We start from the raw sequence: 72,089 nt of genomic DNA, 5'->3' as shown, positions 1-72,089 counted from the left end.
TGCGGCGGCTGGCAGGGAACCCAAGAAGTGGTTAAGTCATCTGCATCTAGTCGAATTTGCTTACAATGGTTAAGTCATCTGCATCTGGTCGAATTTGCTTACAATGCTTCTTATCATCGGAGCATTGGGATGAGTCCTTTCAAAGCTTTGTATATGGACAAGATTGCCTTGCACCGTTGACTTGGTTGTCTGACCCATTGATTAGAGTCGAAATGTCCAGACAAATGCTTGATGACATGGACCAGCAGATGCAATCAATCCGTAAAGATATAAAGGGAGCCAAGACAGACAAAAGGGAGCCAAGATATAAAGGGAGCCAAGACAGACAAAAGCATTATGCATATAAAAAGAGGTCAGAGAGAGTTTGAAGAGTCAGATATGGTCTTCATTCGAGTACGACCAAAAAGAAGTTCCTTATCCTTAGGAAAGTACAAGAAGCTCTCTCCCAAATACTATGGGTCGTATGCTGTCATAAAGAAAGTGGGTGATCTAGCCTACAAACTTCTTCTACCTCCCCATCTCAAGGTACATGATGTATTCCATGTCAGTTTGCTTAAGAAGTATGTACCTAGCCCGAGTCACATGCTTGATGATGAACAATTAATCTCTCTGACTCAAGATGGTACTCCAACCTGAGAAAATCCTTGACGTTCAGGAGAAGATTCTCAGCAGCAAAGTCCTCAGAGAATTCTTAGTAAAGTGGAAGTTCTTCCCTCTAGAAGACGCCACCTGGGAGAAAGAAGAAGAGTTGGCGAAGGATTACCCCCACTTTGCGAGATGAGGACATCTCGGGTTTTTCAAGTGGGAGAGGATGTAAGATTCCTCCTCAGCGTGAATAACAAATAAGCCTCTACTTCAATCCCTTGTAGTCATTCTATGTTTCTGAATAGAAGAAAATATTATTTTTCCTTCTTTAGCCTAGTGAGATAAAAATTTCTAGAGAGTGGTAAATCAATATTGGGATATTTTTGGATAAATAAATTCTACAAATATCAAAAAAATTGTTTCCCTGAAACAGAAAATCAAAATAGATTTTCCAAGGTGTAATTGGAATTAATTAAAAATGATTTAGAAGACCTTACCCTAAGGATGAAGATTTTCTGAAAATTTTGGATTATGGTCCAATTAAGGTTCCTATGGACCAATAAGATTAATCCAAGTGTTGGGATAAGATAAATCCAAAGAATAAAAGAAAATACCCAAAAATGAGTAAATGCCCACATACGATGAAGAGTTGACTGAGTACTAGATTTATTAGTTAAAAATTATGAAGTATTAATTAAAAAAATGAGATATTTTAGAGTAATCATTCATTTTTGACACATTGGTAAGGAGAAGGGGGCCCTTCAAGGAGGCACCTATTTCACATGTGTGGATGAGTTTTAAACTCAGAAATAGTAGGATATTTTTATTTCTCCTCTCTCCTGAATCAACCAAATCAAAAAGGGAGCTAAACTGGTCCAAATCTTGTCCAAATTCAGCCAGACTGAAGCTGGAAAATTTTAGAACTCAGTTGGACTCAATTAGTGGCCTCCCTCACCTATAAATAGACCCTCATTCTTTTGTATTCTCATCTGTGAACTAAACTATACCGGTATTACTCTAAGATAAGCTTATTTTCTATTATCCTCTAAAAATCCTCTACAAATTGAAGAGATTGGAGCTTCTCTCTCTCTTCAATCTTCCTTAGAGTCTTCATCAACATACCAAACCAATTGATTGGTTGAGGGCCTCTACTTTGATTAAAGAATCAAGCAATCTAGGAGGTAAAGTGTGGTTTATGGTCTTTTTTTTTAAATCTCCAAACGTTTCTCTCTTCTCAACTCCTCTCAAGCTTGAGAAGCATTCAATTGACTGGCTTTTTAATACAATTGAAGTTCTTTAATGAATTGTAGTGATAAAACACATAAATTTCTATTTATGCTTAAATTATAATGTTTTTTTTAAGCATTTCTCTCTCTCCCCCAAAGAATGGTCATTCCTATGACCTATTCTATATTCAAATGAAGATTCTCATGAAGAATTCTCTAATCTAAAAGTAATTTCTATGCTTGTCAAATTGAGGCCAAATAAGTGGCTTTTAATGCTTTTCTGCTATTTAATTCTTCATGGAAAAATTAGGAAACAAGTCCATAATTGGATATTGATCCAATTAATGGTTATTCTATCATACGATATTACTAAACTTTATGTTTTCAAAGTTATTGAGAATTATCAGTAATAGCAGCGAAGCTATGGTAAAATTTTTGAAAAAGTAATACATAAATCATTTTCATTCATAATATGAAAAGAGGACTTCCTACCATATTCTAGGATTAATCATCCTAGATTAATTGAATGATTCTCATTATAATCATAAAAATTTTGATTTTTATGTTTATACATAAATAGTTAATTAGGAAAAAGAGAAATTTCTAGTAATCCTTTTTTATGTTAAAAGAGTAATCCCCATGACGATGGAAATTCATGTATTCCAATGAAGTAAGAGAAAATTTGGGATGCTAAAATAATGTATATTTTATTTAAAAATTAAAGAAGAATTTTAGTTAAATTTATCTTTTTGCATAGATAAATTTAAATGATGAAAGGGGAATTCCCACCATATTGGAATTCAAATATTTAAATGAGGAAAGTGTAATTCCTAGTGTAAAGGAGTTAATGGAGATTTTTATTTAAATTTTAAGAGAAAATTTAGTTAAATTTATCTTTTTGTAAATATAAGTTTAAATGATGAAAGAGGAATTCCCACCATATTGGAATTCAAATATTTAAATGAGGAAAGTGTAATTCCTAGTGTAAAGAAATTAATGGAGATTTTTATTTAAATTTTAAGAGAAAATTTAGTTAAATTTTTCTTTTTGCATAGATAAGTTTAAATGATGAAAGAGGAATTCCCACCATATTGGAATTCAAATATTTAAATGAGAAAAGTGTAATTTTTAGCTTAACGGAATTAATGGATATTTTTATGTATTTTTTAAGAAGAATTTTAAATAGATTTAATTTATGGTAAAAGAGGAATTCCTATGATAATTGGATTGCACTCATTAAAATGAGAAAAAGAGGGATTTCAAGTTTATTCAAAAAAATAGGTATGATATTTAGTTAAAAAGAAGAATTTTTATGATAATTAAGAAAAGATGGATTTGAATTAAATTTTAGTGTCAAAAGATGAATTTCCACCATAATTCTACCTAATGATTTAAGGTTGAGAAATTATGTGATAGAAGGAATATCTTTGGATGTTTTAATTGGTAAAATCACTAAATGGATATTTACCCAAAACTAGATGTTTATCTGAAGGGAATCCTTGTAGAACTAAACCGAATGAATTTGGTTAGACTACGAGAGAGACGAACACTAAACCTACTTGTCCATCTCTCAATCTGAATCAAGTAAAAAACTTCGTGGACCAATTCCAATTTCTAATCACAAAGAATAGACTACCGAAACTAAACTAGTTTTTCCTGACCGAACTCACCAAGAATCTAGTTGGACAATCAGACTGAATGATGGGTAGATTACCCAGATGAGAGATTAAGGATCCTCATTATGAAACTGGAATTTTACTTGCATTGGAACCAATCTCAAATTGAAATTTTACTTGCATTGGAACCTCTATTTTTTTTATTCAAAGGACTGTTTTACGCCAGAATGCTGGAGGAAGCATATGTTTTTCTAAGAGGAGGTTCGTTGGTACAGCTGGCGGGGAGTCGTCAAGGGACATCACTCGCGGGGCAAAGCCTGTCGAGGTCTTGACCAACCTCGGTACGGTTAAAATGGTGCACTTCCGGTACGATGGGCTATGACCGACGAAGCAGTCCCTGAGTGAAGTGCTTGAGTGAAGTGCTAGGACACCTAAGGAGGATCCTAGAGGGTTCTGACCAGGCGATGCACGGGCTCGCGGGGTTGCTAGGACACCCATGCGTACGTCGAGGAAGATTTCAGATGGACTAAAAGGAAAAAATTTTGGGAACCAAATTTTAATATTGGATCTCATTGGTTGGCTAGTTGGTCTTCAACGGAGAGTCCAAAGGATATTATTGTAATACAATGGACTCGGAATTTTGGAAAATGATGACTATAAATATTATGATTTCTATTGAAGGATTGTTTTAAAGCCAGTCGAATCTGTTATAAATGGTAATTTCATATTGGTTGTGTATGTGGTATGCCTACCTTAATTTTTGCATGAATCGTAGGGGACCTGGGAACTCTTTTCCTCAGTACCCGGGTAAAAACACAACCAAATCTTTATAAAGGAATCCCACCAATACAGTGGTCGGCTAGATGGGTTTAGGCTGGATCGGAGGATTCCTGAGAAACAACTAGTTACGTTAATTAGTTTAAATCCTGAGAAGACCTTGTTCTGTGGGAGGAGATCAGCGGCGGCGGCTGCGCCTCGTAAATGAGGAAAAAAGCAGTGATTCCATGGACCAAGTGCAAGTCTCTTCTTGATCTGACTATGTGACTTCAGGTTCGGTCAGATCAGTTTAACTAGTTAAGACTTTGACTCGTTAGAGTAATTCCCCTGTTAGAAGATTTTTCCCATGGCGGAATCGCCCGTGCCTTCCGGGCGAGGGGAGTCTTCCAGGCCCAGTCTGGGAGGAACCGCCCAGGCTAGCCTCTCATCCTCCCGGACATCGTGGGGGGGGTGAGGCCCCGAGTGTGGATCCCCGCCCCGCGCGGGAGGCCGACGCCGCTTCCACCTCTGGCAAGGCATCGCGGAGGGGGGAAGGGACCTCACACCCAAGCAAGTCACTCAACCATTCTCATGCATTCAGCACCTACACAAGAGCTTGTGTGTTCAAGCAAGGCATCGCGGAGGGGGGAAGGGACCTCACACCCAAGCAAGTCACTCAACCATTCTCATGCATTCAGCACCTACACAAGAGCTTGTGTGTTCAAGCAACCAACTAGTAGTCTTACCTACTGCCTTGACAACATGTGAGCCAAAAGTTCAAGAATCAATTTCCACATCTGAGACTTATGAGCATTTCAAAGACAAACTCACAATGCTGTTTGTCAGCCCTTTGAATGTGAAGCATAAGTGCACAAGAACCTATTGCTCGCATGTCATGCCCTAGTTGACCCATAGAATCATTTCAATTAAAAATCATCGAGGTCAAAACCTACACTTTCACAAGTTTAGGCCATTTCACGCAATAACCTTTCACGATCTTAAAAACCTGCAACTTCACAGAATCGAAACCTACAACTTCACGGGATGAAAACCTGCACTTTCATAGCCTTAAAACCATTTCATGAAATTCCATTTCACGGAATTCATTTTACGGAATTAAGCTTCACGGAATTTCATTTCACAGAATTAAGCTTCACATAATTTCATCTCACGAAATTACCTTTCACAGAATTATAGTTCACAGAATTCCATTTCACAAAGTTAACTTTCATTTAAAGGAATTACTCTTCAATGAAATTCCACAGAATTAACTTTCATGGAATTCCATTTCACGAAATTAACTTTCATGGAATTCCATTTCACGGAATTACTCTTCATTTAAAGGAATTACTCTTCAATGAAATTCCACAGAATTAACTTTCATGGAATTCCATTTCACGAAATTAACTTTCATGGAATTCCATTTCACGGAATTACCCTTCACGGAATTCCATCTCACGGAATTCCATCTCATGGAACTACCCCATTTCACAGAAACACCATTTCACGGGATTAACTTTCACGGGTTTAGGCTATTTCACAGAATATCCCTTCAACGGCCAAAAAAACGTGCAATCTCACAGGATTAGGCCATTTCACAGAATATCCCTTCACGGCCAAAAAACCTGCAATCACATGAGTTCAGGTCTCTCACGAATTAATAATCTCACGACTTAAGAACCTGCACTTTCACAATTTAAGCCATATCACGAATTGAGCCATCTCACACATTAACACTTTCCCAACAATCTTCAATAGCCATTATATATTTGGAGAACATTTGCACCAAAGCCTCACCATCAACAACTTCCAGGTACATCTCTAGATGGGGGGGCCATGGTGGGCGAAAGCCTAGTCAATGGTACAACCCATCGCCTAGAATTTTCCTTCAAACTAAAAACCTCTCCAAACGATGCTACCATCTTCACAAATCAATGATCTTCAATCCTTAGTGAAGATATCTATATTAGCCTCGCAAGTCAACGTAATTCTTTCCAATCCTCACCACAAGTAGTGGCTACTTGAACATAGAGTAGTTTAATAAGAGTCTATATGATTCAATTCTTATACTTCATGTATATCTGCTTCATAAGAGCACTTAAATATACATAAAAACATAAAAAGCACATGGGCAGAAGAGAGCAGGAATAGTTCCTACTCAATAACATTTGACAAGAATCCTGCCACACAAAGGGACATCATCGAAGGCCAATTTCTTCAAATGATGAATGTCGCTTCAATGAATTAAATGAGGAACTGAGATTGACCATCTCGTTCTGATGATTAAGTCTACAATCCTCCAGATCCTTCCCTCTCTTCTCTCTCGTTATATTAACATCTCTTAGCATCCCCACTAACAAAAATCACATGTAACCTTGCTTATGATTGCCAAAAACAAAAAGGCTCACACGAATATAAAAATGCAATCATTTGTAAAAAATCCCACCCCCCACCCCATTAGGAATTCCCAATAAACCACTAACCTTTTCATTCACTAACTAGCTTTTCTTATTCCTTCCGAAGGGACAAAGACCATTGAGCACATCAATCAACATCAAAGCCATCCACAAAGCTTGTCCATTCTCCCCACACAAAGGTCTTCAACGAGGACGTGATCACCATCAAGAAGGGGGGGATGTTAACCCAATTCTAGGGTTAACAAGATCTACCGCCGTTATCTTGCATCAAGGAGTCATGATAGATACACCAAAGGGTCATACATTCAAGATATGAAGCAATAGTGTCCAAAGCAACAACTTGGACGGGTGCCTATAATGGTGTGACAGAGTATTTATGGTGATTCCCACTTCAAGAGCATGTGGCAGGGATGAAGTCCTAAGTGATGTACTTCATGGATATATTATGAGAATAGTCATTGTAATATCATTAGGTCTCTTATGAGCCTAAAGTGCCCGGTCGGCCATAGTTTAATTGAGTGTGAACACTCATGGCCATGTATGTAAGTGAATATCTCTCATAATACAACACACTCTCCCATTGTGTAATTGAGTCTTGCTCTCACTCTAATAATCTTGCTAATCTCTCTCCCTAATGCATGCTAGTGAGTGTGTGTGAGTGAAGTGAGGTGAGAGAAGGGACGTGTACCCATAGTGCAACGCGACGATGTGACAATGCTCGGGCGCGGTGGAATTGCTTCTCAAGAAGTTATAGAGCTTGGAGACCTCAAGGGTTACGAGCTTGGCCATTGGAAAGATCCTCATGACAGCTGCGGTTCACCAAGTAATTCTTTTTGGATGTGTTTCAAGAGAAAATCCACCAAAAATGAGTAAATTCTCACATAAGATGAAGAGTTGACTAGTACAGGTACTTAAAAAAATGAGAATTTATTAGTAAAAAATAGAATTTTGACACCTCAAGAGCTCATGAAGGAGGCGCCTAGAATCTCATCATTACCCCCAATTTTTTAATCAAAAAATGAGATATTTCATCTCTCCTCTTTCAAACTGGATCAAAAAAGTGAGCCAAACTGGTCCAAAACTTGTCCAAATTGGATCAAACGGAAGTTGGAAGCCTCTAGATCCTAGTTGGGCTTGGTTAGTGGCCTCCCTCTCCTATAAATAGAACCCCATTCCTTTGTATTTTCATCTTAGAGTAATTCTATGCTAGTGTAATTTTTAGTTTAATGTATTTCTATTATCCCTCTACCTTGCCTCTCCATTGTGAAGCTTTGGAGCTTCACTAATCCTCTTCTTCTCTTGGAGGTTACCCTCTTCTACTTGGTGGCCAAGCTTCTTCTTTGAGGGCTTCACTTCTCTCTAAAGAATCAAGCCAAAAACCAAGGGTAAGCCTAAAACAATGGTGTTTTACTCTCTTCTTGAATGGTAGTCTTCTTCCCAACCTCTCTAATGCTTGGGAAGCTTTTTAATCTATGGTTTCTTCTTGAAACCATGCTTTTATTGATTTATGTTGTTTAAATGCATTAATATTAATCTCTTATGCTTAAAAGTAATATTTTTAAATCTCTCTTTTTGAAAGAATACTCACCTATATGGCTAAATCCTTCTTGGAAGGATAGATCTTAGTTCTAATCTCATTTTCTTACCCAAAACTCTAGGCCTAACAAGCTAGAGATGGAGATTAAGCATTTTTATAATTTTTAATCTATTTAAAAATGAGGTTAATTCATTTATGGTTGTTTTGATGTTAAGAAAATTCATATTTTTTCATTTTAAAATGAAAAAGAGCTTATGCTAACATTCTTGTATTTATTTTCATATGGAAAGTGATATTGGGTATTTTTTCTTAAAATAAACAAAATGCTTAGATGCAAATTATGCTTAGGTTTATGCATAATGAATTTTTATATTAAACGAGAAAGTTTAACCATATTTTTATGTAATTATGTTTATGCATAATTTTAAGAATGCAAAAAAAGAAATTTTTATCATATTCTATGCATAAAATATTTTAAATGCTAAAAGACGGATTTTGTCACATTTTTTAATATACATTTATGGTTTGTATGCATAAATGTCTAAATGGTAAAAAGATGAATTTTTGTCATATTTTAAAATAGGTATATTCATGGTATGTATATACCATGGGTATTTTAATTTATCAAAAGAGGAATTTTTATCGTATCTTTAAATAGGAAAATGCATAAATTAATTTAGGTATCAAAAAGAGAATGTTTCATCATATCTCTATGTAGATAATTATGGCATGCTGATGCCTAGGTCCAAATCGAGAAAAGAATATTTTAGTATAATTCTATGTGAATATTTTAATAAAATGATGTATGCATATTCATTAAAGGATCATTGGAAAAAGAAATATCCTTGTTAAATTCTATTATTTACAAATAGAATTATTTATAATTCTATTATGTCCAAGGAAGAATGAATTTTCATAATTTTGGATATTTAGCCTTATGATTAGAAACCACAGTTATTTTATGAGATAAATAGAGAAGTATCTTTAGGAAAAATCTTTAGGAATAAATTCAAGTAAATTCCGTGCTAGACCATGACCACATGAGAAAGGTGGGTTAGTAAGATGCCTGCCCATCTCTTGAATTAGAAATTAAGCCAAGTCTTGTGACCATTCCCATTTCTTCAGTGAAGAATGGATAACTGACTGATTTAGAGAAGTTTTCCATAAGACCCGAAATCGTCTAGAAATAAGTTAGAAATTTGTTGTAATGGATAGATGGATCACCGAGATACGAGATTCGTGATTTTCATTGAGAAAGTCTAGTTTTGAAAAAAAGGGTCTTGTGAAATCAAACTCAATGGGAAATTCTTACTTGCATAGAAACTCTGTTTTTGTAAAGGACTGTCTTACGCGCCAGAATGCTAGAGGAAACATTTGGCCTATTGTTAATCTAAGGAGAGTTTATGTTGCAACAGCTGGCAAGGAGTCATCGAAGGATGTCTCTCGCGGCAAAGCCTGCCAAGGTCTTGACCAGCCTCGGTGTACGGTTAAAAATGGTACGCTTCCGGTACGATGGGAGAGGGCCGACGAATTAGTCCCTAAGTGAAGTGCTAGGATGCCTATAAGGAGGATCCTAGAGGGTTCTGACTAGGCGATGCACGGGCTTGCGGCTACTAGGACACCCATGCGTATGTCGAGGAAGATATATTTCATGGATTGGCGAGAAATTATTAAGTGAACTGGAAACTATGAAATTGGATCTCGTTTGGTTGACTACTTGGTCTTCAACGGAGAGTCCGGATGACACCTTTTTGTAAAAACAATGGAATAGGAATATTGAGGATTATGATGGAAACACTATGGCTTTATACCAATTATGTCTTGAAGATAGTTGAGAAAAACACAATTATGTCTTAAAGATAGTTGAATCTGAGAAAAACGCAATTTCGTATTGGGTGCGTAAGTGGTGTCTATTTTATAGTTTTCAGCTAGGGGGCCTGAGAACTCTTTTCCCTGGTACACCCGGGACAAACACAATCTAATTTTTATCAAGAGGGATCCCACCAGTACAGTGGTTGGGCGGTTGGCTAACCCATGGGCCGGTTGGCTGGATCGGTTGATTCCTACAATAAATTTCAGTTATGTTCTAGTTACGATAGTTAAAGTAAGTCACAGGGAGATTCTTGTTCTATGGAAAAAAATCAATGGCTGTGCCTCGCTTGAGGAGAAAAAAGTGATGATCTCTATGAACCAAGTGCAAGTCCCTCCTTGATTCGGCAATACAATGATTGGGCGGTTGGCTAACCCATGGGCCCATAGGCTGGATCAGTTGATTCCTACAATAAATTTCAGTTATGTTCTAGTTACGATAGTTAAAGTAAGTCATAGGGAGATTCTTGTTCTATGGGAAAAAATCAACGGCTATGCCTCGCTTGAGGAGAAAAAAGCAATGATCTCTATATGAACCAAGTGCAAGTCCCTCTTTGATTCGGCCATGTGACCTGTGGGTTTAGTCAAAATAGAAAGGATAGTTAAGGCTCTTGACCTCGTTAGATAGATTCTCGTTCATAAAAGATTTTCCTCGCCCGTGCTTTCTGGGCGAGGAAAGTTTTTTCGGTCTCAGTTTCGGGAGAACCACCGGACTAGTCCCTTGCGCGAACATCCGTGGTGGCGAGGCCCCGAGTGGGAAACTCTACCCTGCAGAGGTTGCTACTTCCGCTGCTAGCACACTCAAGAGTTTGTTGATGCGCAGAGGGGGCAGGGGTCTCACACTTGTACTCCAATTCAAGTAGAGGTCGTGGTAGAAGCCAAGGTGGTGGTTGCCAAGGAAATCAAATTTCTGGACAATAACAGTCCAATGATTCATAGGAGCAATCATACACAAGTGGAAGAGGCCAGTCTAGAGACAGGGGGAGCCAAAGAGGCCAAGGTGGTTGGCAAAGAAATCAGAATGCAAAAATCATAGAGTACTATTATTGTGGCAAACCAAGGCACATGGCAAAGGACTGCTATAAAAAGTAGAAGGACATTGAAAGTGGAAAGTTACAGCGTGCATCATCTAGTAAACAGGGAGGTGATGAGACAGAAGTGTGCAGATGTTTGTGATGCAACACATGGTCAGTTTATCACATGAGATGTGTCAAGATCTTAAGAAACGTGGTATGTGGATTCTGGAACCTCCAACCACATGGCCAGTCATGCTGAGTGGTTTAGAGACATGTAGAAAATGGAAAAACCAAGGTATGTAGAAATAAATGATGATACTGCACATCCCATTGCGTATCAACTGGTAAAGTGCCATTATCAATGCAAGATAGAAAAATGAATTACTTGGCATATGTACTTCATGTTCCAAATATTACAAAGAACTTGGTTTCTGTTGGACAGATGGTTGAGCAGGGTCTACAAGTGAGGTTTAATCCTCAAGGATGTTTTGTGGAAGACTTCAAAAATTAGTGTCGCTTAGTTGCAAAGGGTAATAAAAATGGCAAGATTTTTACTTCAGATGTGAACATGCATGAAGTAAAGGCAGCCATGTTTGCGCATGGAACATGTGTCATTGCATATATTGACATATGGCACAAGTGCATTGGTCATGTGAATGTATAGCACTAAAGTCTATGCAGGCCCAAAATATTGTTGCAGGTTTGCCAAAGTTTAAGGTTAATGGTATGCACAAGTGAAGCATACCAGCTTGGTAAGCAGGCCAAACATGCTTTCCAACATGAAAAGCATGTCAATGCAAGGCCATTAAATGTCATACATTCAGTTGTATGGGGACCACCCGGCCAAGACTGCAACGATTGTAGGTTGCAAGTATTATGTTACATTCATTGATGACCACACTAGGAAAGTGTGGGTTTACTTCATGAAGGAGAAAAGTGAGGTGTTTGCTCACTTTCAGAGATTTAAAGCCTTAGTAGAGAAGGAAAAAGGCATGCAAATAAAATGCCTGAGAAGATCAGATGGTGCCAAGAGAATATTTCTCCAATGAGTTCAGTGATTTCCTGAGGAAGCAAGGAATCAAGAGACAGTTTACATGTAGGTACACTCTGCAACAACAGAATAGTGTTGCAGAGAGGAAAAACAGCCACATTGCAGAAGTGGCACATGCCTTGATGGTTGAAAAGAATATGCCACATTATTTTTGGGCAAAATCAGTAGAGCAATTGTTATGTACATTATGAACAAGACACCCACTACAGTTGTTCATGGTAAGACGCCTAAACAGAAGTTTACAGGCATAAGACCGGATGTGTCTGGGTGTATTGCATATGTGCATGTTTCTATGATGAAGTAAGAACAAAGTTGGATCCAAAGGTAGAGAAATGCATCTTTATTGGTTATGTTATGGAGTAGAAAAGTTATAGATGTTATAACCCTCCACTCGTGAGATGCGAGTAAGCATAGATGTTGTCTTTGACAAGATGAGTAGCTGGTATGCACCAATAGTGAAGGAAATAGAAGATGCAAATGTAAGAAGTACTGATGTTGCACCACATGTAGAGCAGCAATCACATGTGCTTAGTGGACCTAGAGAGTCCTCTAGCAGTGGATCCAATGTTAGTCCATGGTCATGCAGGTTGAGGACAGATGTAGTATATCATGCAGAGGAAAGAAAAAAGTAGATCAACCTTTTGTGCCTGATCTATCAAGCAAGTCACTCATATGTGGATGGTTACTCTAGCAGCTCTGAGCAGAGCCTTGATGATGAGCTTGGTATTCCATCTATGGTTACTCCTGGTGTAAGCAGAATGAGGGCTATTTTGAGGACACCTAGCAGTGATCCAGGTGTACGTAGGTCTATGAGGGTTAGGTACCCTATTGATAGGTTGAGATATGAATAGATATATATCCCATCATTATTCTTACATGGTTAAAGAAATACAGGAATTAGAGCCCACTTGTTTTGAGCAGGCACTTGGAAATAAGAAACGGGAAGATGCCATGAATGAGGAGATGGCAACATCATTGGAAACAAATGCAACATGGGAGTTAGTGCCTTTGCCTAAGGAAAAGAAGGCAATTGTGAGTGTATAAAGTCAAGCATAATGTTGATGGTTCAGTGACCAGGCATAAGGCAAGATTGGTGGCCAAAGGCTATGCACAGACTTATGGCATTGACTATGAAGAGACATTCACCTTGGTTGCAAGAATGGCAACTGTGAGAGCTGTCATTGCTATGGCTACAGCAAAGGGTTGGTCTTTACATTAGTTGGATGTAAAGAATGCCTTCTTACATGGTGATTTGTAATAAGAAGAAGTTTACATGATGCAACCACCAGGTTATGAGAGTGATGCACACCCAAATTTTGTGTGCAAGTTAGACAAAGCCTTGTATAGCTTGAAGTAGGCACCCAGAGCATGGTCAAACAAGATCAGGGAGTATCTTGTTACCATTGGATTTCAGACATCCAATGTAGATTTTTCACTTTATGTGAAAAAGACAGATAGAGGGATTATGCTATTAGTCATCTATGTGGATGACTTGATTATCAGTGGTGGTGATAGTGATGTTGACATACATGATGTCAGGAAGCCTTTGAAGCAAAAGTTTGAGATAAAAGATTTGGGTGAGCTGTGATATTTTTTGGGCATAGAGGTGGTGAGATTACCTCATGGCATTTTGTTATTACCGAGGCAATATGGCTTGGACATGTTGTCCAAGTATGGTATGACAGGCTGTAAGCCTATTTCAATGCCATTGGAGAAGAACACAAATCTTTCCGCCGCAGAGAGTTGGTGAGATTACCTCATGGCATTTTGTTATTACCGAGGCTATATGGCTTGGACATGTTGTCCAAGTATGGTATGACAGGCTGTAAGCCTATTTCAATGCCATTGGAGAAGAACACAAATCTTTCTACCGCCGCCCGCAGATACACTGCAGATACAGGTGAGCTTTTGGAGGACCCCACTATATACACACACATAGTGGGTATCTTCTCTTCTTCTCCAGCTGTTGCAATGGGTCTAATTCCTCTTTGCCCTAGGGGTTTTCAAGGGTTCTCTACAAGCTGGTGAAGTCAGAATTTGATTTGATTAAGTTTACAGTGAGATCCAAGCTCTTCATCAAATCTGCAGGCAGGTGACTTTGGTAAAACAAAGATTAAGCATTCACAATGTTTGGTCAAATCTTGTGTTTCTTGGCTTAATCCTCTACTAGACTAATTGCTATTGATGGCCTTGAAAGGATTTGAGCTCATTTGAACTCTAAGGCCTCAGATCTAGGCTCCCCGCATACAATGTTTTCTACACACAAAACAAAGGATTAATTTGCTATTCAGTGCTAATCACTATTTTTTGGTGCAATTGAGGGTTCAAATTAACCATTAGGTATTTGATACAGATCCCTATAACTTCAGATTGCAATTCAAATTAACCACTAGGTATTTGATACAGATCCCTATAACTTCAGATTGCAATTCAGAGATGGTTTGATACTCTAACCATTCCGTACAAATTGGTTACCCTTGATTTAATGTAATTTCTGGTGATTTTATGCTGATAAATCTATTGTTGTAATCATCTCCTAAACACCAAATTGAGTTGTAAAAGGGTAGACACTGCCCTTGAATCTTGAAATTGGATCAAGAGGTAAGACCCCCTTCACATTATCATGAGTACGGCACAAGAAATAGCCAAATTTAATAGGGAGCAGTTTTACACATGGCAGACAAAAACCATGTATCTGCTCATGAGGAAAAATTTGTGGGGGCTAGTTGAGGGAAGAGATGAATGCCCAGAGGAGGTGAGAGGGGAAAATGAGTGGAAGAGCAAGAATGAAAAAAAATGAGTGGAAGAGCAGGAATGAAAAAGCATTAGGACTTATCGCACTCAGTTTAAATGATGAAATCATTCATCACATCACAGGGATACAATGGGCAAAAGATGCATGGGATGAACTCAATAAATTATTTGGCACACAAGCTAAAAATTCAAAGATAAATCTGTTAATGAAATTCTACAAATTGGATATGAAGGAAAGTAAACCTTTAATCACACACTTGAACAGATATAAAAGCATTAAGCAACAACTGGCAGCTATTGGCAAAAAGCTAGAAGATGATGAGGCACTAGCAGTGCTTCTGAAGAGTGTGGACAAAGGTGAATATGAAAACATTGTAGCAACACTAAAGAATGTACCTGAATTGAAGCTACACAAGATAGAAGGAGCTCTACTAGAGCAAGAGAGCAGAGGCAAAGAGAAGAAATGGCTCGACTCAACAACAGGAGAAGAAAAAGCATTCTTCACCTGAGGAGGATTCTCTCGAGGACGAGGAAGAGGCAGAGGACCTTCACTTGCCACAACTGTGGAAAGTCAGGACACATGGTGGCAAGAGACTGCTACAGCAAACCCAGTGGAGAAGGAACGACATCGGCAAACTTCATGGAGGCTCCTAAGGAAGTGGAGTCAGATCATCTTTTCTGAGAGAGAGAGAGAGAGAGAGAGAGAGAGAGAGAGAGAGAGAGAGAGAAACCCCACAACCCAATGTAACCTGCCCCAACAGAGTAAAACCACCTCTGAGCCACCGCGATGATATAGGCCATGTGGTAGATGTATGTATGAGCACTTTAGTCAAGGTCACGGGCACTTGTAGTAGCCTTGGACACATAGAGAGAGAGTGTGTCAAGGACTATGAGTTTAGGGACTTGAGGCACTGGTCGCGGACTATCAAGTAAGAGGGAAACTTGGTATAGGGTCCAGGTGTGCTAGGAGTATTCACTTTAGTCAAGGTCACGGGCACTTGTAGTAGCCTTGGACACATAGAGAGAGAGTGTGTCAAGGACTATGAGTTTAGGGACTTGAGGCACTGGTCGCGGACTATCAAGTAAGAGGGAAACTTGGTATAGGGTCCAGGTGTGCTAGGCGTATTCACTTGAGAGGAGGTGTTGAAATATACAAGTGAATAGGGTGTGTGCAAGAACAAGCCCTTGGCTAGAGGCTGTAAAAGAGAATCTATAAATGTGAGAGAACCTGTGAAAAGGTGAGAAGAATCTACTGGGAGAGAATAAAGGGTAGCATGAGATGCTTGGATGTAAAGTCTATAAATTGAGGCATTGGCCTAATGAGAATTTGCTGGTTTTTTATTATCCATGTCTACATTAAGTTATCAGTTAATTACTCACTAATCATATCTTAATTATCATCTAATCTCTTTGTTAATGATGTTGATTCTAGCATTTGATCCACCATAGCTCATCACATTGCTGTAATTTTAACATAATGCCCAGGAAGGGGCATTACACATGGCACACCATGTGTTATGCCACGTCTAGGTATTACATGTGGCGTGTGCCATGCGTAATGCCCGCGCTCAAGCATTACAAATGGCTTGCCACATGTACTGTCATAATTGAGCGCGGGCATTACACGTGACACATGCCATGTGGAATGCCTCAACGTGGCATAACATGTGGCATGCCACGTGTATAATGCTTACACCCGGGCATTACACGCGGCACGCCATGTCTTCATATATATATGTATATATATATATATGTATATATATATATGTATGTATATATATATATGTATGTATATATATATATATGTATATATATGTATGTATATATATATATGTATGTATATATATATATATATGTATATATATGTATGTATATATATATATGTATATATATATATATATATGTATATATATATATGTATATATATATATGTATGTATATATATATATATGTATATATATATATATATATATATATATATATATATATATATATATATATGTATGTATGTATGTATGTATGTATGTATGTATGTATGTATGTATGTGTACACACACACGCGCACACATGTATGAATGTATATATATATATATATATATATATATATATATATATATATATATATATATATATATATATATGTTCACACCTTTGTGGTAGTGATAATTTTATTGTTTTTCCCTTTTCATAAATGTATTTTCTCAACTCACTGAATGCAAAGTTCTTACAAGAGCAAGTAGCCCCCATTTCATTCTATGGATTGCAAGCAATAGTAAATATTGAGTCTCAAGAGTTGTGTGTCCCTCTAGATCCCACCTCTAATCATGAGAGAGAGGACTTCTATATACTTAAAGACTCTCTTTTAGCCAATTACTCCACAATAGTTGATGCTTCATTGAACTCAAACCCACAACCAATAGCCATCTTAGATAGCCCGCCCAAGGGACTTCCAACTCAATCAAACATGATAGATATAAGATAACAACAAAACCAGCACATCAACCTCATCCACAATTGCAAGAGAAGAGGGTAAGAGAATCTTGGATTATCTTTGGAGCATGAAGAACGAAAACACATTAACAAAGATTTTGTTAAATGTTAAAGAGGTCATCAAGGTCCTAGAGATTCCTAGGCAATATAATGGTGATATTGCATTTGAGTTCCCACCAACCATGGAATCACATGCAAAAATGGACTCCATGGAGCATAAGTATGATCCCCAATGGTGGTCAAAGCCATAAACCTCCAACATTTCCTTTCCTAGAGTGTTTCATAAAAGCCATTGCCTGGGTAGTTTGAAGTGTGTGAATGAGCTTTGCCCGCGACTAAACAACCATAGGGTCTCAAAACACATCACATTTTAGTGGGAGCATGCTAAAGGCACGAACCACTGGAGAGGAGTGCAATGGAGTGCAACAGTGCATCAAGAAAGCTCCTTTACCATTATTGCTCACATATCAATGCCTATGCGATGTGCATCGCTACATGTAAGGTTACATCTATTATGTGATGCCATCCGACAAGATAATGAGCCGATTAATGATACACATCGATATCCACGAACGCACATCGCACTAACTAATAGGACAAAGCAAATGGTGTCCAGGGTGGTGTACGAGAGCAGGCACATCAAAGGCACTAACTAATACGACAAAGCAAATCGTGTCCAGGGTGTTAGGCGTAGATTGTAATGCCGGGGCAAGAAAGGGACAAATGTGTGTGGAAAAAGAAATCGTGATGGCAGTACTAGTGCAAGAAGATGGTTCCTCACATTTCATAAGGAACAAGAGTTCATCAGCATTGCAGAGGAGATAGGACTGCTGGCAAAAAAAATAGCTGGTAAATTAAATTGGGTTTTGGAGGTCAATAAACTATAGCCCGACACGGGCCTTCTAATAAGGAGAGCTTTCACTTGGATGCATTTTTGAAGCTAAAATGAGAGTGCACTTATTATGACTTTTTCCATGACAGCAGGTTCCCAAGACAAGGGTCCACATGTGAGAAGTGCTATGTTTTCAAGATGTCCACCATTAAAACCACTTCTGGGGGTTGGATTTGGTGAATCAAATGTGCGACGAACCAGCTCTAGGACCCACAACATGCATCGATATAGTTCAACCACACCTGACGAACATCGGATTGGGTAACCATGGCTTGTCATGTGTATGACCCAAGGTAGCATATTATAAATGAAAAAATAAATGTGGTCAAAGAATTTCAACTCTATTAAATAGCATAATTAACTTGAGTTTTCATGCACGATCATCTAACAATTGCGATGTGTGAAATAAAAGAGGAGGGAGGATATGGATGAGATCACCTGATGGCATTTTGTTATTTTTACAGAGAAAGTATAGCTTGTCCAAGTATGGTAGTATAGGCTGTAATTCTATTTCAATGCCATTGGAGAAGAACAACACAAAACTTTCTACAGATATAAGACTCTACTATACAGGCACAGAGTGCTGGGTAGCTTCATCTACATGACCATTACTAGGCTAGACTTGAGCTATGATGTTGGACTTATGCTTTACTTTATGCAAGGCCCCAAAAAGCCAAACTTGGTTGTGGCTAGATGGATTCTTAGGTACATAAATTCCACAGTTGAATATGAACTTTCCAACAATGAGGCTAGCACAGAGATGCAACCACATGGGTATACATATGTTGATTAGGTTAGTTGTGTCACAAATAAGAGATCTACTAGCGACTTCATGTTTACTTTTGGGTTAGTAGTGTCACAGACAGGAAATCTACCAGTGGTGGCTTTTTCTCACTTTTGGGAGTGCTATTGTGAGTTGGAGTAGCAAGAAATAATAGTTATGAGTACAGAGGCAAATGGGGTGCTACTATGGGGCAGCTTGTGAGGTAGCTTAGTTTCAGAAGCTACTTGGTGATATGGGTGAGCCCATGGATAGGGCCATTGTCATTTATTATGATGAGATGACATAGCAACATACAACTAGTTAGTTTTGTGAGGGAGAAGATTCTAGCAGGGGTGGCTCTGACATCTTCATGAAGGAATTGAGTATAGCAAATCCCTACAAGTTTAGGAGCTTACTTGGAGTGGAGTGTGTGGAGTTAAGCTTGAGAGGGAGTGTTGAGATATCGAACTCAACTAGTGCGAGTATTGGTGATATGCCAAGATGACAACTTTGCACTTATGCCATTAGCATGGGTGGTGAGATTATGGTTAATATGATACTAGTGGATGATAGGTTGTGTGAACCACATTTGGATTACTAAAGTCTAGCATAGTTTTAGCACTAGCTCATATAGTCAAGTTCACATTATGGACCGACCTTTGTATGTTATACTAGAAGAGCACCTTCCCTTATAGTATGTATACACTCTTTAGTTTGTGATTGTAGAGAGGAGAAGCAAATAGAAAAAAAATTCAGCCATCCATCTCTCTAGTGCCTTACTCCCTCTTATGTGTGTGTTTACTTGTAAGGCACTCAAGATCTCCCTCCCCTCCTACATTCTCTTTAGCCAGATGGATGCTTGCTTTGATAGGTTTGAGTGTAGGTTTTCCTCTTCAATTAGCGTCTTATTCCCCTGCCTTTTGTGATGAGAGAGAAATATCACACGAAGGAGACCATCTCTTGCTGCCTCCTCCATCTAGGCATTGAGATCTCTCCCTTCACCCCTTTGGTAGCAAAGGATCATTTTGGTGTGTGGTGACAATGGAGTGAGGATGTGATGACGATAGACAAGCTAGCACACCCACACGAATGACACATTATCATCAAGGCAAGACCCAACAGCACATGATTCAATAATGCTAAGGTACACTTGAACAAAGGCCAACCATGGAGGAACCTTCAATCGCCCACATATGGAAGTTACAATTTGCTGCTCTAAGGCAAGACGCAATGAGACATGATTTGTTAAGGGCTAAGGTACCCCTTGACTTGAAAAAAGTTCAACCATAAAGGAACCTTCAATTTCCCTTGCACCTCTTGATGATTGAGAGCAACCACAATAACAATCTCTAGTAGCCACAATCCCCAATTCCCAATAATCCACTCAAAAGGAAGATACTATTGCCTCCACAAGAGATGTGTTTAGGCCACAAGACTTCTTCACACAAGACCCAAGGAGAGATGTTGGAGCCCAAGATGAAGTTTCCCACTAAAAAAGCCTCTGAGTGACCCATGAGTAGGCTCCCCCCCACTAAAAAAGTCTCTATGTAACCCATGAGCAAGCTCCGTCATCCCACCCTTCTCCACAAATACATCACATACTCCCACATCATCCCAACCTCTATAACTACATCAGGACCATCCCATGCCTACCTCTACAAAACCCTTAAGGATTCCATACATTAGTCTCTCACAAACCATCTTATCGCATTGGCCCCAACCCTTAAAGGATTCCATACATTAGTCTCTCATCACAAACCATCTTATCGCATTGGCCCCAAACCATCGTGTGACCTTCTAGCTCCCCCACTCAGTGATGGGTTGAGCTTTTTGTCCTTGTGGGACTTCCAAGCAGCACATCCTCTACTAACAACATGAGCTCAAGTGCTAGGATGATTTTTTCCAATAACGTGAGCTCAAGTGTTAGGATGAGTCTATCCAACAACATGAGCTCAAGTGCTAGGATGAATCTATCCAAAAAGAGCACCGAAAGCTTTTAACCACTCCTAGCAACTGCTTTAAGCTGCCAATGAGAAGAATGCCAAACTAGAATCTGAGTTAAAGAAAGAAAAAAGAGAAGTCCATAGGTTTCATAGCAAATCATTTTGCTATTGTTGAGGCCATCTAGGAGGAGCTAGCTAACTAACACTCAGAAGCATGACATGTTTGCCCTCTGGCTACAACACAAGGCACTAGAAAACAACCAAGAGGAGGACCAACTCCTAAATGAGGTTAAGCAAGCTAAAGCTAAAGAAGCTCATGCCATCCACGTGGCTAACCAATTTTGTAAAGGAGTGTGAAGATGACCTCTCACAACAATTAAAGAGGCAAACCAAAACCAAGAGAAGGACCAACTCCTAAATGAGGTTAAGTAAACTAAAGTTGAAGAAGCCTAGGCCATCTGTGTGGCTAACTAATTTGTAAAGGAGTGTGAAGATGCCCTCTCACAGCAACCAAAGAGGAAAACTAGAACCCTTACCTATTATGAGAAGTATAATCAAGCCATGGCTAACCAATTTATAAAGTAGTTTGAAGATGCCCTCTCCACAGCAAATCAAAGAGAGAGGCAAACCAAAACCCTTACCTATTATGAGAAGTATAATCAAGCCATGGCCAAAGGGGCAACTTAAGAAGAGGTAACCTACCAAGAACTCCTCCACATAAAGAAGCCCTCATCACCTTGATGCACACTCAAATCCATAAGCTGGAAACCATTACCTCACATGAGATGATACCCCTTTGGAAGGGCACAACCAATAGAACTTGGACATGCTTCTCTCGTGGGGCCACTGACCTCGATACCTTGCCAATGCCTTCATCCCCCGTGGAAACCCTTACCCTTATCTTGGCCCTTTACTTACTTTAGTTCAGTATCTTTTCATCAGATCATGTCTCAACCCCCACTTTCCACACCATCTTAGCCCCTGCACATTAACACCACATAGCAACCAATCCTCACCACCCTTTTCTTCTTCGACCAAGCCATCTCCTTCTCACACACATCACTTTTGTACTCTATTGAATCCTATACAATTGTGCCAACCTCACCACGTGGTGCCACTTTTTTGTTAACTTCTACACTCTTTACTAAGGAATATCACGTCCTCGAGCTTCATGGCACCACACGTGACCTCAACTACCCCATAAATGAAGATATACTTTACTTGGCCATGCTACACATGAAGACCCTCATTTTCGAGAGGACTAAAGTCCACCTATGACTAGCTTGTCACATGCCCATGCCCAACAACCAAATAACTCATGGGGCATCCTTCGACTATATCAAATAGTCTAAGCATACCTACACAACTAAAAAAAACTTGTGGGGCATCCCTCGACAATAGTATACTTGGAAGTCACCCCATGAAATACAATAGTTATGACCCAATGGAATGTTAGTTGAATTGGAACTCAAGATTACCACTCAACTCTCTTTAACTTAAAGATTACCACTCAACTCTCTTTAACTTAAAGATTGGGGGTCTGGTCCATGTGGTTTTTAGGACCCAAATGGAATAGTTTTAGTCATAGAAGCCTTAAGCTTCTAATATCTTAACATATCATCAAATGCTTAGGGTTTAGGTAAAACTATGTTGCCTAGGGCTCATACAAGCGCTCATGGGTAAGCTTCTATCTAAATGGTGGCTACCATGTCCTTTTTGGGCATCATACTTTCCTTGGCTACTAGATGAGGTAATCATGTGTACTTCTTGGTGACCTCCCTGAAGGGTTCTTGTGGTTGTCATTTAGGGGGTGGTCTTCATCTTTGCCAGAGGTTTTGGATCTTCATAACCATTAAGTGAAACTTTGGAGAATGTGTGAGAGATATTGGGCATAAGGGTTTCCTCAAATCTTCATTCATTAAGTGGCTTTTTGAGTGAGTGAGGGAGAATGTGTGAGAGATATTGGGCATAAGGGTTTCCTCAAATCTTCATTAAGTGGCTTTTTGAGTGAGTGAGGGAGAGATCCATTGACAAATCCTTGTGTGTGTGTGTGTGTGTGTGTGTGTGTGTGTGTGTGTGTGTGTGTGTGTGTGAGAGAGAGAGAGAGAGAGAGAGAGAGAGAGAGAGAGAGAGAAGGTGGCTTCTTGGATATACACCTCCTTTTTGTCAGATCTCAATTTCTGGGGCATACAAGTTCCTTTTGCCCCCCCCCCCCCCCCCTTGCATTCATGAGCATGCGAATCACCTTTGGAAGATATCTAAATCCTTGCTTTGGTGAAGAGTAGCTTTGGGAAGGAGGTGGATGAGAAAATTGCCTTTGAAGCAATGATTGTTTCTATGGAGATGTATTATGGGTGTTTTTTCCAATGGGGATTCTTTTGGCACACGTAGACACATTGTTTCAGCCTCTTGTAGGTGATGCTCTCACCCATATGAGACGAAGCCTCATTTACTGTGGTATTTCTCTGTCTCTCTCTCTCTCTCTCTCTCTCTCTCTCTCTCTCTCTCTCTCTCTCTCTCTCTCTCTCTCTCTCTCTCTCTCTCTCTCTCTCTCTCGCACTCTTCTCGATAGATTGTCAACGGGCCTATAGGCATGATTTCCAAAAAGACTTTTTGGGAGAAAGTTTTGGCTTTTTGGTCAACTCTCTCCTACATTGCCAGCTTATGCAATCTTCTTGGATTCGATGAGATTCTGGGCTTTCTAGACTACTATCATGTCCAGAATCAACTGCTTTTTTTTGTTGGTCATGTCGACCCTTTTTTTTCTTCCATAGATCTCTTTACCAATCTCTCAGAGATTCTTATGATCTTGCAGAGCTTGCTTTTCCACAGCTTGAGGATTTTTCCCATTGTTTTCGATCTGAGTCCTTGGGTTGTCCCGCTCTAGGATAGATATGATTGTACATTTCTTTTATCAATGAAGTAGTGGTTTCACTGTGTGTGTGTGTGTGTGTGTGTGTGTGTGTGTGTGTGTGAGAGAGAGAGAGAGAGAGAGAGAGAGAGAGAGAGAGAGAGAGAGAGAGAGAGATCTACATTTCTATCTGTATAAGAGTTGGAAAAGAGAAGTGAAGTGAATGTGTGTGTGTGTGTGTGTGTGTGTGTGTGTGTGTGTGTGTGTGTGAGAGAGGTAACTTTTGCAAATCAAATATAACCTACTGATTTCAACTCAAAATTCCACTAATCAGCTCACCCCATTGGGCTTCATTCACCACTATATAAGACTCTACTCAGCGGAGCACAAGCATTCCTAGCCTTCTTAGCCTCTTCTATAGCCTAAACACCAACTAATTTGCAACTATCTTTGCCTTTAAGGAGCCCCAAAATCAAACTTCCAAAGCTATGCAAAACTTATGGAGTGTTGAGCTCATTCTCAGCTCATCTTTTTGGTTAAGAGTTAGGCTCAAAGCTCTACTGCGTCATAAGCATTCTTAGCATTGAAGACAGAGGACTTGAGCTTCTATGGGAACTATACGCTCAACTATGTGAAATCCCTAGTGTGTAAGATATGTCTATGAGCTAAGCTACAAGGTAAATGAAAATGGAATTGTTGAATTAGGAATGTGTGAGGGTACAACATAAGTAGAGCAAGGGGGAGCATTAGGAAAATAGACTAAGGGTCCTAACTCAAAGATTGATTTGTATGGTTACTTGTAAAAGGTGACGTCAATGGGGTCAGAACGGTAGCACACGGAAAGCAAAAGGCGACTTGTTAAAAGGTGGCATCACTGGGGTCAGAACGGTAGCACATGGAAAGCAAAAGGCGACTTGTTAAAAGGTGAAGTCAGGGTCAAAAAGGTAGCACATGGAAATCAAAAAATGGCACATGGAGTGTGAGAATTTGTTGGCACATGGATGACACAAGTGCACATATCTTGTGATTTAGGAGCTCCATGAGAGCTATAAAATGATGTACTCACAATACTCATTTGTGTGGACTTTTTAATGAGAATTAGACTCTTGCTTATGCTTATTTTTACGATTTTCCTATTAAAATCCTAAGATCTCTCTAGATAATTGTTATGCATAAACATGCATAAATCAAGCATGAATCTCATCCACCCAACCACCCCCAAGCCCAAGGGATGCACACATAAACATGCATAAATCAAGCATAATCTCATCCACCCAACCACCCCCAAGCCCAAGGGATGCACACATGAATTACAATGAAGTACCTCATACCTTTACCTTGATGTCCCATACCACCAAGAGGTATGACTCCAATCCAGTAGCATGTAGCTGTAGTGTGAAATGGTATGAGAGTAGATATAATCCTCTACACAAGAGAACATAACATAACCTAGCCTCAAGATAACATCCATTGAGTGTGCCGCATGCCCCTATTATATAGGAGGGCCCTCAACAAGTGACCATGCCTGACCCTAACGTCAACCCTTAAGGTTAGTCCTAACCCATGCTCCACTAGAGCTTGTTCCCATGCTCCCATGGTCACAAGCCTAATGTGGGTTAGCCTCCTAGTATATGCACATATAATGTGCACATAACATACTTCCCCTCTCTCAAAACATTGCACTCTTGCAATGAAAAGAAAGAAATCTACGGCTGAACATTCTCAACTGACTCCCAAGTCGAATCCTCTATTTTCCTATCCTTCCACTTAATTTTAACCTCAGGGATTAGTCAACTACAAAGTTTCCTTTCCCTAAATTCAAATACATTTTCAGGTTCATGTGGAACATAGGATAAATCCTCAACTTCAACGAGTTCTTAAGGAGTAACTGTGTTATCCTCACCTCCTAGTTTCTCTTTTGATCTACTGACATGAAAGACTGGATGAACTCTAACATGTGGAGGCAATTTTAGTTCATACGCAATTGTGCCAATCCGATGTATAACTCGAAATGGACCACAATATCTAGGAGATAAATTCGAGCATTTTCTTGTTGACAAAGTATGAGAGTCTTTAGGAACTTTTAAATAAACCAACGCTCCTAGTTCAAAGACCAAGGTGAGCGTCCTCTATCAGCATAAAACCGTGCCCTATCCTGAGCATTCCTGATAGAATCCCGATCTTCGGTCAGCATTTTCTACATATCATGCAAGAAATCCCTCGATGCATCAAGCTCAATGTCCTTAAGACCGACATCAATAGGTGCCTTGGGTTGATACCCATACATAAGCATGAACGGACTAAAACCAATAGTCGTATGTTTAGAACTGTTATAGGCAAATTCCATCATTGGAAGATATTTTTCCCAATATGATGATTTTCCAAAGACATATGCACGAAGCATATCCTCTACAATCTGATTCACATGCTCTGTTTTCCCACCATCAGACTGCGGATGATCAGAGGAACTCATACTCAAAGTAGTTTCCTCATTGTAAAACATTCGAAATAAAGTAGGAAGACATGGCATTATAACAGCACAAACCAAGGATCCATCAGCGGTGGCCCGACGTACCCACATCTGTACATGGAATTATCAATGTCCCGAGTTACCCATCTCAACATAGAGAGTCATCAACGTCTCGATGAGTCACATATGTTCATTGGTAAACCATCAGGTGGACTGTATAAATCACCTAAAGAACGGAACTAGAGAAAGAAATGCCAACAAAGGAAAAATCCAAATTTTCTTAATCCGAACACAACAAGATAAACTCGTTGAACTCTAAAGAAAGAGATTTCAACAAGTGAATATGCCGATGAGATTACACTCATCAAAACATGCAGGCTATAGATAAAAGAAGTTTATCTAGAGAATACATACACTACAACTTCAAGTGAATTAAGAAGTTTATCTAGAGAATACATACACTACAACTTCAAGTGAATTAAGAAAATGAGATTGTCTTTGAATGTTGAGGTCAACATGCCAAGTGATATTAGCAAAGCAACAATCTTGAGCCCAAATTATCCCATAAGATAATATATGTGAGGAATCACTAGCATCCCATAATACCACCATGATACTGCCCATACATACCTTACTAATTTGAAACTCCCTAGTATGCCGTCCAAGAAATATGAGTAAAATCCTGTATAAAAGGAATAAGATGGTCTTATCCGAGACTTTCACATACTAAAACTTGTCTCTATATACCTGAGATCACATCAAGGAATAACTCTATCCGAGTACATCATTAGAAAAGAATTTAAATTATTGTGCCTTTCTAATGATAACTACCCACCAATAAACACAATAAAGCTAGGGTAGAAAAATAACTCACCTAGGTACATAAGCAACTAGGTATCCAATTTAGAATATAAACAAGAGTACAAGGAATATACTCCAAAATTACATGCAAAAAACGAAGGCAAATGCTACCTTCAAAGCACATGATATTATCCAAAAGATCAAAAGATCCTTATAAAACCATGGATAAAAGCATAGAAGCTTCTCGAATCCATGAAAACCATAGTTGGTCAAAAAATCAATGCATGCCATCTAATGGTCATTAATCATGCCAAAAGATGCATTAAAAGTGGTGGCCAACTCATCAATCCGGAGTATATGAACGTGGTGTTCAAACAAAACTCCAAGTAAAAAAGTGAAACACATGTGTGTTTCACTTTTTTGTTCAAACAAAACTCCAAGTGAAACACGTGTGTAGCACTCATTAAAAATCCCTATACACAAGTGATCTAGGCAGAACCTGATGAGTCCAAATAAAACTTGGAAAACATCCAATAAAATCCACCAAAACAAACAGATCAACTAACCCATGATAGAATTTATCTTAGGCTTAAGAAATCAAGCATAGACCACACTTAAATAAGTGCAAAATAAATTATCATAGACAAGTGTCAACGGCGAGACACACTTTGAATGCAGATTCTAGCCATCATTGACGAAAGTAAGGAACATCTCCAATAAGAATGACTAAACAATGGTAAAAAAATCATGAAAACATCGTTTAGAATTAATCCAAACAGAAATAACTACTAATACGAGGTACAACCATATTGATAATATACGAATAACCCGCATCTATCTAATTTTAGCACGTGAAAACGTACTTCAATACTAAATAACCCTCGAAAATATTAAATTCTCGAGAAAAAAAAATTATCATGATTTTCTCTATTTTTTCCTAATTTTCTAAGGCCTCAAAATATGCTAATTTTGAATTCCATCAAACCTATCTTATGGCATTCCAAACCTATATTTTTTCAAAAAAAAATTTAGCAATTAGATTTGTCAAAATACCATTAATATTTTATAAATACCAATTTCTAGGATTTCTAAAAAATAATTTCTATAATATTCCTAATTTCTCTTGAGAATCCCATCGTTCATGAAATTTTCAATTCCACCTCACAATTCTCAAATCCAATAAAAATTTATAATTTTAATGGATTTTCTAATTTTTTGGATTAAAAATAGATTTTGAAAGGAATTTAAATGGTCACGGGTGCCCGAATGGACACACCACATGCCAATCATCACCAACCCCACATTTTTCAGAAATTTAAAATAACCTTTGTCTAATTTTCCACTAGTTTTCATGAATTTCTTGAAAATTTTAATTTACCCCAAACGCATTAGAATACGAACGGTCCAGAAATTTCGAAATCCCAATGGTCTTCATGGAATATGAAAAGCCAACAATTTCGGGAAAATGAAGACCCAAAAAAAATCAGAATGTGAAAGGTCAAAAGTTTCCGGAATTCAAAAGGTCAAAAGATTTCCTAGAATTCGGAAAGTCAATAGGTTTCCCGAGAATGCGGAAAGCGAAAAGACTCCAAGAAAATATTTTCATAGAATTTCATAGAATTTCTTTTTCTCAAATCTCAAATTTTCTCTTCTTTTTTTCAAGCTTTTTTGAAAAGCATTTAAAAAAACTCTTTTTTTATATAAATGAAAAGCTTTATTAAGCTTTAATTTGAAAGCTTTAAAAAAATTCTTATAGGGGGGGGTGATTAAAGCCCGTCAGCACGTTGCAGTGCAGCCCCCCCTCCCCCCCCACGCGTGCGCAATTATATGGTGAGAGAGAGGAGAGTCTCTCTCTTCTCTCCACTCTCCACTCTCCTCTCTCCTTCTTATTCAATACAACCTTCTCTCTCTCCACCCCGTCCTTTGTTAACAGAGAGGAGGATTAAGTTATGATTTAAAAAAATCTTAATCATAATTAATATTTAATCAAGTTGTGCCTATTAAGAGGCGTTCACACACGTGGGAGAGGAAAATAGAAGATAATTTCACTTTTAAGAGGAGAAAAGAATCCCACGCACACGAGAGAGCATTCAATGCATCAATTGGCTACCCCATACTGCATTTCAACAGAAATTTGGCAGAAAAATTGATAGCATCTCCATGGAAAATCCGCTAAAATGCATTAAAAATACTTTTTTTATATAAAAATATTTAAAAAATAAAAATTTTAAAAATTATAGAAATTCAGGGAATGCACTCTACCACAAATATCTGTAATAAAATGTGCAGTATTTTGGTTTAAAAAATCCATAGATACTTATTTTAAACTAAAAAAAATAGCATTGAACTAAATTCCCCCGCAATGTCGATTCATCCATTTAATAGAAGAAACACACATTCCAACCGCTATATCGACGATCCACGTGATAATCATCAAAACAAATCAATAAAATAATATTTTTATTTAGTAAATATTAAAATTTACTTCCAAAAATGTTAAAAATTAAAATGAGAGAAAAAATAACAATTAAATAAAGATTGCTCTGATACCACTATTAAAACCCGAAGATCTCTCTAGATAATTGTTATGCATAAACATGCATAAATCAGGCATAATCTCATCCACCCAACCACCCCCGAGCCCAAGGGATGCACACATGAATTACAATGAAGTACCTCATACCTTTACCTTGATGTATGACCAAGAGGTATGACTCCAATCTAGCAGCATGTAGCTGTAGTGTGAGATGGTATGCACACATGAATTACAATGAAGTACCTCATACCTTTACCTTGATGTATAACCAAGAGGTATGACTCCAATCTAGCAGCATGTAGCTGTAGTGTGAGATGGTATGAGAGTAGATATAATCCTCTACACAAGAGAACATAACATAACCCAGCCTCAAGATAACATCCCTTGAGTGTGCCCCATGCCCCTATTATATAGGAGGGCCCTCAAGTGACTCTTGACTTTTCATTTCCCATGTGTGACCCTTGGATGCCTGACCCTAACCTCAACCCTTAAGGTTAGTCCTAACCCATGCTCCACTAGAGCTTGTTCCCATGCTCCCATGCTCACAAGCCTAATGTGGGTTACCCTCCTAGTATATGCACATATAATGTGCACATAACAGTTTCTAAGCTCTACTAATATTAATTACCCTCCTTAATCAAATATAATCATGTTGACTAGCTATGAGCCTCCCTGGCTTAAGTGCAATTGGGATATCTCTACTGTGATTTCCCACTGCAAATCTACAGCAAACTTTGTGCATTCCCTAATGCAAAAAAAGATGTAGTTCTTGGTGCCCATTCTTGGTGGTTTATGGGCTCCAAGTTGAGCTTAGAGCTAGGTGTAGTTCTTGGTGCCCATTGGTGGTTTATGGGCTCCAAGTTGAGCTCAAAGCTAGGTGCGTTCTTGGTGCCCATTCTTGATGGTTTATGGACTCCAAGTTGAGCTCAGAGTATGGCTCAACAAAGCTCACATATGAGCCAAAGTGTAGAGGCAACTCAAAATGCAATGGTTTCCTGTGCATCTCCCTAAACAAACATCGACTTTCCTCTCCTTAATTTTCTCTTGAGCAGTGCACCTTTTCCAAGATGGTGGTTGTTGATTCCTTTTGGCAAAGAATCCAAGGCATTTCCTCACCTATATTCTCCTTCAAAATAGAGAGGTTTGAAACCTTAGTGTAAACCCTTGTGTCATGTTCAATTTTTTTTATTAAAATTCTTGTAACACCCTAAGATTATGAAAGGTTCTTTATACTTTACATGTGAAAGATTAACAACCTATGTGTATACCCAAAACCTTGTGTGAGTGTAAGCTTTTATGATGTAAGGTCCTCATTTACAAAGGACTTCCCCTTTGTGTATGGTTAAAACCTTTGTGAGTTGTGGCATTTATTCTTGGTGATGTTTACCTTGTAAGATGGTGATGTTTAACTTGTAAGAGTTACATGATGATGGAGTTCATCATTAAAACTTATGAAGATGTCTCATGGATCCTCAACGCTTTTTGGGGGGATCTCAATTCACGATGGTCAACTCAGTGGTGGCAGCACCTCGTCTCATCGTCAACTATGTGACCCTTGGGAATGTGAGTCGACACACAGCCCCTTCCTTCTTCATGATGTCATGGTGGGCACGATTCTCATGCACTTTACTTGGTGGTATCATTTACTATAACTTGGTGGTTTTTTCTTTGAGAGAGCATGGGTGGCAATATGTCTCATCTCAAGGTCTATGTGGCATGGCATAGGTGGCAACATGTCATTAAAAGGTACTATGTGAAAACTTCATCAACATGTGGTGGCGTTGGTGATCCTTGGTGGCGGTCTTCATTGAATTGGTGTATATGATCTACTACATGCAGCAGTACTCCTAGTAAAAATGCTAACTTTAACTATGATGGGATCTTATCACTTTAACTATAGTGCGATCTTATCACTTGGTGACCCTTGTGATACCTCATTTAGCAATGGTTGTAATTTTTGTGTTGTACTCCCTACCTTTCACATCTCTACTATATGTGAAGGAAGAGTTATGGTGTCATCTACACTATATAATACTTTTGTAATATAATCATTTATAGCTAATAGGCTATGGGAGTCCTTGATCAAGTGCACCTTTCAAGGTATGGATGCTTAGATCAAGTGAGGATGTTGAAAGACCTATATGATCTAGCCTCCGTGTGTGAATGTGTATACATATGTAGGGACACATTAGTCTATGTGAACATTGGTTTAGGTTAGTCTAAGTTTAAAACCATTTGTAATAGTCAAAGGTATCTTGGTGAAAGTGTAGGTAGCATCTCCTAGAATAAAGCCACACATCCTTTGATATAGGGAGGTGAAGATAATGAAGGAAGACGGAGTGAATCATGGAGAGTAGGCATGTACTTTTGAAGGCATATTTAAGTTCTCACACTCCCACCTTTTTTATCATGCACCTTTGTGCTAGTAGAGATATGTGTGGATATGAAGACCATAGCGGCTCTTGTTTCCAAGTGTTCTGATGTTCCTCTACTCACATATGTATTTAGTTAGCTCATTATGTTCCAAATCTCCTCATGGATCCGAAGGAGTTTTGCCTTCTTAACAACTACTCTATTAAGTGTTGGTCGTTTGTTGGGACCAAAGCCTACATGGGTTTGAGGAAGTGTAGTTTGATACACTATAGCCGAATGTATTGTCATCTCTAACAATTAGTCCAGAAGCTTGATGCTTATATTTTTAAAGTGATTTCCACTCCTGATCACTATTGCTAAGGTATTTCTTGAATCAATGCAATGAAATCTAAGTCTTTTGAGCTCCAAAATCATACAAATCACCAAGAAACCGAGGTTTTTTCATTCCAAGATATGAAAATAAAATGCCCTAATATTCAAATCAAAATCAAAAACAACAAACTACATATTCATGCAAGGTTCCAAAATCGTACATTTTTCGAAGTGTGATCTCTTTATCAATATCAAGTAATATTAGCCAATAGCTTGAGAAAGATGCATAAACAAAGCTAAGCCCTAGACTAGTCCTCGACGACACCAAATATGTTCAAGTTAAGAGCTTACCTAAGCCTTGCTAAAGCATGTGTCATTGAGCCTTGTCTTAAAGCTACAATTATAACTTCCCGATGCAGATGCGCAAGCTCCTCCATCACCACCTCACTCTATTGTCATACCAAAGTGCTCCTTCACCAATGGACTTAAGAAAGGGCCCTATATGCCTCGATGAAGGCCAAAAAAAAAAATCATCTTTGCCACGATGGTTCTCTCTCACAAAAGACGGAGAACGAAGAAGCTAATGTATGAGAAAAACGTAAAACGAACCTATCTAGCATGCATCCATCAAACAAACAAGATTCAATGACATACAAGCAAGCAAGCAAGAGAGCTCACAAGTATTCTATTGTAAGAATGATTATATACAAATGATTAGTTTTCACACTAGGCAAGCCAAACTTAAAAAATTGTATGGCCTCTATTACTAATCTTAAATAAGTATGTACACAAAGTCCTTAGGCTTTCCTTATTAAGCTCATTACGCTTTCCTTATATTAAGCTCAAGGTAAGGCTATTTTATATGTTCCAATGCGATTTAGAAAAGAAAAGTACACATCGAGTAAGATGGCAAAACGCCTTACGGCAAGTCGAGCGGATGGAAGAGACACTGCAAATGAAGTGGAACACTTACCAATCGATGTTATAATTGTCCATGCAATACATGCAATCGTGCTGGAGGTTGAAAAGCGGAGGTCCAAAACCATCACTACCGTCCATCCTGCAACATTTCATAATTTCTAATAATTTGTTTAAGTAAATCCAAGCACCTGTGGATACAGTTGCCATGTGAAACAACAGCATACGAAGTTAAAATTGTCAAAAGCATGGAAGCACAAACACTAGTTGAACCGGAAATGTGACATGCAAGGGAAAGAAGTAATAAAAACTTTGCTGAAAAATTAGGAGCTTCATAAGATGTAAACTTAACCGCCTACAGGCTTACTCAAACAAATAGCTAGAAAATTCACTTACACAGCTTTCATAACTTCTGTGCGGATTGCAACCTACATTTTGGAAGAGTTCAGAGTGCTTCGGCTATAGCTAAGGGCTTGCATTAAAAAAACAAGAAACTGGTGGGAAAAACAGGCAGGCCGTAGAAATCTCTTTTAAAACATGAAAAAGCAGTAGTGGAAAAAAACAACTATGGTTGTTACACAGAAATCTCACGCGGACGAAATGCAGTTTCGACAGAGAGGGCAAGGGTCATGCAGCTCGTCGTCGTGTAATTTTTTGCAAGACGCTTGTGTTTGTTTTCGTTGTGTTTTTGCAGAAGAGCGCACGTTTTTAAGCAAGTTCACAACAACGTGGTTGCTGGCACCGACAGAGAGCAGACGTACACATGTAGAGAGCTCAATGAAATGCCGCAAATTCAAGCACGGGCCAGCCTCACAATTCTCTCAATCCCGTCCTTGCAACAGGCAACGCCGTTCTATCTTAAGAAAATTGCCCGGATTTGCATTATATTGTAGTATTTATACAGTAAGCATGAATAACAGAAAAACTTTTGCTGGCTTACAGGTTCAAGCTGCAACCCGGCTATATGACATTCTCGGGCATTGCTGAACGAGCGGCCTTGAGTCACATGCTGCTTTTTACCACCCATTACTACATGATTGTCTATAGCTCTCCTTGATTTACGGTTACACCCACTGTTTGTGGTTAATCAACTGGACCAAAATCGTTTATCTTTAGGTCCAGGAAAAAAAATTGTGTTGAGCTACCCTTGTGTTCTAACCCTCGTATAAAATTACAAATGGTGATCCTCTCCTAATACCAGCTTTTGCACTGTGGAAACCAACTGTCTACAGTTTATTGGCTTGGTCAAGTAGGCATCCATCCCAACAGCAAGGCATTTTTCCTCATCACTAGCCAAAGCATGTGCAGTGAGTGCAACAATGGGAATGTGTCTTCCTGTATTTAGTTCAGCTTCTCTGATTGCCCTTGTTGCACCATAACCGTCCATGACTGGCATCTGTCAACATGCCCAAGCAAACTTAGCCACAAAACAAAACCCTTCACATAAATGTACATAGCAAATCTGTAAAGAAGCAATGAATCAAATCAGATGTTTTCTAGAGGTATGAAAGGAATCAGCTACTTACCGCACAGTCCATAAGAACAAGGTCGAAGTTCTTGCTTGAAGTTGTCTGTAGGCTTGTCCCTTCTGCAGCCTCTGTGCTTCTGGCAAAAAACTTCACTGCCTGTGCAACAGCCTCAACAGCTTGTAGGCCATCACCAACAACGGTAACCTCAGCTCCAAGCTTCTTAAGCATCATGCTTGCAAGACGTTGAAGCACAGGGGTGTCTTCTACAAGTAATATGTGCATGCCAGCAAGCACTCCTGGTAGCAGCCCCCCAAATTTACTGCTGCCTGGAGGACTTGGTGGTTCAGTTGTCGAAGGACTCTCACTTGCAGACATTACTGCACTTGGCTGATCTGGGGCAGAATGATAGGTTTTCATGTGTCTTGGGGTTCTTTTACCTCTACTTGGCATTCGAAGATCAATAACTGGTCCCTTCCATTCATTTTCCAAGTCTCTGGTATACATGCCATCCCTTTTAACCTCCTGTACACCATCAGCCATAGAATTTGCACCCTCCGGAGTAATCAGCCCACTAGTGGGAGATTCTGGTGTACTAGGACTGTCTTCTGCACCAAGGCCACGATGAGCAGAGAGCCGTACAAAAAGCCGTTCCTGTAAAGAGGATTGAGGTAATTCCCGTGTTGGTGCAATACCAGACACACGGTCTTGTCCAGATACCTGCATATGGAATGATCCAGCACCCTGGACATCTTCAGCCAAATTACCATCTTGCAGCACAATATCAACCATCTCTAGGTGCTTGTTATCCTCCTCAACACCAAACATCCCAAGGCTAAGATTCCCTTTCTTGGAATTCGGAGCATTACATGTACTAACAGCTTCCATCAGTGGACTATTTGCACCAGTCAGTCGAGGAGTGGATGGATCACTGGCTGTATAGCTTAGGACTTCGGCATGTGGCTGATCCAATTTTCCTACGTCTGCCAAAAGCGAGAGTAATCGTCTCATCCGACTGCAGTGAAGTGGCTTTTTTAATACAACAGAGGAGGACAGTGATTGCAAAACTTGCTTTAACGAGGGACTACTGTTCGGGGCTGCAACCCATGCTACCAATACATCATTTTTTAATTGAACTTGTTGCAGAGCATTTATAATGAGCTTTAAATTATTGGGGACCTTTTCCTGGTCAAACTGACTGAAAGGATCAACCTTCAGATTACCCATGCCATCCTTCAAACTGGGCTTACAGGTATGCACTAACGCCACATCAATCAAAGCAAGAACAGGACATCTGCTGCATTCTGGGGTAATTTCTGACACACAACTGCTGGAACCACCACTTGGTAAAGCAAATGGTGATGCTGGTGACTCTGCACATATGCATGAAGCATCCTTCATATCATGGGCCGCACTTAGCACCAAGGAGTTGCATTCTGTCACAGCTGACTTGCACACTTTGTTTAGTGTTGGTATAATATCTTCCCACTTGTTCACAGAGGTAACACTTACTCCCCTTCTTTGAAGCCAACATACTGCAACAGTCTTGGTAACACTGTCCGGCAAAGCAACCAGAGCATGTGTTCGTGTAAGAAGTTCTGGGGATGGAAGTCTTGCTTCTTCAAAGTGTTTTGCAGGGGAACCTACAAAAGCACTGAGGCCATCCTCTGAAAGGGTGGTAGGAGGCCTCGTACAGGACTCAATGGTAGCACCTTCAGGATGACTGACCCTATCTAGCACCAAATGAAAACGCATTCGAGTTCCTGGGCCTGGCTTGGGAGCTATTTGCACATCTCCACCCATCATGTTCACAAGCGATCTCACTATGTAAAGGCCCAAGCCTGAGCCTCCATGACTTCTAGTAGTAGAAGAATCTGCTTGAACAAACCTGTCGAACACTGTTTCCTGCAACGTAGCTGGAATTCCACAACCTGCAGATTGAGCAATTATCTCATGTTTAGGTGTGAGTTAGGAAAGGCTATATAAACTTCTGGAGCACATTTTGTAAACTTACGAAATCATTGTGGACTGAACACCATACAAATCACCTGTTATACTAAAGAAAAAGACTAATGCAACAAATATACGAAAGTAGGGTGTTGTATGAGGACATCCGGCTGAAGACTCCAAGTGTGTCAACAGCTCCACAAAGGCAGCCACTGGCCCTTGAGTTCTAGCTGAGACATTAATGGCACGCCACACGGCTTGTGTAGCCAGTGGGGTTGTGGGAAGATAGAGATTAATGTAAAACCCCTGTAAAAACTTAGATCTGGCTTGGGGCTGGTTTAAAATTTTGATCCTTCTCTTGGGTGATGAACCGACTCCTAATGTTTTAATCAAAAAATGTTCGACAGCTGATGTCCGCCGTGGATTGTTAAAACGCTGCCACTGTCTAAGTGACCAAGACCTTAACATATGGATTTCAAAGAGCAGCCAGTTTACCCTGTGGGTAAGCCACCACAGAGTGTCGTTTCTGTGTGAGTCTAGAAAAGGTCATACAGTCGCCACAAAGCAAGCATATTTTTTCTTTAAAACCCAAAGGAGAGATCCACCAAACACCCTGTACCATACCCTCAGTATAATTTTCTCAATATAAAATGTAAGACCCTTGATTGATTGAGAAGTCTATTGTTTTCCTACCAGCTCACAAACTAGGTTGCATCACGTCCAAGCAGAGCAACCAGCTTTGTGCTTTGTACCTGGGACTACATATGTTGGCTAAATTTAACTCATTCAGAGTTTCATAAGTATAGCTTTTCTACCTATTCTTTCAATCTTGATCCTTCTGCAGCCCCACCCAAATTGATCTAGCTACTCAATTTTAAAAATACAAGCACTTTACACCTCTTATAAAGTGTACTAGAACATGGCATTGTCCTGCGCATTACAAGACATTATCCACCATGTATTGATTGTGGATTCAGCTTTATTCCTCTAGCTTCATCACTAGCACCACCTCTGCCTCTTTACACACAGGCATGTCTGCCCTCCTTTCCTGCATCCAAATCTTGCTGCTCTTCTTATCTATAGAGTTATTTGCTTTTGTTGAAGCCTCTCCTAAACTATGTAATATATATTTATAGCCCAGAGTCTAAATTGTTCAAATTTCCTCACCACAACCATTTGGATAGAAACCATATACTCAATTGATTCCATGAAAAAGAAAAAGAAATGTAAGTGCATTAAAGCATTGGACACGCTTCCATAGCACCCACCAGTAAGAATTTGGCGTGTTTCCACCCCTGTAGCACTCTCCTTGTAACACGCGGAAGCTCTGGGAGTCTTCTTTCAGCCCTAAACACTACTGAGAACATATGCTGATGCAAAAACACAGACAGAAGGGAGAGTAGAGAGAGAGAGAGAGATATGCTGGAAATTCAGTATATTCTTATGGTACAAAAAGGTACCTACAATCTACAGCCAAAGGCTGCCTTCTTGAAAAGGTGTAAATCACCAAAACAGTCCTAGTCTAAGACCCATTCCATGAGGGAATGAATGACTACAACAATGAGCTCTTGTGCCTTATATAGGCCCTTTGGACACTTGGAGAACTGGCCGACTGCTGTCGGCCAGCTGACTGGACATTAAATCATTTATTTTGATGCGCTTGTAGCCGCCTTTGTTCTGGTTCAGCCGACAGTCCTCTTCATGTCCTCCATGTCTTGCTCCAAGTCCACACTAGCCTCTTCTGCACTTTGTGCTCCAAAATCCTAGTTCTAGTTATCTTTTACTGGTTGCCTCTTCTGGACTAGCATCTGGATATGTCCATGGGCAAACATGCACATGACACTCCTGCTGGCAGCAACATAAGAGAAGCAGATACAACTACGTGCGACAAGTTCGTTGAGTCGAGCTGTGGTTTACTGCATTCTTTTATCACTCTGAATGATGTTCTTGAGGATCCTGAAGTTCCACTAGAGAACTTAAGTTCATGTGGACAAGCACTTCACCCCCAGTTCCATTCATGATGTTCATTATCCTTTGTTTATATCAATACGAATGCTTATTACTTACACAGTATGTATGCACATACTTACATCACACTTACATGTAATCTGTGTCCATGTATGTATGTATATGTACATACATACATGCATACAAAACCATGTGCATGTAAATTCACTCACAACATGTATACATAAGCCAATATACCATGTATCCGCTATCCTGTTCAGGAATTTTACAACTCGCAGGCAGCCACTATATTTATAACACAAAACATCTTCATCCACTTTGCTTTCTTGAACCCTCTTTACAACATCAAGCTCATTTACAAAGTGATTTACCTACAACATCAAGCGCTTACTTCCTCGGGACGCTAAGGTCAACACTTTACCCCTTCATCACTCTATGCCACACCTGCAAAGCTACATACTAGTATTACACATGTGATACTGATGTGGCAGTAATGCACGATCATATATGAACACGAGAGTTTGAGTGCAGGTTATAAATTATCACCCAACCCATTGCAACAAACTGAGATGCGCTTGGTCTTCTGTCAAAATCAAGGTAGACAGTAAACTTTTCCCACTCTTACTAGATGCTAAGCATGTTAAACCTGGAGAGACTAGGCAGATTATAAAGTGCAACAAACAGAACAAGAATCAGGACTGAGCTTTTAAGCTATGGCTTGTCATGAGAACAGGTTGAGCAACTGAACAAAAGGAAAACCAAGGAAAAGACATACCAGTGTCGTCGATCTCAAAGACCAGTGCAACTTTATCACTCTCTCTGTGTGACTCAGATCCTGTAGAAGACCTACTGCGGCGGTTGCCATATACTTTTGTTCCATCTCCAGCATCCTGAAATGAACGCTCAATGCTTTTTCTTGACACAGCTAAGAGTGATTGATCTGTCCAGCCACGAATTAATATGTGACCGCTTTCTGTGAATTTCACTGAGTTAGATAGCAAATTAGTAAAGATCTGCCGAATGCGTGCAACATCACCCTTCACTACAGGAGGGATTTCATCTGCACATCAAATCAAACCACCTGTCAAAAAAATTTCCAAAGAGCACAAAACCTTGGAAGCGTAGAGTTTTGTGTCCATTCCAAGTCCCACCCTTGATATTGTTTTGACAATGTCGCTGCAAGCCAATACAAACGCTCAACAGAAACTGAAGTAGAGTTACCTGACAAATCTAATGTAACATCAACATCAGATCCTATGGACTGCGCAGCAAACATATCCACCAAAGATTCCAGCTCTTCCAATACATTGAATGGTGCCAACTCTAGCTCCATCTTTCCAGCTTCAACCTGCCACAGTATCGAATCACCTTAAAACCAAGCCAGATAATCCAGCAACCACAGGGACAAAATGAAGCTGTATTCACCTCACCTTGCTTATATCTAAAACATTGTTCACAAGAGCAAGCAATCCGGTTGCACATCGGCGAATCTGTGCCACTGACATTTCCTGATCGGGTGTCAAAGTATCACAAGCAAGAAGATCTAAAAGCCCAATAATACCTGCCATTGGTGTTCTCATTTCATGGCTGTAGAAAACAAGGCAGTATGAGCCATAAAAGTCAGGTGATTTCAGCCAACCTTCAATCGACTGGATAAATTCTTCCCATCACATAAAAAATAATGGAAACAAAAGGGAAGATCCTAACTTAGCATTTCATAGCCACAGAAATAGAGAAAACCATGCAAAAGGTCGGGGAAAGACCTCATGTTAGCTAGAAATTGACTTTTGTAGTTGCTAGACTGCTCAGCTTTATGTTTCGCTACAAGCTGGCGTATAAGCTCTTGTCGTAGCTGCATCTCTGTGCTCATTCTCCTTGTCAAGAAGCAAATAAGGACAAACCCAATCACTAGTATTCCTAGTGCTGCAACCACTGACACTTTGATGACTGTTTTGCTTCTTGCATCCATTTCACCCATAATGCTTGTTCTTGGAACTATAACCACTGCAGTCTTTAACAGGAGAGAAGGCAATCAGAGTTCATGCAATAGCTCAAAGCCTTACCCCACAGAAATGTAATCAATAATTAAAAGCGTGTGATGTGGAGCTCATAATATTTTTTCATGGCGGTGACAGATCATGTACCAAATTAAGAAATTTAAAACGGTTATTCAAAGGCATGGTGTCAATATAGAACTGTCTCCCCTTTAAGCTCACATCCTCCGAATGAGTCTCATTCTGCAGCAACAAGCGGTCTCCATACATTGAGTTGAGAAAGGTGGCTGCCTCTGCAACATAAGGGTTTGATGCCTTTTGAGGCTCCATGTAAATGTCATTTGGATGAGCATATGAGGTTGCAACCAGACTTGAGCCACCTGATGCATTCCACCTACATTTAGGTATTGCCGCAAAATCAGTGCACAAAAAAAAGAGCAGACTGTTTTCTATCTTGAAAAATATGGTGCCATTGAAACAAACAAGGCATGCAATGCAGATGACAAAATATGAGAAAATATTGTGGTCCACACCTGAAGAAGTAAAGGTACCCTCCCAGAAGATCTGTGGTACTGAAGTAATGATGCACTTCTTTGAGTGTGGTAGTCACAACAGACATGCCCAAAAACTCCTTTGTCTGTGGATTTATCACAGGCACTGCAGGAGAAACAAAATGCTTCTGAGATCCTCCAGTATCCATACTCCATACCTTCAAACACAAGAATTTTTCATTGTGAGAAATCATTCTGTGAAAGCGATTATCTACAAAAGGGCACCATAAGACTGCACGGCAAACAACTGGCCACCAAACTGACGTGTAAGAATGTCGAAACCCGTTTGAACCTATGGAAAGGTGTTGCTTGCGTGTCTCGTGCTTGACATGAGAAATATCTGATTAAACGGACTTCCGATAATTTGATGCATCTAGAATCGCAGCTCAGACATGGAAAATTATCTGGTTGAATGGACTTTTCAATATTAAAGGTTCAATATATGCCTCCGCATAAAACTGACCACAATAAGCCTTGATTTGCTTCAGGAGTTCGAGTATGCCTCACTCTCACACATACTCGCAAAGAACCTCAAAACGCACGTCCGTAGAGGTTTACTGAAAGTTCAAACTGTCATGCAATCGAGAGTTCTGTATGAACTAGGGTTATGTAATGTTTTCTGCTGCAAGAATTAGGGTTTTTCCGTCCTCTGTGCAATGCGAAATTAGGGTTTCCCATTCTGCTTTAGGGTTTCCCATTCTGCTGTGTCGAATCAGGTTTTGCGAAGGCCTAAGCTCTGGAGCTCCCCGTACTGCTGCGCCCTCCCCTTACCCACCCTTCTCCCTGCCTGCGCACCTGTGCACCCTGTCTTACCTGTCATCCAGCCAGCCCCCCTCTTGGCCATCCCCATCAGCCGGGCGAACTTTCAACTTATCCCAAGGTGAGATCAAGGTCCTCCACCGTGATATCGAACAGGAAACACCCTTGTCGGCCAGATTTATGGCTATCATCCAACCCACGGGATTGACTTCTGGCAGCTCTCCCCACTGAGCTGACTGAGCACTTCCACGATACTTGTCTACTTGGTAAAAGCTTCTTCCAAGTAGACTTTGATTCTCGGGAAGCCACATCCCAGGCACTAGCCCCTCTTCCCCTTTGTAAAAGAAAATATTCCTCTTCAAATATCGTCCAGATTTTGATCGTGTCACAGAGGACCAGCAACCCACCCCCATCTCTACTAGGCCTTCCGCCGGCCTATTGCAAGTTGTTGAGCTCCATAGGTGCTGCTTTTGGTTAGGTTTTTTGCAGGTTCCTGCCCTCCCAGGACTACCCTCATCTGCCCCAGCAGCGGTCACTGCCAACTGACGGGGTGCCTAGAGTTATTGCCCTTGTCTCTTATCCATCCATTTCAGATGACCACATCATCATGTTGCAGAGACCGGATGGTTTGCATTTCAGACAGAGGATGGAGATTGCCGAGAAACCAGACCAGTGCTGATTCTGTCAACGGTATGGCCACATTGCTAGGAGTTTCCCTAGAAACAGGAGGCACGCTAGGAGACAGGGTGGACGTGCTCAGCAGATGCCATCATTTTCTGCCCTACCCCTGGCTGCTCCAACACCTCAGCAGCCAGCTCCACATTGGGTGATGATAAGGGACGGCAAGTGTCCCAAAACCCACTACTGCCCCAAAAGTGGAGCATCCCAACCCTTAGGCTTCTCTTGCCCCCTGATGCAGACTCCTCACAGGTGGGCCCTGCACCAAACATGGGGTATCCCAACCCTTATGCCTCTCTCGTCGATTCTGATGCAAACTCCTCGCAGTTGGTGAGCTATAGCTCACAGCGTATTCCCTCCTCCCCTACCAGACACAAATGGGAGGGAGAGTTCACCAATGCTCTCACACAAGATTTTTTTCTCCCAAGGACTTCCCTATACTCGCATCCCTGCAAGTGGTTACTTATAGGCAGTATCTTTCCACACCGCCTGAGACAGGTCGTGAGGGACCAACTCCACGCTAGAGTCTGATTGACATTCTGCTAATGCAGAAGAACAAACAAGATGACAGCCAATACAATCGTTCAGGCAAGCTTCTTTGTGGTCACACTTTTTTGTATGGGGTTGCAGGCTCCAAGGGTGGTATATGTAATTGAGTTTCCCAGTCCATCTTGCCTTGCATTATCGGTCATGGTGTTGTGATGCCTGCCAGAGCACAGTGGATTAGCCATGCATGGCAATACACGCATCGGTATTGTCAGTATTTAAGCCCCCAATCATAGAGGGGAGAGGACTTATTTCGGGAGCTTGTTGCAAAATGGCTTCCACATGCAAATCATTTGTTAATGGGGAGATTTTACTATGGTCGAGCAGCCAATAGATAAAAGAGGACGTGAAGGAGGGGTGCACCTTGCGGTGAGAGCCACATGGGAGACATTTATACTCTCTATACACGACAGGGACGATTGGATCGAGCACAACATTCACAAGAAGCCTCCTCCCTCTTCTACAGTTGGTCTAACAAACAAAGAGATGTAGGATGTATCTATGCCAACCTAAACCGCTTCTATGTGGATGATTGGGTTCTTGATAGGGGAAGATGTATATGCATTGCAGCTTGGACTACAAAGTCCAACCACTGCCCACTAATTTTGAGTACAAAGTCTGACCACTGCCTGCCGAGACCGGTTCTATGTGGATGATTGGGTTCTTGATAGGGGAGGATGTATATGTATCGCGGCTGGCAACATGGCTCTACGTCTCATGTGCACATTCCCGTCAGGTGGCCGACATCTAAAGCTCCCAAGACTTCTCTAATGGCCCACAAGGTGTTGCACATGCATTGCTGATCAGTGGTTTTTACCACAAGGTGGCCTTGAGAGGAGACATGGAATTATTGATTACGAGATGGCTATCAGGTGCAAGTTGCCAGCCTTGCATAGAGATCATGAAAATCATCCTGATGCCCTTTGCACTGTCATGACTGAGTTGCAGAATGTCATGGAACAGATGGCACATTATCAATATCATGCTCAACAATCATTTTGGATCCAGATGGGTGGCAGAAAAGGGTTGTCCCTGTGGAGGAGCAGTCCAAGGAAGAGGCTCCTTCAGAACCCCAACATGAATGTGAAGGAGATACATGTGTGCACATCTCGGCTTTTTTCATTTATCACACCGAAGATGCATCATTGCATTATGCCACAAGCTTGAACACAGGAAGTTTTTGTCAGAATGCACAGCGGAAATGAAGACAACTGCTGTAGAGAGCAAAACGCAGATGAAAGAGAGAGAGAGAGAGAGAGAGAGAGAGAGAGAGAGAGAAGCTGTGTAACTCTGCTATATACACATAAGAAAATCCCGGAACTACAACGGAGAATGGGGGCAAGGGGCCATTTTATATGGCCCCAGGCTGCTGGTCGGCCAGTCTAAAACAGGCCGACAACAGCACATGCTCATGACCAGCACCTGGGATGCTCACAACCAGCAAAACCCTGGTCAGCCAGGTGCCTGCAGTCAGCCAGGTCTGTTGAAGACAAGTCGGGTAGCAACACTCAGTTGGCCAGTAAAAGGAGACAGCCGACAGGCCAGCCACACCTCAGAAAAATGGGGAAAATACATGGAGAGTGAGGAAAAATGGGGAAACACCAAAAACGGGCGGGCACACCCACAACAGAGGCCCTGGTGTAGTGTACAGAAAAGAGATGACTGCTAACACCCCCTCTCAGCTCCTGGATGTGGAACCAACCCCAGTGAGTTGGAGTGCCGCCAGAGCATAGCTTGAGGTAGCGACTTCGTGAAGAGGTCCGCCGCACTGTCCGCCGTCGAACAATAAAGAAGCAAGATGTCACCAGCCAAGATCTTCTCACGAACAAAGTGATATTGTATCTCTATGTGCTTGGTCCGGGCATGGAAGACCGGGTTCTGAGCAATAGCGATACAGCTCTAGTGTAGGCATATGCTTACTTATGGTAGTGCTATGTGTGAACAGGGCTTAACCAAGGGCACTTTTTCCCATGTGGTTTTTCCCCTTGGACATCAAGTGTGAAAGGACACTCCATATAATATTTTGTACTTCTATATTATATGGATGTGGCACACATGCAAGAGTTGACTTGCATTTTGTGGATACCACACTTTTGGCTCTCTCTCTCTCTCAGTTCTGTGTGTGAGCTTCTCTACCTTGCACCTAACCCTAATGTGCACGTTTGTGTGTGTGAGTCCAACACCCAACATTTGGTATCAGAGCTGGGAGCTGCCTGTGGATTTATGCCCCAAGAAAAACTGCTGCTGACTGTGGAATTCCGTCGCCGGAATTTCGTCAAAAACCGCCGTTCCGTCCGTCGCCGGATTGCCTGCTTCCGTCGACGCTCCTCCGTCCGGCCACTAGAATCGGGCGGCACTAGTGGGGAGCCCAGCTCGCGGGCGGCACCGCCATCTACAGCCGCCGTTCTTCCATCAACGCCCCCAGCCTGCTGCCCAAAGCCGTCGACGGTCAGCACCGTTCCGTTCCGGCACTACTGTCCCGTTCCGCCGGCGCTACTCTAACGTTGTGTTCCGTCCACGCGGCGTCCGTCTGCTCCGTCTCGACCCCCTCGCCGTTCCGTTCCGGCCGACCACGTCCGGCGCGTCGCCCCTCCGTTCCGTTCCAGTCGCCGTCTGCTCACGACTACCGGCCGTCGTCGCCCGTTCTAGGCCCTTCGTGCTGGCCCACGGCTACCGCCTCCGCCTGCCTCGTCACTAGGGACTCCAGCACGCCTGCTCGCCTAGCCGACTCCAGCGCCCGTCTGCTGTTCTCCCGCCTCTGGCTGGGGCCCAACACCTACAGCTGGGCCCGACACCTGCACTTGGGCCCGCCTATGACTGGCCCGTCGGCTGCCCACAGCCATCCGCTCGCCCTGCTCATACCTTCTCTGCAACAGCCACCGCCTCCGTCCGCCTAGCAGGCCACTCAACTATGTGCTCCCTGCCTACACTCTGCAAGTATGAGGTATTTCTAGTACACATTTTTTATCAAACCCAAATACAAAATTTGCAGCCATTCCAGTGCAGGTCATATGCAGATTTTGCAGACACTTCTGTGCAAGTGAGATTGAAAGAAAAATTGCAGGTCCAATTTGGGGGATTTATCAATTTCAGGACAAATTGAAAAAATTGGGCATTTTGCTTTGCCTGCAATTTGGGGGGTTTTTCGAAATTGAGGTCAAAATCAGCAAATTGATCCTCTTTCACTTGCAAAAATTTGGGGCTTTTGTGAAAATTGGCCAATTAGATGCACATTGAAGCGATTGGAGTGCATAAAAATTCGGGATTTTCAAATTGGAGCATGTAATTGGGCATTACAGCTGCGATTTGTCGCGTATGTATACACATTGTGTGTAATTGGACAATTTGGTGCAGGTTTACACTTGCTTTGGTTTGAAGGCATACATTTGCACAAGACATTTGGTTGCCTGGCAGTGCACATTGGTGCTTGGTTTGCTTGCAGATATATTTTGTTGACATGGCACAAAATGCTACAGATGTATTTGGTGTGCTCACCCAGGAGGACAAGCTAGATGGATCTAACTACTCTCTCTGGAGTTTCATGATCCGCAATTCGCTGGTAGCCAAAGGGCTTTGGGGCATCATGTGTGGTGATGACACACGCCCACTCACCATACAGCCAGCCACGCCTCAAAGGGGAGGTGCTCAAAGAGCTCCTGATGTAGATCCTGCTCCCACACAAGAGCAGAAGAGATGGGACTCTAGAGATGCACAGGCCATGTCATTGATAGCCCTTTCAGTGAAAAGGACTATTATTCCGCACATTCGTTCATGCAAGACATCGAAGCTTGCATAAGCAATGTATCAGGTACGCAACGAGGCAAGAGTTGCCTACTTGAAGAGGAAATTGGATCTTCTTTCTATGGATGAGGGTGACTCCATGGCAAATCATCTCACCAAAGTGAAAGATTTGCAAGAACAATTGCTCAACATTGATGAGGTTATCCCAGACAGACAGATGGTCACCAACACTCTTCATTCTTTACCGCCTTCCTACTTGGGCTTTCACACCTCTCTCAACCTCTCAATGAGAGGAGGTGGTGATCCCGTCACTTTTGAAGAGCTCGTGGGTTTACTCTTGCAGGAAGAGCAAACAAGAGCAAACTTATCGAGCAACCGTGGTGGAGAAAAGGCATTTACAGCCAAGGATAAGGGTAAAGCAAAGAGCTTTAGGCATGGGGGACAACAGTCTAGCAAGGCTGGTCATGGACAGCCCTCTTCTAGTGGTGAAAAGTCTGACAAAGGGGATGCAAACAAGCCCAAAAAGAAGGGCAAATGTCACTACTGCCATAAGCCTGGACACTACATCAGTGAATGTAGGAAGCGGATTACAAAAGAGAAAAGGAAAGAAGCAGGCAATATAGTAGCAGACTCTTCTGATGACAAAGCACAGCAATCAGCTAATGTAATCCAAGAAGAGTACACTTTTTTTGGTCACGTGCACTAATGACACACCAAGTGCTTCAGACACTGATATGTCTTGCATTGCATCTGACATACAGCATGCATCATGGTATTTTGATAGTGGTGCTTCGAGCCACATCACTTCATGCAAAGATGTATTTCAACACTTGGTTTATGCTTCAAATGGCCGCAGCATTGTATCATGTGCAGATCATACCACATATCCAGTAAAGGGAATTGGTAATGTCATACTTATTGCAGCCAATGGTGCCAATATATGTATGAAAAATGTATTGTATGTTCCAGGGATAAAGAAAAATCTGCTCTCCGTCTCAACCATAAACGACCAAGGTTTAAAGGTTGAATTTGAAGATGGGAAGTGTTTGGTAAAAGACCCATCAAAGGGTTATGAAATAATCACCTCTGGAACACGATTCAAAGGCTTGTATAAGCTGGACAGCTATGACAAGCGCACTTATGATGCAAATACAGTGGCTGCCCACACTCCTGCTATGCATGATGCAGAGCTATGGCATGCTCGTTTTGGGCATGTAAATTTTCAGAGTTTGATGCTTTTGCAGAAGCATCATATGGTTGATAATATGCCGCCTCTTGAGTCTCCACCAAGACATGTATGTGAGGGGTGTATTTTGGGAAAGATGCAACGAAAACCATTCCCAAAGATGGAGCTGTTAGAGCTGAAAGTAAATTACAGCTCATACATAGTGATGTATGTGGTCCGATGCGGACACCATCCATAGGGGGGCATCTTTACTTTGTCACATTCATTGATGACTACTCCAGGTTTGCTTGGGCTTACCCTTTGAAAGCGAAAGCAAATGTGTTTACATGCTTTCGACACTTTGTAGCAATGGTTAAAAATATGTGTGCATGTAAAGTCCAAACACTCCGCTCAGATAGAGGTGGAAAATACATGTCAAATGCATTCAAAGATTATATGCTTCAAAAGGGCATCAAACACCAACGTACTGTGCCTTATACACCGCAACAGAATGGTGTAGCTGAAAGGAAAAATAGATCTCTCATGGAGATGGCAAGATGCATGGTGAAAGCACAAAAGTTGTCTCACAAATTTTGGATGGAAGCTATAATGTGTGCAGCTCATGTGTTGAACAGGTGTCCAACAAAAGCTTTGAAAACCATAACACCATTTGAGGCTTGGTATAGCCAAAAGCCAACAGTGGATTATATGCGTACATTTGGGTGTTTGGCATATGCACATGTGCCAGAACAACTCCGAACAAAGCTAGATGACAAAGCAATTAAATGCATTTTTGTGGGCTGCAGCAATGAAAGCAAAGGATACCGTCTTTATAATCCAACTACACGAAGGATTTTTGTCAATAGAGATGTGGTATTTGCTGAAAATTCAGAACAGCCCATGTACAGCTTGTATAAAAGCAATGATACAGGCATACAGGACATGTTTGATGGACTTTCACCCATTGCAATTAGGGGGGATTCAGATCAGCCAGCCCCTACACAAGAAAATCCACATGTAGAACATGTGGACCAGCCAACCATTCAGCCCCCTTCTATGGAAGAAGTGGAAGATCTTGTCAGGGAAGAGCAAACAGCCATAGACACAGCCAAGTCAATGCCAAGATGGTTGCTGAAAACTTTGCAAGAAAGCAAACTTGCAGCTCCACTCACAGGTAGAACAAGGGCTAGTTCCAGCCATGCTTTGAATGTACATCGTGGGGAGTCTGCATTCGCAATGGGTGGTCTCTTTGATTCAGAAGAGCCTTCTTCTTATGATTCAGAAGAGCCTTCTTCTTATGAAGAAGCACATGAGAATGAGCATTGGTTGCAAGCTATGCAAGCTGAAATTTCTTCTATCATGAAGAACAATACATGGGATCTTGTGGAATTGCCTAAAGGCAAGCATGTAATTGGAACAAAGTGGGTGTACAAAGTCAAAAGAAAGTCTGATGGTACTATTGACAGGTACAAAGCAAGACTTGTGGCTAAAGGCTACTCCCAGAAAAAGGGAATAGATTATGAAGAGACTTTTGCTCCTACTTCGAGAATGACCACAATAAGATCAGTGATTGCATTGGCTGCCCATAAAGGATGGAAAGTGCATCAATTGGATATCAAAACTGCATTCTTAAATGGGGATTTACAGGAGGAAGTACATGTAAATCAGCCCATTGGTTTTGTAGTTCCTGGTGAGGAACATGAAGTATGCAAGTTGCACAAAGCATTGTATGGGTTAAAGCAAGCTCCAAGAGCTTGGTATGATAAGATACATGCTCATCTAACCAGCCAAGGTTATGAGAATAGTCCAGCTGAAAGCACATTATATGTGAAGAAAACCGATGCCGATATTCTCATAGTCATCTTGTATGTAGATGACATGCTCATTACAGGTACAAGCAAAGCACAAATTTCAGATTTCAAAGCTGATTTGAAAGCTGAATTTGATATGTCAAATTTGGGGCCTTTACACTACTATCTCGGCATACAGTTTATGCATACAGATGATGGCATTGTTATGCAGCAAACTAAATACATAAAAAGTTTGCTAAAAAGGTTTCACGTGGATGAATGTAAGCCCATTTCTACTCCGGTAGAACCAGGTGTACGGCTTACTATGCATGATATTGGAGAGCCTTTTGAGGCCGGCATTTACAGCCAGGCAGTAGGATGCCTCATTTACTTGTGTAACACGAGGCCAGACATATCTTTTGGGGTGTCTTTGTTGAGCAAATTCATGCACAGCCCAGGCACAAAGCATTGGCAAGCAGTCAAACGCATTTTTCGTTATCTTAAGGGTACCCTGGATCTTGGTTTGTTCTATCCCGGGGGGTAGCTTGCAGCTTTATGCATACAGTGATTCAGATTGGGCTGGTGATTATGATACCAAGCAATCCACCAGTGGGAATTGTTTTTTTCTTGGCAGTTCATGCATATCTTGGTTGAGTAAAAAGCAACCCACTGTTGCTACATCTACTTGTGAGGCTGAGTACACGGCAGTCTTTACAGCTACAGTAGATTGTGTATGGTTGAGGAGACTATTGGCTGATCTTCGTGAGTGTCAGCAGACACCCGCCACCATTCTCACTGATAGCCAGAGTGCTATGGCCGTGGCACGAAATCCAATATTTCATGCACATACCAAGCACATAGAGATTCATTATCACTATGTCAGAGAGAGGCTACATGCAGGGGAGATCAACAGTTTATCTTATTGCCCTACACAGGATAATGTTGCAGATCTATTCACAAAGGCTTTACCTCGAGAAAAGTTTGAAGCTTTCCGCAAAGCTTTGGGCTTACTCTCATACAGAGAGTGATCTGCTACCTTGTACAAGTTCACACTTCCACTACAGGGGGGATTTGTAGGCATATGCTCACTTATGGTAGTGCTATGTGTGAACAGGGCTTAACCAAGGGAACTTTTTCCCATGTGGTTTTTCCCCTTGGACATCAAGTGTGAAAGGACACTCTAACATATAATATTTTGTACTTCTATATTATATGGATGTGGCACACATGCAAGAGTTGACTTGCATTTTGTGGATACCACACTTTTGGCTCTCTCTCTCTCTCATTTCTGTGCGTGAGCTTCTCTACCCTGCACCTAACCCTAATGTGCAGGTTTGTGTGTGTGAGTGTGTGAGTCCAACACCCAACATCTAGTTATTGCACTGGATGACCATGGGCTCCTTCTGTGGAAACCCAATCTCGCCAAGCAACCTCCGCACAACCTTGCAAGTAGCACCACAAGCAGCCCGGTACTCTGCCTCTATAGACGACAAGGCAATAGTCGGTTGCCTCTTGCTGCTCCATGAAACAACTCCTGAGCCGAGGGTAAAACTGTAGCCTGATGTAGATCTCCTCGTGTCTGAATCTCCTCCCCAATCTGAGTCACTCTAGCCTTGGAGTCAGACTCGGTCCTTCGTTTCACCTCCAATGTCGTATAAAGAGATAAGTTAGGATCTGCAACTGATCTTTCAAATCCAGTCCGTAGAAAGAAGGAATCAATCTTCTAATTCCAAGCAAGGGCAAGAACGGTCCGAATCGTGGTCATCCTCGCTATCGGTGCAAAGGTATCCTCATAGTCCATGCCAAGCCGCTGAGCATAACCCTTAGCCACAAGTCTGGCTTTGTGTTTGTCCACCAATGACTAACCGTTTTAACAGCCTCAGAACCAACTCCCAAGTTTTATTCTTCTCTGTGGCATCTAGTTCCACCTACATGGCTTTCCTCCAAGTATCCTGTGAAAGGGCTTCCTTGACGAAAGTGGGCTCTTTGTCCCGCATGATACGAGACATCAAAGCATGGTTTACCTGAAAGCGCTCCGCTGAATGACTTTTGTCACGAACTCTATGCGATCTTCAAGGTCCATTCTCTGTGGTCCACTCGGAGGGAAGCTCTGTAACACCCGACTCCCAAAGGGTGTCTAACAACCACCGAGCAGAACACGGAGCCTCTTGCTGCTGCAGGGGCTCATTTCCAGCCGCGGGCTCAACCTCCTCAAGTGACTGAGGCTGTCCACCTGGAACAATCGACTAGGAATCATCCTCAGACTTGTCTGGTTCTCCAAGAAGTGGCAGTTCATCAACAATGAAAGTTGGAACATACTCATCAAAAACAACATCTCTGCTGACGACAACCTCGTTCTGCTCCGGGTCATACAACATGTATCCTTTGGAAAGAGAGTTATATCCCACAAAGACAAGCTTCTGGGACTTCGAGTCAAGCTTCCCCCTCTGCTTCTTTGGAATGTGAACATAAACATCACTCCCAAACACACGGAAATGGGAGACATCTGGTTTCCTGCCAAAATAAACCTCAAAGGGAGTCATGTTTGGTACTGAAGTCGTCAAAGATCAGTTGAGGATATGGACACCCGTAGCCACAACCTCTCCCCAAAGTGGACAAGGAATATCACGATGCTCCAACATCGTCCTCGCCATCTCCACCACAGTCCGGTTCTTACGCTCAACCACTCCATTCTCTAAAGGCAAACCTATATTGGCCAGCTCTTGCTTGATGCCATGTTCCGCACAAAACCGCACAAACGCATTGGAAGAAAACTCTCCTCCTTTGTCAGCCCGAAGAGTCTTTATCTGCAAGCCAAACTCTTTCTCCACCATCACATGCCACTCCTTGAACCAAGCAAAAGTTTGGTCCTTCTAGGAAAGGAAATAAACCCATGTGAATCTACTACAATCATCAACAAACAGCATAAAGTACAAAGAACCTCCCAAGAATGGGATCTGCATAGGTCCACACAAGTCAGTGTGTACCAACTCCAAAGGTTTCGAAGCCTGCCTGGAAGCCTGCTTCGGAAAAGATTCCTTGTGCTCCTTACCACAAATGCAAGAACTACAGCATCCCTACCTGTTGCCAACATCTGGCAAGCCAACCACCATCTGGTCCCAGAAAGCTCGCCGCAGCGCATCCACATTCAAGTGGCCAAACTGAAAGTGCCACAAGTCACCGATCTAAGTGCCTGTAAGAGAGGAGAGTGCTGAGAGTTTATAGATATATCGTTCTCCACTCCACCTTCCCACACAACCTGGCATGTCTCTCTGTTCCGTAGAGCAACAGAATGCTCCTCAAACTCCACCCGGAAGCCAGTCTTCCAAACCTCATGCACTAACAATAGATGAAAACCAAGTGCAAGGACGTAAAGAACACGAGAGGAATGCTTCCCCCCTCTGTCGTCGGGAATGATCTCCATCCTGCCCTCACTATGAATCGATATAGTGGAATTGTCGCCAATAAAAATGCCACCTGACTGCCATTTAAGATCCTATAAAAACTCACGGGAAGGAGTCGTGTGCCCGAAAGCACCATTATCAAGAATCCACTCCCGAGTATCCCTGGCGGTGAAGCCAACTGTCTCCTTGCTCGAAGAAGGTGAAGCATCTGTGTCCAAAATCTCCAAGTGCATAAAGGATGGAGTCTTTGCAGCAGCTGAAGCTGAAGAATTAGCACTCTTCCCGTTATCCCGCTTGGGACACTTCCTCCAATAGTGGCCTTTCTCACCACAATCGTTACAGGTCTGCTCGACCTTCCATTTCTCACGGTCTGAATCGGGCTTTTTCTCAAGACTTCTTCGACGAAGACTTCCCTTTGCCCTTGTTGTTGTTACGGCCTTTCGACCATTGGCCAATCAAAGCCTCAAAACCTCTGCCTTGTGGAGGGTTTGTAAAACACTCTCCTTGGTCCAAGACCATTGGCACAAGCTCCTCCCAAGTGATGGTGCTGAGCCTGCCACTGGTGATCAAAGAGGAGTAAAATGCTGAGTACTAAGAGGGCAAATGGGACAACAACGTAATGGCCATGTCCTCTGAAGATATCTTTCCCTGCCTAGAGAACCTCTTGCTGAAGAGCCTGCAACTTGTTGATGTACTCCCGCATCGTCGATGACTTAGCAGGATTCATCACCCGCATCTAAACTTGCAAGGAGATCCTCTTCATGGGTGATACCCTGTTGTACAGAGAAGCCAAATGCTGCCAAATCCCTCTGGCCAACGTCATATGCTTTATATGGTTGATCACCTGTGGTGTGCAATTTAAGAAGATGAAAGAACGGACACAGGCATTGACACGATCCCATAACTATGCCTGAGCTTCCCGTTCCTTCCGTATAGAGGGTAACTCTCCGTCTTCCAACTCCGGCCGTGGAACACCAACAACAATGAAATCAGCCAAGTCATAAGACTCCAAAACAAACTCCATCATTACCTTCCATACGCCATAGTTGTTCCTATCTAACTATCGGTCCACCCGGAACGTGGGGAGTGTTGGGATCTTCACATGCTTCTCAGCCATCTCAAGAAAGTATGCCATCTCAAGGGTTCACAAGGTCTTGTGAAGGGAGGGTGGGTGGGAAAAAAAGAAGAAGAGACTGCAAATAATATGCAAGGTGGCTGTCCAACGGTGATGACCGCCTTCTACTCGATCTCCAAGTCCTATACAGCCCAAGCAATCTCCAAACAGCACCTCAAAGCAGCAAACCCTCGACGTCCCACTGTCTCCAAGCTTCAAGCCACCTGGGGCTCTGATACCATGTCAAGATGCATAGCGGAAATGAAGACAACTGCTATAGAGAGCAAAACGTAGATGAAAGAGAGAGAGAGGGAAAAGCTGTGTAACTTTGCTATATACACATAAGAAAATCCCAGAACTACAACGGAGAGTGTGGGGGGCAGGGGGCCATTTTATATGGCCCTAGGCTACTGGTCGGCCAGTCTACAGCAGCACATGCTCACGACCAACACCTGGGATGCTCACGACCAACAAAACCCTAGTCAGCGCCAGGTGCCTGCAGCAGTCGGCCAAGTCTGTTGAAGACAAGTCAGGTAGCAACACTCAGTCGGCTAGCAGAAGGAGACAGCCAACAGCCCAGTCACACCTCATAAAAATGGGAAAAATACATGGAGAGTGAGGAAAAATGAGGAAACACCAAAAACGAGCAGGCACACCCACAACAGAGGCCCCGGTGTAGTGTAGAGACAGGAGATGACTGCTAATAGTTTCCCACCAAGTCTCTGAGAGTGAGTTTTCATAGTTGCCTTCTACACTAGGTGGAGAATCTTTGGACTCATCGGTGGTTGCTTCAGTTTCGGGGGCTAGTAGAGGAGGACTCTTCTCAACTGCCGTTTGCATTGGGTAGACATTTTCATTATCTCCTGTCATGGAGGCACCATAGGACATATCACCTTTGGGAGGACATGCCAATGAGACATCGTCGCTTCACTTTGGGAGGATTTGTCCTCACTTTGGGAGGATATGCCAATGAGACATCGTCTCTTCACAGTACACAGATTTCTTGGAGATTGTACCGACAACCACCAAAGTTTTGCCTTTGGTTTATCAACCAGAGGTATAACTTGGAGTATGTTCTACACGGGAATGGTGGTCTAGACATACAAGCGCCAAGCAATATTGATGAATACAAATTTGGTGCAACTCTGCTAGGTAATCCTTCGGGGTGCATTGGAGTTGGTGCAAGCAATCCTTGTGATATATCTCAACACATACATTAGCGGCTGCAATGTGGATTGAAGAGTTTTGCCAAGCCATTATTTGGAGTGTTCTTCTTGTGGATTATCAAAGGATACTAAGCGACCAGCAATATTTTTTCTTGGACAATTAGACAAACGGAGAGGATTCGATCAAACAAGCGTTGGTCACCTGCAAGTTTCTTTGTGGGTCTTTGAGCTGACATGGCGAGCACAAAAAGAGAGCCTTCGCACTGGATGTAAAGTGGTCTCACTTGGGTACCATGGATGAGCTTTGCTTTGATCTTTTATTTCTATGAGGGCACTTTATATGGACACCATGCAGTTGAGGGCATGGCGAGCACAAAGAGAGAGCCTTCGCACCGGATGTAAAGTAGTCTCACTTGGGTACCATGGATGAGCTTTGCTTTGATCTTTGATTTCTATGAGGGCACTTTATATGGACACCATGCAGTTGAGGGCAGCTGCAACACCAAGTGGGGGAGAATGTGACACACCTCACCCTAGGTACACGAGGCTGGCTTGTAAGAGTTGGGTTGCATGGGCAAGAACAATTGGACAACAGGCACGGGAGGAGCAACCAGACAACAAGCAAATAGATTGGCCAGCACAGGTACCACATGGCAAGTGATGGCATGGCAAGTCACACTACAGGCCTACCAACAGCAGTATGCATGTATATGTGTAATGGAAAATCATCATAATCATCTGCTTGTAGAGAGTGTTTCTCTATAGGCAAAGTGCTAGCCAAGAGTATACAGTAGGTCACAGGGCTTCAGATGGCACTTTCACTCAGTAATATCTTTTGTACTTGAGTTTCACTTGTAACATTAATTCTTGTACATGATATAGATCCTTAGTTTAGGACTCTTGTGTGTGTTGTATGTGTGATTGTGCCGCACTCTTTTTTATCTCTGAAAACCCTAGTGCATGGACACAATTGTTCTGCAATCAAACTAGGGCAAATATACAAGGACTTGTGTAAGTAAATAAATGGAGCTCAAAGGCAGTGAAGATGCTAGTGAAGAGAATTTTGGAGTAGGCAATTGGATGCACAAAATCTACAGGAGAGGTCGGATGCCACTGGGTTGAAGCGAATTTATAAAATGAATTTTGCATCCTGGATTCCTTCTCCCATACTGTTGTATGGGATTGCATGCTATTCCAATTTCTACCATGTGCATGCTTGTTTACACTCTCTTTACCTCTTTTGAAGTCTTTGTCCAAGTTGTGACCAGCTGGTTTATGCTAACCGTGTTTAGCAATGTATGCAGTTTCTACAATCCCTTTGGTAAACAGGGCATTACATCTACACAAAATAAAATCCCAAAAAGACAGAAATGAGACAAAATGTAGAAGCCTACCACATCATGCCGTGCCAAAAGATCAGCTATAAAGCTGTCTTGGAATGGTCCATCTGAGCTTCTTGATGGTGGCTCCAATCCAGACCCATTCAAGGAGCCTGTCACAGGCTGAGCAAATAACAAAGGTAAGAACCATTTCAAAGCAACAGATACAGTGGAAAGCATGAGTGCCAGATCCAGATAAAATGCCATAAGTGACACAAAATGCAGTTTTTAACGGCATTACCTGAAAGTACCAGCTTGTTTTCTTGCCATTAGTAGACGTGTTCATGAAATAAAGATACTCTGAATGCTCTCCCCTTGAGAAGTCAGTTGCATGGCCATCCTGGCCAACAAATGCAACAGAATGCAGCTGCCTCTCGCTTTGAAAGAATCTCCAGTTGATACTTTGCAGCTGCCAACACACCACCATATGAAAAGAACTGCCATTAGACCCGCAACTTGGCCTACACTGATTTTATCAGAATGTTTCACTAATAACACCATCAGGCCAAACAAGATTGATTCAAGATTAAAAATGGATAAAATCCTAGGAGAGATGGTGAAAGTCAGGGCACAAGAAAGTACCTCATCCTCAATAGTGGCCCATGTGCCATTACCAAGTGTAAGAAGTGCATGCTGATGCATGGCACTGAGTGATAAAGATAAGGTGTAAGCTTGGGTAAGGACATAAGCTATTGAGCTTAAACTACTGTGCAGAATCTGATGTCGTAGTGCAAATGAGAGGTTCTTAATCGATCGGCCACTAAAGGTCCTTGTAAAATTCCATGTCAGAAGAGTTGTAACCATCAGCATACATGCCACAAGTACCTGCATAACAGACAGCACCTTTAGAACAATAAAAATGGTGAAAGTAAACACTAAATCAAAAAGCACTTTCATGGCCATAATCTACAATTGTGTGCTTAACAGAGATGAAATTTAATTGACACTTTTAATAAGTATGAAAGAATCAATACAAAATCAAGGCTAGAATCCTTATCACATGTCAAACGTAGGACGGAGATGACACTTAGGAGATATAATTCTGCAAGCCATTTGCTACCTTTAAAGCAAAGGGAAAGATGCGAAAGCACTCCCCATCTCCACATGCTGGGTCCACAAATGCTTGTTCACAGAAGACCAATACTCAGATGCTTTGTTGTGATTAGATTGTGAAGCGATGGCATAGGACCTCTGGCCTAGCTAAATATTTTACCAGAAAACCTAAGTGGCAATGATGAGAAGTTCAGATAATCATCATGTTGAGAATTGTCATCTTAAACCTCAAGAGTCATGACCAGATTATTTATGGTATGATGCCTCCTAAGGCATGCTAATGTAAACCTTCCATCGTCAAGAGTCATGACCAAATTCATTATTGTGTGATGTCACATGTCCCAAGACATGCTTATGAACCTCCTCGGTAAGTGATACTCAATTAAGGAGACAGTTATGTCACACTTATGAGTCCCCTTGAAGATGAGATTCGGAATCATGGACAACCACATCAAGTACCATTTTAGCCACAAACTATAAGGAGCAGCTTCTGGGCCTGCATGAGGACTGCCTCTCTAATGCATATGTAGCCTAGAACATGTACCTTTTTAAGGTATGGCAACATCTTGATGGTGGAGACAAAATATGATTGCATGACTAATAATTTCAAGTACCTGCCTACATTGTTATCAGATCTCTTTCCTGAGCTTAAGAGTGGTTGAAATAGCATTAAGCGAACACGCTTTGCTTTGATTAGCAAGCTACCTGTGTGTTGGGGATGCACCGTTCATCAAAAGAATGTACTTTTCAACAAATGGTATAAGGGTTCAAGTATTAGTCTAACTGGCAGCAGGACTGAAAGCCATGCTCTTGGCAGTGAGCACGTGTGCACCAAAGACCAGATGATGTGTCAACTTGGAGAGAAAGTGGCTGCATAGGTTAGTTGAATACTTGATGTTTTCCAAAAATAAAGAATGTTGTGGATGAGCCCCATCAGCAAAGGTCTTAAAAGAGAGCTAATCTTCCAATTATCAGCTCTGCAAAGCTCACCAGGCCTTGCATGTAAAACCTGTCAACCTGGTACACTTTAAATTCAGATAGTTCAAATGATAGCAATACAATGGCTGGATATGATACGCTAACCAAGGTTTCCTTGATTTCAGCCTTTGGTAAATGATAAGACCAGGCAAGAAGACAAAAGCCCCATGAACAGCTACACAAAGCATTTGAAAATTGTGGATGTATTCTTGTGGAGCTATTGGAGACAGGATTTGGACCTGCAAAAAGATTTGGGGAGAAACAAGCTTTCTGACTGGAGAGAGAGAGAGAGAGAGAGAGAGAGAGAGAGAGAGAGAGATAGCACTTCCAGGCAAAACTTTCTTGTTGTTGAAAAGTAGGGCCAGCTTATAGGAAAACATCAAATTGCCAGAGTTCTGGCTGAAAAGCTTGGAAGGCGCATGATAAATGATAATTCCAATACTATCAATGTATCAAAATCAAGGAGAACCTAAGGGATTACACAAAATAGCGACAATTCACACATAGCAAGCAGTAGTTCTGCACAAACAGATGCAATTAAAGATTTCCAGAAAGAGACAAATTGGACCAAGAAGTAGGCTATATGTTGGGTGTTTTTGTGTGGAATTTCAAAAGAAAATGGATCAGACCAGTGTACACTGAATTGTTTTAAGAAGTGAGGAGGCATACCATGATGACAAGGCGGAAGAGGAGGACGCTATTGGTGCGGGTAAGGAGGCGTTTGGTGCGGCGCAGAGTGCGTTGAAGGGAGGCATTGTCTGTGTCGTGGCCGGCAGCTGAAGCAGGGGAGCCAGTCATGTCCAAGATGATGTGCTCCAGCACAGCCTCCTTATTGATGTTGCTGTTGGTGACACCACCAACTTCCTCCTGCAGCAGCCTGCATCCTGGCAGCAGCAAAAGCTCCATTGGAATGGCACTCCTCAGAGGCTCAAAAGCCCCTCTGCACAGCTCATGCAGACTCACCTGCTTCTCCTCACCATCGCCAAACCCTTCCCCCTCCCCTGCCATATCTTAAGAGCAGGCACGATCACAATCCGGACTTCTCCAATGGCAGAAAGAACCATGGCCACACAGTTTCTGCCAACTCTCCGATCTTCAAATCTCTCTGAGAAGGAAAAAAACTTACAGAGCTCCAAAAGCAAGCCTCATGCGCTTTCAAAACCTTGGCTTTCATGGCGACCCTTCTGTTTATCATAAATAGGAGTGCCCCGCTATTAGCCTGCTCTGTATCAACAGCTCTGTAAGGTAACACTTGCCTGTGCTAAGACAGAAAGGGAATCCTTCCATGGAACACACTAAACCGTTCCATTATGATGGCTTCAAGGTGAAGCTACCACACATCTTCGTTCGAAGGCCTGCTTTTCTGGTTCATTCTATGAGATCACAAAAGCAAAGCTTAACATGCTGCAACTCTACTGCGATGCGATTAACGATGTAGGGGAGAAGACAAGCGTCTCTCAAGTTGGGACTATTTCGTAGTCTGGCAGTGATGTGCCCTGCTAGAGTGCAAGAATAAGCTGGCTGCTCATGAGACCTGCACAGAAAGAACGGCAACTGCGAAGCCTTACAGGGTCCCGTATCCCATGCTTTTCAGCAACAGCAGCTTCGTCGGAGCTCCATGCATCCTGTGAGATAAGAGAAAAGCGTCTCTTTTCGCCTGTGACAGCGGGAGCTTGGGCTTGAGTCTGAGATGAGAATGAAAGGACTCAAAGGAGCCATCCTTTACTGTAAAAGCAGAAAGCTGATGCACAGAAAAAATAAACAAGCTTTTTCTGTTCAGACAAGTGACAGCAAGCCGCGTCATTGCCACGTCCTCTAGAGAACCGGGTTCTTGCATGTGCCACGTTGGCAAGCCCACCCACGAGTTTCCACGCAAGCACCTACGTGGACAGTTTATCCGCCATCCTGGCGACGAGCCTGCCAAGCAGCATTTAACGCTCCTGATTTTAGCGATTCGCTGCGCATCTTCACAATTAAGGATTAAATAAAATCCCCCAAATTTTCAAAAGAGTAGCTAGACGTTGCCGCCAAAATGTTTTTTCCTGTAATTAGCGGTAATAAAACTCCTTTTCAGTGCTATTAAACGCTTTCTTTTACCATTGTTAGTGCGCTACCGTACAATGCAACATCTTATGGGATATCCTATAGGTACCAAAAATCGTTTTCAAGTCATTCACTACCACCTGTGGCGTCACCAAGGCTTGATTTTTTACGGTCACCCTTTGACAAAAATATAGCAAGTTTTTTTGTATTTTACTGTAATTTTCTACTAGCATTTAAAAATTTTGCAAGTATTTTACGGTAAAAATGGGCATGACCCCCCCCCCAAAAAAGCAACTATGACTTGTCCTCGCCTTTAGAAGTTTAGATGCTAAGGGCCTATCCACTTGCACAAAGAGTTGTCGTGCGTGTTCGATTCAAGGTGGTCATTTTGGTGGGCAAATGGGTAGTCAAGCTTTCATGGCATGGGATGATTTGATGTGTTGGCCAAACATGCAACTAACCTCTTGGCTCGCCACTCCACTAGGTTGCCAAAAACCTTAAACAACTTTGGTAACATGAAGGTTTTGCATACACGTGGCTAGTGGCCATCACATCAGTGACTTGGTGTTGGGCGAGGGGTTCCAAAAATTGGCCATGTGACCGCACTGAGTCCTCCATTGGCCTCGCCACCTAGTTTGCATGAGAGTAGCTCCATGGTAAACATTGTGAGAAAACCATTCAATAATGTCTTGGAACACCTTTTCGTATATACTTCCATGCACCTCTGAACATATTTATTTTATCCTGCACTTGGTCATGTGAACCAGTGCTCAACTAATCAAAATAAGGACAACTTGTAACATCAACTTGTTTTCACTACGCGCAAATGTATAATAAACATCAGTTTATAATCATAATATGTGAAAGTTCATTCCTTAAAATAAGGGCAAAAAAAAGACTTGGTCATTTTTCTAATTCTAGTCGGTTAAAATACACCACAATGTTGTTTTTTTCTTACATTTGTGTGAACCACAAGGAATGCATGAATTGTTTTTTCCTCAATGATAAACAAAGACTAAATTTTAGTTATAATCCTAGCATTGTGATGCTAGCTTTTGGGATTCCTTTTATTCTTATAAAATATACTTTTTGGAGTGCTAGTCCAAATACATGAGTCATATTATCTATAGATCAATCCAAAGAAGGGACACAAGACACATGGAGTAGTTACATTGTTGCATGTTTACTCAAATGGCCTAACCATAGAGACAAATGATCATAACTTGCTAAACTTTTGCATGTTTCCATGCTCCAAAAATGTGGCATTTGAGTTGTTCAAACAAGATCATTTATAGCCATGGGTTTTGTTTGGATATGCAACCTCGCACAAATGTTATTCCAGCATGGGTCCTTGAATTCTTGACCAAGATTCAAGATATCCTAGTTCAAATTTAAATTAGTATTTATTTAAGTGGTTAAGATTTTATTCATAATCTAACATCACCATATCCCGTTAATTATGTTTATTATAAAAAATTTAATTACCTTCTACTATTTTGCCTAGTTTATATATATATATATATATATATATATATATATATATATATATATATATATATATATATATATATATATATATATATAGTCTTTTTTAAACACTATTCTAGCGTCTTATGATCGATACTCCACAGTTGAGTACATCGCAACATAGCCAAGGATTTCATAAGCATGTTCATTTCTTTAGCCCAAAAACAAATAGCTTTACCTACCCAAAAATGACAGGAATGTCTAGAAAACCATGAGTCACACTAGAGTATAGTCCTTGAAGGAATTTTTTGGAGCATAATGAAGTGGTCACTTTTAGACTAGCCCACATCAAAAAAATATAACAACCGTGTAGATTTTCAAAAATTTAACATCGAGATTCTCTCATGCTTACATGTTTAAAATGTTGATCTCCCCTTTGAGTAAGCATGGCCATATGAATGTTTTTTTGTAGAGTCTCTTATCAAAAGACATCAAAAAGGTGTACCGTATCATATGAAGTTTACTTTTTGAATTTGTCATGCTTTTTTTAACTTGCAAGGTACATTCAAGTAACATGACTCCTTTATTACAAGTGTTATGTGGTAGACAATAACACTTACTCCCTTACCCTTTATGTTTGTCCTCAAAAAGTGTGACAAATATTACTTTTCTTGATGTGACATCATATCACATTACTCCTAACATCTTGTATAAAGCTTATAAACCAAGGACATCTTTTGTACACCAAGGGTAATGAATCAAATTTGAATGTTTTTGAAAATTTACTCATCTAATTTTGAAATTGTCAGAAGATGTTTCCATGATGTTCAACTTGTCCTTGCATTTGATCACCTTGCCATGATACACATAAAAGCTTTGCAAATCAAAACCTCGATGCTTTTGTCAAAATGTGCTTGGTGCATTCATGTAGTAGTTTACATGGTCCATGCAAAAGTGATGCCGCACAAATTAAATAACTTTAGAAATATAAGTGTGGACTTAAACAAAGAACCAAAGCAAGTATATTCCTCAATTTTTAATATAAATCAAGTGTGGACTTAAACAAAGTACCAATGAGAGGTGTAAATTGGTGTTTTTCATTGGCTTGTTTAGAAATAGAAGGTAGTAGTAGAAGTTTATAAAGAATGCTAAATCCTCGTGGGTTTAAACAATAAGTAATAGAGCAAGCTTCCTTTTTATGTGAAATGTGGAGTACAAGATGAAGAAGGCTAAATCCTCGTGGATTTAGCCTTCTTATGTGTGTGAAATGTGGAGTACAAGATGAGGAAGGCTAAATCCTTGAGGATTTAAACAATAAGTTATAGAGCAAGCTTCCTTTTTATGTATGAGAGAAAGCTTCCTCTTTGGTTTAGATGTTAGGTGTAATAGATCGAGCTTCCAAAGAAATGTGGAGTATAAGAGCTGAAAAAATGTAGATAAACATGTTGTATAGCACATTGTTTCAAAACTTCTTATTGCTTACTTAAGTACATAGTATGTTATACCTTTAAAATTTTATCTCAAGTAAGATTATAAATTATACTTCTTGGGATTATATCACCAAAATGAAATCCTAGTGCATATCAATCATAGATTCGTACTTTAATTTATTTAATGCTTTGGGCAAGGGAAAGTGCTACTTTCCTAAAGCATTATGAAACTTCTACTGTATGCTTAGATAATGTATTGTTCAAATCTCGTCGATTTACACACTATGCAAGTTTTGAGATGATTCAACTTAAATATTAGAAAATGTTAGAGGATTTTAATAAAGAGAAAAGCGATTTCTCAAAAATTATCAAGTGGGTGGAGTTTCAACCCTATTTTTTGTATCATGGAAAAGCGGTGGGAAAGAAAACATGCTCATCTTAGGGAGGAAATTGTCCCTCTTTGAGGCCTCTTTCCTTTGATGTCATATGAACAAAGAAGGGAGATGCCTTTAGAAATTTAGAGGGCATAGAATGAGGTTGCAAAGTGCTTGATTGGTCTCTCCTTTAACATAGGTGTTCATGGTTTTTAAGCTCCCCCTAAAGCTACTCTCTTTTAGATTTCTTCTCAAGGAGAAAAACTAGCCACCATGACGAAAAGAGAAAGGATTGGTTACAATATCGATTAAGAATGCTACTAAAACGATATTTCATCTTTCTAACTAAAATTTTAATACTATAAAAAAATAAACACCTCGAGCTTCTAAAGACCCTTTTGTTATGGTGAACCTAGACATTCTTAATGTACTACCCTTTTTGTTATAATGTGTTTTTATTCTTGATCTTCTAAAGACTCTTTTGTTGTGGCCAACCTAGACATTATTAACTCGATACCCATTCGTAGTAATGTGTTTTTACCCTTTACAACTAACACAAATCACATATTTTTTATACCTTTTTCTCCTCTTTTAAAAATATGTATCATATTTTTAAATATGATAAAAATACCTTTTTCTCCTCTTTTAAAAATATCATATAAATAACTTACAAAAACATTATGTTACAATCTATAGTGTATTATATTATCTTTAATCATTGATGCTTGCATAAACTGCATTTGTCAAAACCTCTTGTGCTTGGAGGGGTTTCTAACCTCTCAAAGCATTATCTTCTTGAAATTAAGATGCTAGTGCCATGTTTCTAACTATCGCTTTTTATATAAACATTTGGGATGGGACTATTAAACATACATCAAAATAGCACACTAGATCCTAAATAGCCTTACATAAAACATTCATAGAGACATCACAATCTCTTTGTCACTTCTGGGTACCTTCTAGGTTTGTATACCCAAACATAAAGAAGGATATTATATCCTTCTACTACATCCTTATCCCAAACATAAAGAAGGGATGTAGGAGAAGGATTAGATATCCTTCTCCCACACCACCTCCATAATGTTACTACTCTGTCGAGAACCTTGATATTCCCAAACCCATAGTGTGATATAGTCTTGTGACCTTGGTTTTCTTTAAAGTTTTCTTGTGTAAGATGGACTTACATCAACTTAATGATAACATGGAAAATTTCATAGGCCTTGCCTTATGCAAACAATCAAAGAAAATGTAATATATTCAATGTTCCTTTCTACAAAAAAAAAGGTTCACAAAATCATCATTGTTTCTTGCCATTTTTTCTAATGCATTGGCTAAATGCGAGAGCTTATAATCTTAATTCTTCCACGCCAATTCTCCTTTATGTTTTTTTATAGCTTCTACAATTAGTCAATCTTGATGATTTCAAATTATATATTATGCATAAAATCCACCAACAACTAAACTACAATGAAACCTTATACATCCACCAACAACTAAACTACAATGAAACCTTATACATCTATGAAAAATCAAGATCTATTCATGTAAAATGTGGGTGCATGGATCAATTGTAGCTTGTTGCAAAAGTGTTTAAAATAATGCAACAAGCTAAAGATCAAAATAGGGTCCAAGGAGTTGTAATGAAAGGGGCCTAACTTGTATATTAAAATACTTGACCAAGTTGCCATAGAGAAACCTTTGCTAAGATTAGGGCACTTTTTCCCCATTATGGGAAATTATTAAAGGAGTTGCAAAATTGTCACACTTGTGATCATTCTATGCATTTTCACTCTATGTTTTAATATAGAATGAGATGGAAATGGTACCCAGGGATTTTATATTCACGTGATCACAAAAATTTTCTTGTTAATAACATGTGTGAACATGTTATTAACATGTTCACATGTTAACATGTTCACAAAAAAGCCGGTGGCAAGCGACCTGGTAACCGGGAAAAATCCCGCCGGGCTTTTGCTTTAGCCCGGCGGGCCCGCCGGGATATAGCAAATCCCGGCGGGTCCCGGCGGGGTCGTCACATATCCCGGCGGGGTACATTTTTCTATATATGTGGGCCCGGGGGGCCCTTTGGGATTTCATTGCTGACAGCATACACAGGTAATAAAAACTTGTGTGTGTGTGTGTGTGTGTGTGTTTGTGTATGTGGGTGTGTTCGTGCGGGCAGCTGCCCACTGTCGCAATGCGCGGCAAGATGTGGGTGGTCCGCCACACGAGGGATGTATGTGTGAGTGAGTTCGTGCGGGCAGCCGCCCATTGTCGCAATGCGCGGCAGGATTTGGGTGGCCCGCCACACGACTGGTGTGTGTGTGTAAGGCCATTCTTCGGAATGGTGCTTACCCTGGGGCACTTAGTCGGTAACGCGGCTAGTTTGTGTCCTATGGTAAGTATGGCACGCTGTAGCGGTACTAGTCGGTAACGCGGCAAGCATAGTATCGTTATGGCGATGTCACCTTCCCTTCCCTTCCCTTTGTCAAATGCGGACATATGGTCGGTAACGCGGCCAGTGTATGTTCGTATCCTATTGGTATTCCCATAGAATCGGGCGGCATTTTGTCGTTAACACGGCAAGTTGGTGTCGTCCGCTAGTGCATGAAATGTTTTTTGCATATTGCGGCATTTGATCGTTAACGCGGTCGAAAAAGTGTCGTAAATTTGCTTGCGTATTTCGGCATATGATCGTTAACGCGGTCGAATAAATGTCGTTAATTTGTTTGATTTGACTTGTATTGTTTTTATGGTGTTTGATCCATGCGATACTTGGTTGCTAATGCGGCATTAGTATTTCATGGATCAAAGTTTACATCATATTGTCTAACCGTTTTATTTTATAATATCGTGATTCGTAACTCGAAAAATATGAATCTCTCTCTTCTTACCCCCCTCTCTCTCATGATACACTTCACAACTCTTTCTCTTTCTCTCTCATGATTCACTTCACAACACGATAGATGTGTAGATAATGATTTTTTTTCTCTCTTAAAATATACATAATTCTTAATAATTTCTTTTTTCTCCCTCTATTTACTTAAAAATTAAAACAATACATTATTTTTCTCTTTAGGAACTCCCAAAAACATTAAAAATGTGATTTAATGTTGCTTCTCTCTATCTGTCACAACTCTCTCTTCCTCTCCTCTCTCTCTCTCTCTCTCTCTCTCTCATGATACACTTCATGATTCTCTCTCTCTCTCGCAATGATACACTTCACAACTCTTTCTCTCTCTCTCTCATGATACACTTCATGATTCTCTCTCTCTCTCGCAATGATACACTTCACAACTCTTTCTCTCTCTCTCTCATGATACACTTCACATCTCTCTCTATCACGATAGGTATGTAGATGAGGAGTGCTTTAGGATTACAAAACATTATTTTTCTCTCTTTAGGAACTCACAAAACTATAAAAAATATTATTTAATGTTTCCTCTCTCTATCTGTCACACCTCTCTCTCTTCCTCCCCCTCTCTCTCTCTCTCTCATTCGTAAGTAATAATGCGCTTGTTGCGGTTGTCTCACGTTCGATAATGTATTGCATGATGTTGAGTTCAGTAATGTTTGGTATATTTTGTTTTTGTTTGATCATTGATAAGTAATGGTACACTTATTGCTGTTTTCTCACGTTTGATGATGTATTGGATGATATTGAGTTCATTAAAGGATTGTTGCTGTTCTCTCACGTCTGCTTGATGTTTATTTCAGTAATGTTTGATATTTTGTTTTTTTATATTTAGTGTTATTTGCTAGATTTACGAAGACGATCAACATGCTTTCTCCCGAAGAGCGCAAAATTGTTCTGCGAGCAATTCGCGTTGAAGCGGTCATCACAGTATCACAATGTACTGACGATGTCGTCAAGAAGATCAACGAGTCTGAGATACTCATGCGAGATCTCATAGACCAAATATGGGAAAATGCACAGCGTCGGCTTCGAAGCGGAGGCAACGCTCAGCTGCTAGATAGACAGAGGATAGCAGATTTCAACCATCAGCACATAACACGAACCATTTTGGGGAGCATGCGAGTAGCGTGCAGTGATCTTCGAGATGCTGCCCCGCCTGAAGCCAACATGCAACGTCTACAGTTATGGGACGTTGTGTGGAGCGAGCAAAGGGCCAAGAGCAAGCGCACGAAGGCGTTGGATGCAGAGTCTCTCCCCAAGAGAGTGCGAATTGCCCAGGATGTCGCTGCAACGTCCAGTCAGGCAGATGCAAGTGGTACAGGTGTCATTAATCGTACCATCTACAATTCTATGTGCACACATCTTATTGGCATCCCGCACGAAGCTCTTCACGAAGGACGAACAATAGGCTCCGGTGTGTTTGGAACTGTAAAAGAGTATGCAATTAAAGGCATATCATTTTTACCGGAGCACATCACTTTTTGCGGAAAGCACTACAAAGGAGAAGGCGGCGCGAAGTTCGAGAGCTTCCAGGCAGAGCAGGGTATGCAAGTGCTACATCCATCGATTGTCCGATGCATTGCCTTTACAAAAGAGGCTCCTTGGATCACAATTTTCCCGTACTTTAATGGCGGCGCTCTTGGTGATACTCTACTGAAAGTTCCCTTCAGATTCAGTGAGTTCACCAGAGCCATTTTTCGTTTGGATCGAGGATGGAGACAACCACCGCCTGATAATATCCCTTTAGGTCATCTAGAACTTTCAAAAATAAAAGAGGTAGTAATAAACATGCCACATATTATGCATGCCCTAGTGGAAGGTGTAGCGGCAGCGCATATGGCAGGTATTGTACATACCGACCTACATCCTTTTAATGTAGTGTTGGATTATACAAAAGAGCTAAAGCCACGCATAGGTATTATCGATTGGGGATTGCTGCTGAGAGCGCCCAAAAAACGGGTGTCTCTCAATTTTGTTTATGAAGCAGACAAGAACCCCGAGAAGGTGGCACAGGCAGTCTCCCACGCAGACAGAGAGCGAAATAAACGGCCGTGGATAGCCCCAGAGCTTTATGATCCATTTTTGGCAGATGCATACACTCCTGCATCTGATGTTTTTGCCTTGGGATATTTATTACAAACTTTATATGACTTTTGGAAGAAAGTGCAAGAGTTGTGGATGGATAATAGTTCCCATGACAAAGTTACCATGGATACTATTATTCATAGAGTCAAAAATTGGATGTTTTTGCCTAATCGCGATGAGCGAAAATCAATTTTGCAAGTAGTTGAATTTTTTAGGTCACTAAATACTGACCCTACGAGGGCACAACGTCCTCTTGTAGAGCTATCGGTGGCATTCACCCTGACTTTGTAATGATACAGTATCAAGAGATGAAGTTTCAGGAATTTGAGAAATTGATGTGTCCAATGTTTCAAAATTTTGTTTCTCTTCAAAATTTGATGTGTCCAATGTTTCAAAATTTTGTTTCTCTCTTCATTGAGTCTTTGCAATATCTCTCTCCTCTTCTGGTGTTTAAGTTTATGTTTTCTCTTCAAAATTTGATGTGCGAGCATTGTTTGAAGTGTTTTTGGAGTCAAGTGGATATTTCTCATCGAGTCTTTGCAATACATATCTTCTCTTGTTGTGTTTGACTTCAAGATTTCGAGAGCAATGGTCAATTTATCTTACGTTGATCTTTACAGTTTATTAAAATCCTAAAGTCGTTTACATTCATGCAGATATGGAGCAGGCGCAAGCGAACGAGCATCAGGAGTTAGCCAAGAAGGCATACGAGAGAATGAAGGCCCTTGCACACGGCCTGACAGCCCGCGAAGCTACAAGAACAGCGTGCAGATTATCGAAATGGACAAATCCAACATATGCCCAATGGAAAGACATAAACAAACGAGTAACCACAGAGATGATAAAGGCAATATGGCCATGTCCAGATGGTGAGATAAAGAAGGGAAGATGGAAGATTTCTCGTTGCACTCACGATGATATCAAAACTAATGCCGAGCGCATTTTCTTGGAGGTGTACGGCCGTCCTCTCCATAACGCCGACGCTCCACTGTATTTTGCTAAAATGCTATATGCTCACTTTATACTGGAAACTCCAGTGGACTTCGCCTCCAGAGAGGCCACTGTCAACACCCACGACATACGTGAAGAGACAGTTACATTCACAAGAGAAGAACTTGCCCTCGTGGTGGAGGGTGCCGGACTGGAGTTAAACCAGGTCAAAGAAAGCTTAGGGGCACAGCTAGCAGAGAAGGAGAAAGAAGCTGACCGATTAACTCAAGCGTCAACTCCTCCCCCGGCCAATAGAGGAATTCAAGAGCAGCTAACAAAGATCAGCCAAGACGTGCAGAGCATCTCTTCACGTATTGCTCCTGTGCGCCAAGGAAACCACATCTCTCATTTTTTGATACATCCTGATCTTGTGGGAGTTTCTGCTGAGGCTACAAGTTCCTCCACCCCCCAATGTCCTGTATGTTACAAAGTATTCGATGGGTGGAGCGGCCAGTATATACTACCCTGTGGACACTACTACCACTTAATATGTTTAGTGAGGCAAATGCAAAATACTTCCACATGTGCATTGTGCAGTGTCCCAATAAATCAAGGTATTTATACAGTGTTCGGCATGGCTAGCGAATATAAACCACCAGGACCTTTAGATGCAACTCCTAGTGCAATTCGCAATTTATTTCAAGATGAGAGCTGAGAAAAACAAATTCTACTTTTGTATTGATAATTTCTCCACATATGATCATTTGTACAAGTACTTTTTATTAAATTAATGAAGTGACTTCTTCCTCTATGTCAGTATCTTGCTCCAAAATTCTTTCACCGTTTACTCTCTCGTCTGCTATATTAAGCTCATCTAATTCAATGTCTAAATTGTCTTCTATCTCAAGGGTGGTGCACAACGTACGTCCAACATCAAAGTTCTCGTCTACTACATCTTCACAATTGTACATCCATCTGGGCATATCTTCTTCATACTCTTCGCTTTCGATGTCTCGCAAGATCTTTTCATTGCAGTACATGTAAACAAGTTTATCTGCTCGATCTGCAAGAAGTCGATTGCGAATAGTACTATGAATATATTTATACATGCTCCAGTTTCTTTCTGAGCCTGAGTTTGAAGAGCACTGACTTAGAACCTTCATCGCAAGGTTGCGCAATAAAGCATAATGCTCACCACCATTCATCATCCACCACTTCCATGCAGGTTGCTCTTTAGCCATTTGTTGAACAAGAGAGTTGGAAAATAAACCCTCTTTCAACCGAAATGAGGTCATCTCCTTTATGCACTGTACACGATCATCATCATTATTATAGAAAGTGTTTACCACTTTATAAAAATCTTGCACCACCTCAACGTTGGACATCAAATCCATATTCCAATATTCAGGATCTAACATGTAGGCAGCACTGTGCAGTGGTGAATGCGCTCCAATCCATCTAGCATGAAAGTACTTCAACAGAACTTTTCTTTGTCTACTAGAGAATGGTACACGCCATTGCTTTTCCACCACTGAATGCTCTAATTTCTCAGGACACTCCAAACTCCGCTGGACAGTCCACCATTGCATCCATGCTTTTCCGAGATTAGGCGCTCTTTGATCAAGGCTTCGTACAGCATACATAACAGGCATCATTACATGGTATGCATCCATCACACTGTTCCACCAACTTCTTCTCGTAAGCGCTGCCTTCAAGACTTTGATTTTCTCTTTCACTTTTTCAAGTTGAGTGTTCTCCCAGTCATGAAATGCCATGCATGTAAATGTTTCACAAACTGCATCTTTATTTCTAAGAAGAGACTCAAAAGTGTAAAAGTGAGTGCAAAACCTAGTCTCCGCTGGAAGCTTTAACATAACTGACATGCGAGGTCGAAACATATCCAAAACTCTCTGTCTCTTGAGCATGAATTTCACAAGCTGGCGAGCAGTGTCGACGATTGAGGCAAAC

General features: G+C 41.0%; 1 protein-coding gene across 1 annotated transcript; it reads right to left on the bottom strand.

Annotated features, from left to right (window-relative positions):
* Positions 1-34,034: 34,034 nt before the first annotated feature.
* Positions 34,035-60,604, bottom strand: LOC147624650 (histidine kinase 1-like). The gene is made up of 12 exons (XM_086819678.1): positions 59,545-60,604; positions 57,427-57,669; positions 57,086-57,253; positions 56,860-56,967; positions 41,085-41,260; positions 40,702-40,945; positions 40,321-40,568; positions 39,988-40,144; positions 39,779-39,905; positions 39,333-39,617; positions 34,703-36,573; positions 34,035-34,572 (listed from the first exon to the last, which is right to left on the bottom strand). The coding sequence occupies exons 1-12, from the start codon at positions 59,881-59,883 to the stop codon at positions 34,348-34,350; spliced, it is 4,191 nt and encodes a 1,396-aa protein (XP_086675804.1). The 5' UTR covers positions 59,884-60,604; the 3' UTR covers positions 34,035-34,347.
* Positions 60,605-72,089: the final 11,485 nt, after the last annotated feature.

This window comes from Cibotium barometz, chromosome 25 (assembly GCF_041138505.1).
Source record: "Cibotium barometz isolate CiBa-2024 chromosome 25, ASM4113850v1, whole genome shotgun sequence".
Taxonomy (NCBI): domain Eukaryota; kingdom Viridiplantae; phylum Streptophyta; class Polypodiopsida; order Cyatheales; family Cibotiaceae; genus Cibotium; species Cibotium barometz.
This window is presented reverse-complemented; position numbering and strand designations above follow the sequence as displayed.

What these genes read in the sequence shown, in the direction of transcription:
- LOC147624650 (XM_086819678.1), bottom strand. Translation starts at nt 59,883, where the DNA reads ATGGCAGGGGAGGGGGAAGGGTTTGGCGATGGTGAGGAGAAGCAGGTG. An exon ending in GGGCCACTATTGAGGATGAG is followed by an intron (nt 57,254 to 57,426) that starts GTACTTTCTTGT and finishes GTGTGTTGGCAG; the next exon opens with CTGCAAAGTATCAACTGGAG. An exon ending in CTTTGAGATCGACGACACTG is followed by an intron (nt 36,574 to 39,332) that starts GTATGTCTTTTC and finishes CTCAATCTGCAG; the next exon opens with GTTGTGGAATTCCAGCTACG.